Source organism: Lepidochelys olivacea, assembly GCF_965140295.1.
Source record: "Lepidochelys olivacea isolate rLepOli2 genome assembly, chromosome: 1".
In the NCBI taxonomy this organism is placed as follows: Eukaryota; Metazoa; Chordata; order Testudines; family Cheloniidae; genus Lepidochelys; species Lepidochelys olivacea.
In genome coordinates, this window is record NC_140411.1 from 284,156,743 (window position 1) to 284,228,603 (window position 71,861).

Below are 71,861 nucleotides of genomic sequence, written 5' to 3' on the forward strand. Positions count from 1 at the left end.
ACTTAAGTGTTAACCACCAGTTTTGGGAGAATCTGCTCTCTTTTCGCTGCCTGTCCTTTGACATTTTCAGTGTGGGCTACCCTAGGCACCTCGGGTCACATAATAGTGCATATCACATAATAGTGTTATATCTAATATTTTTCACTTCTGAAATTATCACGACAGCAGTGGACATCAGATCTTAAAATTTCTTCTCATATTTCAACTTATTTCTGTTGTTTTCGTTTTCTTGAGTTTGCCAACTTCACATTAAAGCTCTATCTTCTCCACATCCTGAGATTTATTCAGGTCTATGTCTAATGCCAATTTCTATTGTATTACTTTTTGGTTTCTGTTTTCTATCTCCATGAGCAACCCTAATGTAAGACAAGAATCACAGTTTATCCCTGGAGAGTTAAAAATATTGAGAAATGAAAGATGTTGAAAGTCTATTATGTCAACGGGTGTATAATCACACCCTAGCATTTCATTGTGTCCATACCATGTCATTTTCTTTTGTCGCCTATTACTGTATTTCAAAAGTTCCATACAGTAGATTTCTTTAATTTGCTGTTTCCACTGCTTGAAAATATGCTTCTTGTGGGGAAATTTGCTCTCATTTCACAGAAGCAGAAACAAATGCAAAACAGAAAGTTAGGAGGGAACTTCATTCAAATCTACATAGGAATTTGCATGCTTTGCTAGCTCTGCCATGTGACAGTTCAACTGCACTTCTGTTGTGGAGAAATGTTTATACACTATGGGTTTTTTCTGAGTTGGTTTTCTTCCATTGTTGCTAAAAAGACAGTCCATCTGAAAGTAAATAATAAGTGGGAGAAATAGTAACAGCTCTAACTTTCATCATTCTCTTGGCTATCCTTGTAACTTATGCTAATTATTCAATAAATGCTAAAGTGTATAGCTCTTACCACAAGAATGTGGTTCATTTTTTTGAAAACCTGCCTTGTGAGAGGAGACTGAAAGAGTGTGGCTTGTTTAGAAGGATGAGGGGAGATATGATTGTTTTCTATAAGTACATCAGAGGGATAAATACCAGGGAGGGAGGGAGTTATTTAAGTAAAGCACCAATGTTGACACAAGAACAAATGGGTATAAACTGGCTATCAGGAAGTTTGGGCTTGAAATTAGACAAAGGTTTCTAACCATGGGCGCCAGGTTTGTTTAATTTTTGGTGTTGCCCAGAACGGGTCCAAGCAGAGCCGTCCTGTCCATATGGGCAGGGGCAACTGCCTCTGACCCTGCACTTTGGGGGGCCCCGCGCTTCAGGGAAATGCAGGGTCCAGGCAGAGCTGTCTCATTTATAGGATGGACCGGGGCAACCATCCCAGGCCCTGCGCTTTGGGGGGCCCCACGCTTCAAGGGGGATTCGGGGTCCAGGGCGGTCTGGCAATTTAGCGGGGGGCCTGGCACTGGCAGGAGTGAGCGACCTGGCCCCAGCCCGCCCCTGCTCCACGGCCTCCCTGCCCCCATTCCACCCCTTCCCCCAAACCCCCGTCCCGGCTCTTTCCAGCTTCCGCCCCCTCCCCTGAGCGATGCCACGAGCCGGCAGGGCAAGGCAGGCTGGGGTTGGGTAGTTTGTTGCTGACGGTGCCAGGCCCCCCACTAATTCCCCAGGCTGCCCTGGACCTCGCATCCCCCTGAAGCGTGGGACCCCCCAAAGCGTGGTAAGCCCAAACATTGGTGGAGCCGGGCCCACGTTCCTAAATATTGGTGAAGCATGGGCACCACGGGCCCATATAACTCGCCGTCTATGTTTCTAACCATCAGAGGAGAGAAGTTCTAGAACAGCCTACCAAGGGGAGCAGTGGGGGGAAAAAAACTGACTGGCTTCAAGACTGAGCCTGATATGTTACTAGAGTCAATGGTATGATGAGACTGCCTACAATGGCATATAGTCCATCTGCGAGTGCTAGTAGCAAATATCTCCAACAGCTTGTGATGGGACACTAGATGGGGGGGCTCTGACTTACTACAGAGAACTCTTTTCCAGGTGTCTGCCTGGTGGGTCTTGCTGAAATGCTCAGAGTCCAACTGACCGCCATATCTGGGGTCAGGAAGGAATTTTCCCCTGGGTAAGATTGGCAGAGACCCTAGGAGTTTTCTGCCTTTCTCTGCAACATGGGGTACTGGTCACTTGCTAGTTTAAACTAGAGCAAATGGTGGATTCTCTGTTTAAATCAGGATTTGAGGATATCAGTAACTGAGTCAGAGGTTATGGGTCTTTTACAGGAATAGGTGGGTGACGTTCTGTGGCCTGCGATGTGCAAAAGGTAAGACTAGTGATCATGATGGTCCCTGCTGGCCTTAAAGTCTATGAGTCTATTGTCTCTGGATGTATTGTTTTCATTAGATAGAGGTACAGGTGGTGCTGCAGCCCTGCAGTTCATGGCCATTTGAAAGAGAACTAAGGAAAATGCATCCCTTTATGACATCTGGTGAGTCTTAAGCTTTTTGGTGTTATTTCACAGTTGGTTCACAGTGCGACTCATCTCTTAGCCTCTTTAGTAATAGCTGGTTCAGAGGTGAGTCATCTCTTACCTGCATTAGTGAATGATTGTAACTTGGGCCTTGTACACATCCAAAAATTGCACCAATTTAACTAAAATGGTTTAGATTGAGGGAAAAAATCAACTTAAATTAAACAAGAATAATGCACTAATTTAAGGGTGTCCATATGAGAAGGTAGCACTAAGGGCTTGTCTATATACAAAAGTTTTAAGAGGTGCTCAGCTCCTCACATAATCAGACCCTAGGACTGAAACTGTGCAACCACCAGATGGCCATATTCAGACCCATATTAAGGCAACTTTGCACTTCCCTGGCTGCACAAAAACGGCTTATACAGACAGCTGAAGATTCTGCTGCCATAGAGGAATTCTTGGCTGGTCTAGCATCTCTTCCAAGCATCCATGAGGCTGCTCTAAATCATTCTAAGGGTCAGACCTGCACCTGGCTGGCCATAGATTTGGAGTGCGAGCAGAAAGGTGACTTATAGGAGCCACCTTTGCTTCCCACGTATTCCCAGGGCTGCTCCAGTGCACTTAGGGTTGCCAACCGTCCAGGATTGTCCTGGATTCTCCAAGAATTAAAGATTAATCTTTAATTAAAATTTATTTTGTGTGGTGAAACTTCCAAGAATACATCCAGCCAAAATTGGCAACCTTAAGTGCACTTGAGGATTGCATTCCAAATATTTAGTTGGTAGCAGGGTTCCTAGTGCTACCTAATTAATGTGAACAAGGATTTCTCCCCGGCCACTGAGGAGATCCTGTAATTAGTAGATCATCTGCTACTGCCAGCTTCACAGACGCTTGGACCGGTTGTGGGATGGAAAGTTTCATGAGGAAGAAATGAACTGGCTGTTTGAATGTTAGAAAATCACCACAGCAAGGTAACATAAGCCAGTATGTCTGCAGATTACATAGCTGCGGTGCCATTTTAGCTGCTTGAATAAAATTAACATGTTTACAATAAAATATAATTGATGTTGCAGAATAAATATTGATTAAATTACTTGTTTCTATTAAAAGTATGGCTATGCTATGGCAACACAGTGGGAGCACTGCAGCTATATCATTGTAGTGACATAGAGTAGGAAGGGGTTTTTCCATTGCTGTAGTTAATCCACCTCTTCAAGAGGCGGTAGCTAGTCAATGAAAAAATTCTTCCGTTGAACAAGTGGCAACTACACCGGGCGTTAGGTTGGCTTAACTATGTCAATCAAGGGCGTGAACTTTTTTACATGTAGCTATGTCGACCTAAATTTTAAAGTGTAGACCTGGCCTGATTCTCACATTTCATCTGTTTTTTCAAAATTCATACATAATACAGATTGTATCTCAGTTGGTACACGATCCCTCCTGCTCCTTCCTCTGTCCTTCTCTGTTATTGTCATTTCCACTGTTAAATAACCTCATTTGGATTGCAAAATTTTTAGGGCATGGACATTTTTTATTTCTGTAAAATGCCTTGCAAAATTATAGCATTGCATAAATATTAAGTAAAATAAATAGTATCCCTGAGTTGTTTTTCTGGGAGCGTAGCCTATGTGAATATGATTTCCATACTTTGTTGCAGGTGAGTTTGGTCTGTTTTGGTACAGGGTGCTGCTATGGTGGCTTAAATGAACAGCCTTTTACACAGTGCATGCAGGAAGAGCAATACAATTTATTTAAAGATTTCCATGGAGTACCATGGCACTGAAACTCATTTAAGCATCCATAACAACAACTAGCCTAATTTGGTATGGGTCTGTCAGTTCTAGTAGTCTGGTGAAGTGGACCTGGTGTGGCTGGCCAGGAGAAGAGACGAGTCCCTGCCTGAGAGCTTAGGGTGCAAGTGTTACGTTTTGCCATAAGGGGGAGAGGTTTGGATGTGTTTGTGTGTGTCACCCTTCAGCCCCTGGGGTGTGTGTGTTGTGTTTTGGCCTGGGGAGTGCAGGTGTCATGTTTCAGCCTGCGGGGGATGTGTGTGTTTTACACTCGGGCTTTGGCTGTAGGAGGTGTGCACACATGTATGATCACACTTGGGGTTTGGTGGGGTGGCTGTGTGTGTTCATGCTGGGTTTGTGAGATCATAGCTAGGACCTGATGATGGCTGTGAGTGTTCACAGTGTGTGTGAGGGATCACACGTGGCCCTTGGGACTGTATTCGGTAGGTTTCAGAGTAGCAGCCCTGTTAGTCTGTAACCGCAAAAAGAAAAGGAGGACCTGTGGCACCTTAAGAGACTAACAAATGTATTTGAGCGTAAGCTTTCGTGAGCTACAGCTCACTTCATCGGGTGCATGCAGTGTGTGTGTAAGATCTCAGACGGGGCCTGGGGGATGTCTCTTCTCCTGGCCAGCCACACCAGCACACACACTGCATGCATCCGATGAGTGTGTGTGGCATGAACACACTCATCGCATGCATGCAGTGTGTGTGCTGCTGTGGCTGGCCAGGAGAAGACCCGCGCGCCTTGTTGTCCGGCCCATGGGGGGCGGGGCTGATGCCGGACAGCTCCCGCCTAGGCGCTCACCCCGGCGCGCGCGCGTTGCCTGGGGACAGGGGCGCGCGGGGAGGGGGAGGGGGAGGGGGAGGGGGGGGTTACGTGGTGACGTTATTTCTATATGAGCGCGAGCGGCGGGAGCTCGGGTCTTTTTACCGCCAGTCGCGCGGCACCTCCTCCTCGCTCCTGAGTCACTGCGAGCCCCGGTTCGGCGCAGGTACTGAGGAGGGGGGAGCGGCTGGCGGGGGCCGTTGCGGAATCACGGCGCCCGGCTCTGGGCGGGTGGGGGTCCGCTCAGCTCTCGGGGGAGGCGCCCCTCAGCCTGGCCGGGCCGGGCCCCTGTTCCGGGGTCGCCAGGCAGGGGTGGGCCGGGACCGGATGCGGCTGGGACTGGGCCGGGCCGGACGGAGTCGGTTGTCCCGGCGTCTGCGCGGCGCGGGGGCCCTCCCCTCCCGCGGGGCCTTTCTGCTTCGCCCCGGGGAGCAGCGCCGGTTGGTCGCCTGCTCCGGGGCCGCCATGGCCGCTGGGGTCGCACTAGGCCGCGCTGCCCTGGGCCTGGCGCGGGGTGGGGAGAGGTCGGTCTGCCTGGTAGTAAGTAGCACGTGGGGACGGGGCTGCCTCCGACCTTCCCCCGGGGCGCTGCCCCGCCCGATGCTGATGTGCGTGTGTGGGGTGGGGGGGAGAGTCGGGGTGAGCAGGGGAGGCTGTGCTGAGGTGGATTGGCCGGGGGGGGGGGGCGGCTGTGTGTGGGGTGTGTGTCTGTGGCGGGGGGAGGTTGTTGGCGTGGGGCAGGCGATGCCTCTGGGGAGGGTAGTGAAGGCCGCCTGGTGTGGCTCCTTGCTCTCTCCCCGGGGAGCGTCGAAGCTAATGTGCTGCGCAACTTGTTACTGACAGGGGGACCCAGCGATTCAGAGCCTGGCGGTGTGATCGCTTGCGCTCCCTGCCTTGTCGAAGAGCTCTGTCCGCTCCGTTCCTAGCCTCCCCCGATGCATGGTATCTAGTGAGTTGAGCGCAGCCTGCTAGTCCCCTCTGGGCTTCGTTCTTGGCGCTTACTCACAATTCCATGTAAAGGTCGCGTTTAAAGTACCATTAGTGGCTGTAAGTGATGATGAGAGGTAGCTTCCCTTGTCAGAAAGGAAACTTGACGTATTAGTAATCTCCACCCCCGGAGCAAGTTTCAAGCAGTGTTGATGGGTTGTTTTTATACTGTTACCGGTTGCATAATATTACTGGTGATATCAGAATTTAGACTTCAAAAAATCCACTTACTCCAAGAAGCCAGGGAATGCACTTACAACAGGAATTTCTATAGAAATTCAGCTTAATAAAAAAAAAATCTGTCTCTATTTGGTTGATAAAATAACTCTCCAAAAGTGAACAGAGGGTAATCAATATGCTGATGTTTTCCTTAGTCTGTAGCCAGACATTCAGTGCCTCTGCAGCAGTAGCAAAGTGCAGTTCATAAGATTTGTTAGATTCCTTGCTGCTGTTTGGAACTTGGTGGAAGACTTTTGTACAGCATGCTGTAGTTCCTTGGGAAAAGTTACCACCAGCAACAGCAGAGGTAGACACTGAGATACTCACAGGGGAAGAGGAATCAAAAGACCAGGAGACTGGAGTAGTGGCGGAAGGGTACCAGAGAATTCTGCTCCTCCTCACATCAGGCATGAAGCTCCGGAGGGAGAGAGAAGTGAAGATTCTTCCCTTGAGAGCAGTTTAGAGGTTCTGGAAAGTGTATGGAAGCACTATTCTTAGCAGCTTTGGATGCTAGGTTTCTTACCAGGGCCTTGCCCTGTGTGTGTATTTTGTGTCTGGTAAACTTTTCAAGCTCTTATCAGAATTCTACTGAACTTAAAATGAAATTATAGACTTGTAAATTATAAATTTAGAAAATTTATTGTTTTAATCTGTCATTCACACAAACTTGTGAAGATGTTCTCTTATGTGAACTGATGACATTTAGCAGAGCTAGGCATTGTACAGGTATGTTGCAAAGCTTCCCTGCAGCATTTCTTTCTTGATATGAGACTTGGTTATTCTAGGCGGAGACTGCATTCCTGAGAATGTCACCATATTCTATTAAATTGAATTTCTGCAAGTCAGTGACATGGTAAAAAGTTGTCCATTATCTGAACTTTCAAAATACAAAGTAACCACATGAAATAAACGTATTCATTATCAGAGAAATGTCAGAAACTAAGTACACCTCTACCCCGATATAACGTGGTCCGATATAATGCAAATTTGGATATAACGAGGTAAAGCAGGGTTCTGGGGGGCGGGGCTGCGTGCTTCGGCAGACTAGCGCATCAGTGTGTCTGGCTCCCACATGCTGCTGTGAGGGGCATGTTAAGGGTGCCAGGCCGGGACCGAGGGGTTGGATAATGGGGCCATGGGGGGAAGGGGAATGGGTTGGTTCAGATGGGGCTGCGGCGGGGCTCGGCCAGTCTGCGGCAACCCGGGGGGCGGCTCATGGCTGGAAGTTCATGCCCCAGCCCGAGTGCCTGCGGCCGGAGGGAGTGGGTCCGTGCTGTAGCCCCAGCTCCGCGCCCTGGCCGGGGGTGCTGTGTGCTCCACCGGGCTGGGCGGTTTTGCCGCCGCTTTGCTCAGCTCCTGCCTCCCTCCTGCGCACCGGCCAGAGGGTGCTGCGTGCTCCGCCAGGCTGGGTGGTTTTGCTGCCACCGCTTCGCTCAGCTCCTCCTTCCCTCCTGCGCCCCGCCTGAAACCCTCTGCCCCATTAACAAAAATGATTTAGTTTGCAAGCTTACAAACATTTTTATCCTAAAGGGATAAAAATATCTTTCCTAGTAAAATTTCAAAGCACATTATTTCTTTGTACACTCTAATCCCTCTACCCCGATATAACGTGGTTTCACTTATAACGCGGTAAGATTTTTTTGGTTCCCGACGACCGTGTTATATTGGGGTAGAGGTGTAGCTGTTAAAGTAATAAAAACAATTTTTGGAGCGGTTGAGTGTGTTGTGTGTGTTTTTTTTTTTTTTTTGCATTATCCCAAGGGATGCAAGACACGGCTTCCATCTATGGTTCATCGCTCAGGGAATGTCAATTAAGGTCCAGCAGATGTTGTTTCAAACATTTAGGTGTCTCTACTGGTACAGTGTTTGAACACCAACTGATTTTGTGGTCTGCAGTCATACGGCTTTGGGCTGTGCACATGTTCTATTTCAAACTAAACTGGTTTAGGCCTGGTCAATACTTGTATGGGGAACTTAAGAAACAGCTGGATGCTGCAGAAAGTGGTAACATTTGTTGTATTTTAAATATTGTCATCCATTATTCTGTGAGCATATACAAAATCCGATTAATCCACAAAATGGGTGGCATACTTGACTCTAAATTAATATTGAACCAATACTTCAGCCTGTCACTAGGGTTTAAGAAGGTGCCACCAGATGAAGTGTGAAAGCTGGTTCCTAATTGCTTGTGGTTAGAGCCCATGACTTTTGAGAGTAGGATGTTGAACTTGTTGTCTGGTCACTTCCTAGTTTGGGTAACTGCATTCTAACTACATTCCATCTGTCCTAAACTGTAGATTTGCTCTGCAGTATCTTACAACAGCTGTTAGTACATGTTGTAGATCAGTTTGTTTGCAAATTGCTTTGGGATTCTTTGCACTCAAAAGTTGTGTATAACTAAAGTTAGTTAACTAAAAATAAATTGTTAATGCCACTAACTGACCCTGGCCTGCAGAAGCATAAGGTTAATGAACTAACACTCATTTCCACCTAAACCACATCTAGGTTTTAGCTTTTATATACAAATGCTTTTTTACATGTAATCCAATCAACATATGTATGGAAGATTTTACAGAAGGTGCTTGAAGACGTCTCCATTTTAGCTCCTGATTGACTTAATTGGATTTAAAATACAATGTGGGCAGCCTGTTGAAGATTTCTTATGTGTTTAGCAGATTTTGTAGATGCAATAAAATTCAGTGCAGAGGAGGCATGTAATTGTACAGCTTAGGCCTCATGTACTCCCCAGCAGGCTGGACCTTAAATTTGCAGAAATATTCCTGAATTTTATGATAGACTAGAAACTTTGCAGCAGCATCATTTATTAGAATTGCCCAAGCATTCTAGGGGGCACCAGGAAGCTGAAAAATTCTGTTTTGGTTCTCTCAAGCTATATGTTTTTTCTTAAACCCTTCCTGTGAACTTTTTCATGTTTTTGGTGGTTTGTCCCAGTTCAAGACACCCCCTCCTCTCCCCCCACAAAAAAAGGAAATCTTTCAGATGTGAATTTTTCTCGACAATTTTTTTTTTTCCTGGCCAGCGCTATTTAGAGCTCATTCAAGTGTGTGAACAGTTCAGAACATTTGAATTTCACCTGCCATTGTGTTGCCCATTCACCCAGCAGGTATCACATTAAAAGTGGGAACTTCGGAGCTCTCTCCTAATGCTGGTGCTGCGACTACACCATGCGGCAGCACTTTAATGTTGCAAGTGAAGACATACCCTAAGACAGCAGTAACTTTCCTTAGACTTCAACTCTCAAATTATCTACAAGCAAACTACCATTTAAGAACTCATGGAGCTTCAATTTCGCTCCTACTATCAAGGATAAACAAGAACTGCTCAGATTAATAAAGGACAAATATCTACATGGGCTTGTACAGAAGTCTTCTGGGCAACTCCTGGGCTGGTTCTAACAAAAGGGTTTGATTTTTTTCTACATAAAAAAAGCTTCTCTTGCAAGTTTCCATCAGATAATAAACAATTCCGTCAACAAGCGCTCAACAACCCCTCTGCTAGTTTGTAGCATTCTGAGGCTAGGTCTGTATGATACTTTACATCAGTGTAACTACGTCACTCAGGGGTGTGAACAATCCACACCGTTGAGCAACGTAGTTATACGACCTAGTCCTGTGTAGACAACGCTATGTCGGGAGGCGACTTTCTCCCACAGACATAGCTACCACTTCCTGCAGAGGTGGATAAACTATGCTGATGATAGGTGCTCTCCTGTCAGCACAGGAATGTTTTCACTTATGTGCTGCAGCTGTGGTGATGCAGCATTTTAAGTGTAGAGCTGCCCTGAGTGCTTGTAATTTACCCTTTCTGGGAAGATAGAATAGGATCCCAGACTCTGGTCAAGTGAGTAAGGAAATGTACTACAGAATTAGTTTAAAACTATGACAGACAATTAATTCTACCCCTTTATTCTATTACGGATTCAGACTCTCTGAACTGGTTCTAAAAGTGGGGTAATTAGAATGTAGGGACCTAGAATATAGGCCACACGCTCTCAATACTCGCTATACTGAACAAGCTTTAATTCTATATTAATAGAGAAGTACCGTATAATCTAGTGGTCTAAAACTAGAACTAAGAATCAGGGACTTAAACGCTAATTCCAGTTTTAACAGACTGCCTCAGTTTCTCCATTTCACCATCAATAAAAAGGCAATAATGCTGATCATGAAGGGATGTTGTGAGGGCTAGTTACATCATGTATTGGAAAAAATAACCCAAACTATCAAATATTCATCCAAAGACTTCAATGTATTGTTTATTCTCCATGCCTAATTCTGCAGAGGAGTTATCTGGGAGTTGGCAGAGATGCCAGAAAGGGATACGCACAGTGGAGCAATTTGGCAAAACAATTTAGGGCAGCTGGGGTCAGTTTAATAGTTTATCTGACAAGATCAGTTCATACCCATTTCAAAACCAGCTGAAGGAAAGGATAATGTCAGCTGGCTGTTGAGGTCACTTACAATCAAATGCGACAAAGGTTGACAATTACACAGATACCTCATATCTGCAAGCCTATGGAGCAGGGGTATGGCCTGCACGTGGCCTATCAGGGTAATCCGCTGGTGGGCCATGAGACAGTTTGTTTACATCAACTGTCCGCAGGCATGGACGCGGTTTGCTGTTCCCGGCCAATGGGAGCTGCGGGAAGCAGCATGGGCTGGCCGCCGTTTCCCACAGCTCCCATCGGCCAGGAATGGCAAACCGCAACCACTGGGAGCTGCAGGCAGCAGTGCCTGCGGAAGGTCATTTACATCGACCAATCTTGTGGCCTGCCAGTGGATTACCCTGACGGGCCAGATGCGGCCCACCACTGCTTTGGAGCATTGTGCAACATGAAGGTGGATTTTCTTCCGCTCTCTTATAGTAAGCATATTTTTAACAGCTGTACCTGAATAAAGCTTTTTAAAAGTCTCTTAAAATGTTGAAAAGTGCTTCAAAATTAAGTTCTTCGAAGAAGTCTTTTGAAACCTAGGCAGAAAACTCAACAGCTCCAAGCCTGAAGCCACTGAGTAGCTAACTCCTCTACTGCTGGCTGCAGTTCATTCCTGTTCCCATGGAAACTAGTCTTTTAAACCTGATTTTTAAAAAGAAACCTTTCCTTTTTTCAGCAACCAATTCACTGTTTGTAGAATCAGAGAGGGTAGCCAGCAGCAGTCTTGAACTTTTGTAAGTTACAGTTACTGCAGCCTGGAAAAGCCACTATAGCAATAAACCACAACAAAAGCATGCACATATTAATTGTAAATGTCAAGTGACGAGGTCCATGGCAGAGTAAAAAGCACACCACTAATCTACTAATGATGGCCATGTTCCAGCTTTATTACAGAGTATGGCTCATTTGCTTAAAATTTTAAGAGATTCTGAGGTGATTATGGCACACAACCTTCCGCTATGAAAAACCGTTCTAGTATAACAAACTAAGTGTGGCATATAATTGAAGACTTGGGAAAGATTCCAACACTTTTACAGATTTTCCCTCTCCCACCCTATGTTGCTTCTATTAGCTTCTGTTTTCATGCCCCAAATAACATTTCCCACTCACTGATCTAACAAATGGCAATAAAAAGCCCTAATTCACAAACAAAATCCTTAAGCACTGGTGCATGGGGATGTGAGCAAAAATATCTGAGGAGCCAGCCATAATGGGGTTTTGAATCCTCTGTAACCTCATTCATAACCATAGTTGCTAAAACCCATTAGCTACCAAGTGTTTTGCAGCTTTATATTTTTAAAGCTTATTACTATTTGGCAGCGGGATAACTCAGTGGTTTGAGCATTGGCCTGCTAAACCCAGGGTTGTGAGTTCAATCCTTGAGGGGGCCATTCTGCCTCAGGCTGCTCTCCCAGACAGCAGCACAGTCTGTTGCCAGCCTGCCCCTTGCTTTCCCCTCCCCTCGCTCCATGAAGGCAACGGCCAACAATCGTCATCCACCAGCCGGTTCCGCTCCCACTCTGTTCTCCTGCTTGTGCCATATCACGGCAAGCATGGAGCCCGCGCAGATCACTGCAGCAGTTGAGACAGCTCTAAACACCACGTGCAGTATATGCAGAATGAGAACCTGCAAAAACAGGCGAGTAGGCGACGGCAGCGCAGTAAGGAGAGTGATGAGGACATGGATACAGACGTCTCTCAAAGTACGGGCTCCGGAAATTTGGCCACCCTGGTGTTACTGGGGCAGGCTTATGCTGTGGAACGCCGATTCTAGGCGTGGGAAACAAGCACAGACTGGTGGGACAGCATAGTGTTGCAGGTCTGGGATGATTCCCAGTGGCTCCGAAACGTTCGCGTGCGTAAGGGCACTTTCATGGAACATTGCGACTTGCTTTCCCCTGCCCTGAAGCACATGAATACCAAGATGAGAGCTGCCCTCACAGTTCACAAGCAAGTGGCGATAGCCCTCTGGAAGCTTGCAACGCCAGATAGCTACCAGTCAATCGGGAATCAGTTTGGAGTGGGCAAATATACTGTTGGGGCTGCTGTGATGCAAGTAGCCAACGCGATCACTGAGCTGCTGCTATCAAGGGTAGTGACTCTGGGAAATGTGCAGGTCATAGTGGATGGCTTTGCTGCAATGGGATTCCCTAACTGTGGTGGGGCAATAGTCGGAACGCATATCCCTACCTTGGGACCGGACCACCAAGGCAGCCAGTACATAAACCAGAAGGGGTACTTCTCAGTGGTGCTGCAAGCACTGGTGGATCACAAGGGATGTTTCACCAACATCAACGAGGGATTGCCGGGAAAGGTACGTGACGCTTGCATCTTTAGGAACTCTGGTCTGTGGGAACGGCTGCAGCAAGGGACTTACTTCCCAGACCAGAAAATAACTGTTGGGGATGTTGAAATGCCTATAGTTCTCCTCGGGGACCCAGCCTACCCCTTAATGCCTTGGCTCATGAAGCCATACACAGGCACCCTGGACAGTAGTCAGGAGCTGTTCAACTATAGGCTGAGCAAGTGCAGAATGGTGGTAGAATGTGCCTTTGGACGTTTAAAAGCGTGCTGGCGCAGTTAACTTACTCGGTTAGACCTCAGCAAAACCAATATTCCCATTGTTATTACTGCTTGCTGTGCTCTCCACAATATCTGTGAGAGTAAGGGGGAGACGTTTATGGCGGGGTGGGAGGTTCAGGCAAATTGCCTGGCCGCTGATTATGCGCAGCCCGACACCAGGGCAGTTAGAAGAGCACAGCAGGGTGCGCTGTGCATCAGAGAGGCTTTGAAAACCAGTTTCATGACTGGCCCGGCTATGGTGTGAAAGTTCTGTTTGTTTCTTGATGAAAACCCTCCCCCTTGGTTCACTCTACTTCCCTATAAGCCAGCCGCCCTCCCTTCCCCCCCCCCCCCCCTTTGATCACCGCTTGCAGAGGCAATAAAGTCGTTGTTTCACATTCATGCATTCTTTATTAATTCGACACACAAATGGGGGGATAACTGCCAAGGTAGCCTGGGAGGGGTGGGGGAGGAGGGAAACACCAGGTGGAGTGGGGGAGGACGGAAGGACAAGGCCACACTGCACTTCAAACCTTATTGAATGCCAGCTTTCTGTTTGGGCAGTCCTCTGAGGTGGAGTGGTTGGATGCCCAAAGGTCCCCCCACCGCTTTCTTGGGAGTCTGGGTGAGGAGGCTATGGAATTTGAAGAGGAGGGCAGTTGGTTACACAGGTGCTTCAGCGGCAGGCTGTGTTCCTGCTGCCTTTTCTGCACCTCAACCAGGAGGAGATTAGTCTTTAAAAAGAGACATTTTAGAGAGCAATGGGTAAACTCTTTCACAGTGAACCAAGCTGTTAACATTACATAGCACGTGTGCTTTCTTTACAAGGTTGCATTTTGCCTCTTATATTGAGGGCCTGCCGGTATGGTGTGAGAGATCACGCACGTAGGGCCGGCGGGCAGCAGAATTCGGCTTGCAGGCAGACCTGGTAAGCCACAGTCTTTTGGCTTCTTTAACCTTCCTAACGTGTGGAAATGGTTTCAAACAGCAGCACCCTCATTTTGCATACCAAGCACCGTTGGGTTGGCCCTTTAAAATGGGTTGGCCATTTAAAAGGAGGGGCTACAGTTTTCGGGTTAACGTGCAGTACAAATCAAACTAAGCCTCCCTTCCTCCCCACACCCAATTCTCTGGGATGATCGCTTCACCCCTCCCCACACCGCGTGGCTAACAGCAGGGATGACTTCTGTTCAGCCACAGGGAAACAGCCCAGCAGGCACGGCCACCTCTGAATGTCCCCTGAATGAAATTCCCCTATTTCAACCAGGTGACCATAATATCCCTCTCCTGAGGATAACACAGAAAGGTAAAGAACAGATGTTGCTTGAATGCCAGCAAACAGCAGGACCATACGCTGCCATGTTTTCTTATGCAATATTCCACACTACGTGCTGCTGGCCTGTTGTGGTAAAGTGTCCTATCATGGAGGACAGAATAAGGCTGCCCTCCCCAGAAACCTTTTGCAAAGGCTTTGTGAGTACATCCAGGAGAGCTTCATTGAGATGTCTCTGGAGGATTTCCGCTCCATCCCCATACACATTAACAGACTTTTCCAGTAGCTGTACTGGCCGTGAATGCATCCCAAATCTTCAGGGCAAATTAATCATTAAATGCGCTTGCTTTTAAACCGTGTATTATATTTACAAAGGTACACTCACCAGAGGTCCCTTCTTCGCCTTCTAGGTCCGGGAGCCTGCCTTCGGTGGGTTGGGAGGGTATTGTCTCCGGGGTGAGAAACAGTTCCTGGCTGTCGGGGAAAACGGTTTCTCCACTTGCTTGCTGTGTTCAACCTCCTCCTCCTCATCTTCCCCGTCCCCAAAATCTCCATCCCAGTTTTGGAGAGTCCGTTGACGGAGTCCACGCACAGGGCTGGGATAGTTGTAGGGGCACCCCCTAGAATTGCATGCAGCTCATCATAGAAGCAGCATGTCTGGGGCTCTGACCCAGAGCAGCTGTTTGCCTCTCTGGTTCTTTGGTAGGCTTGCCTGAGCACCTTAAGTTTCACGCTGTCCTTCTGCAGGTCCCTGTTACAGCCTCTGTCCTTCATGCCCTTGGAGATTTTTTTCAAATATTTTGGCATTTTGTCTTTTCGAACGGAGTTCTGATAACACGGATTTGTCTCCAGTACCTCCCGTTTGGTCCATGCTGGAGCTCTTTTGCGATTCTGGGACTGCCTGGTCGCCTGTGCTGATCAGCTCACCAAGCTGGCTAAACAGGAAATGAAATTCAAAAGTTTGCGGGGCTTTTCCTGTCTACCTGGCCAGTACATATGATTTGAGAGTGCTGTCCAGAGCAGTCACAATGGAGCACTCTGGGATAGCTCCCGGAGGTCAGTACCGTCGAATTGCGTCCACACTACCTCAAATTGGACCCAGCAAGCTCGATTTCAGCTCTAATCTACTCGTGGGGGGGGGAGTACAGAAACGGGGTTTAAGAGCCCTTAAAGTAGCAAAAAATGGCTTTGTAGTGTGTACAGGTGCAGGGCTAAATCTGACCTAAACCCGTAGTGTAGACCAGGGCTAAGATGCTGATGTCCAAAGCTAGCACACGGCCATGGACTTTAAGGAGCTCAACTGATCTCTGACCTGCCATTGAAACTCTTGACATATCTCCAGTCTTACTGCTAACTCATTACAACAAATAGAGTTGTTACATGCAGATTAGCTGTAGAGGACGGTGTTTGGTTCTGTCCTCTGATCTCAGTGGACCTATTTTAATTACCTGAGCTACTGACCTAACTCTTTTTGTAAGTGTATGTAATAGAACAATTGGACACAAAAAATTAATAATTTTGATTATATCTGATGAGTTATGTTTGTAGACTATACATAAGATTTCACTGATTTTAATAATATGGAAAATATAAAGCCTGCACTCCTTTTAAGATGATTCAGGAAAAAGACTGATGCAGATATTATTTAATGAGACACAACTTTTAGTTTTTTTACTCAAACTAATTAATTGAATTTGCTGAAAACTAACAAATCCTTCTGTACTCAAAGCATAAGAACTATAAACTTCTGGAGGATAATCCCATGTTTTTATAATACAGAGTGAATCTATGCTTTAAATGCAAAACAGAATTCAGCCTTAACTATGGAGCTGCATTTGGCACTTCCATACTTTGGTTATGTAACATATTTTTCTTTGCTGTGAGACTTTAATATTTCTAGCATCGTGCTCATTTAGCATGAACTCACATTTTAATCTACTAATTTAGTCAAATGTATGTTAATGACTTCAGTACCGTTTTTGGTTAAAAATGTTTTTCGGCCACTATTAAAGTACCAAAACCAAAACTTACCAGTGTTTCAAGTGTAATTGAAAACTGTCTCAATTGTTTCATTAAATTTGATGTTGAGATCATATCCTCTTTCTAAAATCTTCTTGATTTTTAGATTCCTTTAAAATAAAACCAATCAGACTTGTGAATTTATGGATTGAATGTGTTTGCAGGCAAAATACACTTCAGTGCGGAAAACTGTTACTCTGAAGCAACAGCAGTTGCACAACTGGAGGAAGGGGCCACTGAGCCGCCTTGCTTGCATGTGAAGTCAGGTTAGGGGCAACTGTGACTACTTGTCTCCAAAGCAAAGCAGCAGCATACCTCATGAACTTTTGAGTATTAATAACACCCCTGATGTCAGAGTTGGCTTTCCTAATTCAGTTCCGTAATCTATCCTACCTCTACCTCATCTATCAGCTCTTGTTTCTTCTCCATGACCCTTCTACTGCCCATAAGTAAATTGCTCCTATGGAGAATGTCTTTCCAGGACCTTTACACTTGTACCCTTCTATTTCCACCCAGATAAACCTTTTTTTTTAGTTTTGCATATCATTTTTTATTCCCACACACAATGAAGTGTGCGCATGTGTGTTTTGATAGATGTTGATTCTTGAGTGAATGGTAACCTTGCAGCAGGTTAGTTTCCATTGCTGAAGAGAAACTGAGGTCACAATCAGTCAGAGTAAAGTGAGTTCCTAGTTTTTTAACATAGATTTACTGTTACAGAATATACGTTTCTAACCTCTAAATTGGCTTTAATTTCAAAATGAACATATTTCAGAGGTCACATTCATTGGATGCAATTCAGTGGGAAGTTGTGGGACACTTGATGAAATATATGGGGTTCCGATGAACCTCAACTCTACCATTTGGACAAAGTGTTATCTTTTTACTGACTACTTTAATATTAGAGTTTAATGACTTGGCCAAAACTTTGTTCACGTAATTTTCATATTTGTAGTTGGCTAAATTAGTGTAAACTCAAGTTGACTAGATTCTTATGCCTGTCCTAAAAGTGAACATATTGTCCTTGTCTTACTGGAACAGTCATGGCGGCCCATTTCATCATCGTAACAAAAGTTTTTGTTGTTTTTAAACTAAAATCTTTGACCTTGCTGTAGGGAATAGAATGGGGGTGGCCAAACCATGGATTGCAAGCCACATGTGTCTCATTTACAGTTAAAAGGGCAGCTCGTGGAGCCCACCATGCGTGGCCCCCCTTCCCCCCCCCATTCTCTGCCTACCAAACAGGTGGATGGTATTCAGAATCCTGTATGTTGAGGATGGATTCTCCTACACAAAATAAGTCAATGCAGTTATTTAATTATTATTACCATACTGCTCATTTAGTATTACTCGTATTACTCGTTGCATTCACTGATACTCAGTATTACTTTAAAGGTGAAATTGTAAAAGGATAATTGGCCTATTTCAGCTATTTATTTTTTTTAATCACAACTGCATCTAAAATGATAGTACCATAGAGTAACAACTATATTTTTTGCTCAAACATGAGAATTCAAAAATAGTCCAGAAGAAAGACAGGCAGTCCTTAAGAAAGAAGTATGAAATAAAAACATTTACCAACCTGCATGTTCAGACATGTTCCTTTCATCATCTTCAATGCAGCTTCCGCCATAGAAGGAACACTTCTCATGATGTTTCATTCAAGCAACTATGCCTTGCATTTCTTTGTTATGCTGTTCGTATTTTGCATGCATGCCTATCTTACCCACAGGTAGAGGAACTTCATTAAAATATTCCCAGACTGGGTCTCTTTTAAGGCCTGCTGCCATTATAGGTTTTCCCTTCTAATGATAAAATGGTATGGTAGATCTCAAATCCAATGAAGGCTACGCTACATTCAGAAAGACCTTAAGACTTCTGGAATGTGCTGCTCAAACAGTTTCACTTTTGTTTCTACTGCCTGTTCCTCCCTTCTCAGATTTATCTCCAGACTTCTTCTCCTTGTCCAGATCTATTTCCACCCCCAACAATCTTCTATTCATTGAACTTTTTGAAACTTTGCACTTTTAGAGAGAGGTCAGGGATTGACTCTGTACACAAATTTGCAGAGGGACAGTAGGGTTGAGGTCTGTTGTTTCTCACCTCTCTGTATGTTTATTTAAAAACATTTTTGCTGTTATCTCTGGAGACGCAAATCCACAGTTGGCGAATTGCAAAACTAAGCATCTCTAATGGTATCTTCTAGACTGAGCACTGAGTCCCATTGGGTAGATAAAAAGATTAACCTAAATCTATACCGAAGCCCCTGGAACCCCATAAAATTGGGTCCTTAATCCATGAACTATTGGAACTCATTTACAAAGCTTCTCTTAAACATTACATGAATATATTGTTTCATACTATAGAATTAGAATTTATCATCCCTATTCCATGATCAGACATTATGGCTCAAAGATGTATCTTAATTAAAACTATAGATAAAATGCTTTTTGATTAAAAAAAAAAAACTACCAAAAAATCTGATTTAAATCAAAAACAGATAAATTTTTTTTAAAAAAAAATTCCTTGATTTTTATCCATCCTGCTGAAAATTAAAAAGGAATCATACAAAGAGTGGAAACATAGTTTAGTGACTAATGCAATGTTAACTATGTTGGTGAGGATAGTGTAGGCCAGCTATACCTTGCAGCCAGTTAGCAGTATTTTGGACCTTATCCAGTATCTATCATCTGGGGGTTAGAAGGGAAAGATAGTGTACCTCCCTATCCCGTGATGCAAATGAATAAAGAAGAGAGAAGAATAAAGTAAACAGATGATAGCTTTTATTTAAAACAGAAACAGTGAGATGTGGTTTGACCATTTGGATTTAAAATCCAGGTCCAACCAAACAGACACCTTGGCAATAAACAAATAAACCTAAAACAAAAATACTCCAGATACTGCACCATTTCTAGGTGTTGATAGGCAGTAGATGGTACGACACTATTGTCACAGGCAACTGATGGACCTTGGGTCTTGACTGCTTCTTAAGAGAGGCCTGGTTCTGCCATCACCCAAGGGTGAATGATCAACAGGACCTCTGTACCTTTCTCTGAAAATGATGTGGAGTTCAGAGATTGGTAAGCACAGTCACAGTTCTTAATGCTGATGTCTTCAGATGCTGGTCTTTTGATCTTCCTGTCCCCGTAGCCATGCAAATACAACGGTACTGTGGCTGCTGCTAGGATGGACAGCAACTAGGCAGCGGACGCTCAGAGTTTATATAGGCACAAGTGTGCCAAAGTTCTGAGGTAAAACTGGCAGTTTCCCTGCTGGAACCTGTTTGAACCAGTTCTGTGCTGACTGTTGGCTGCCTTTCCTGCTAGAGTTCCAAAAGGGCGTGAAAACTTCAACAAGAAGTTAAACAAAGATGGAGTCGAGCTGTTTGGCAGGCACGCCATTTTGAATTTTAGACTCCATATCGAATACATGGTTAACCAAGTGTAAAGGTATAAAGTATAACTTATTCTAAAGCACAAGACCATTTATAATCTTTCATATACAAAAACATTCTTACAAGGCGTATAAAAGAATAACCCAAGCATGTAGGGACAAAATTAGAAAGGCCCAGGCAGAAGGTTAATTACACCTAGCAAGGGACATAGAAGGCAATAAGAGATTCTTTACATTAGCAAGAGAAAGATGAAGAAAAGTGAAGGTCTCCTACTTAGTGGGAAAGGAGATCTAATAACTGATGACATCAAGAAAGCTGAGGTGTTATGCTTAATTTGCTTTAGTCTACACTAAAAAGGTTAATGCTGATGAGGTAGTTAACCGCCAGGGGAAAGGAATGCAAACCAAAATAGGGAGAGAACAGATTGAAGAATATTTAGATGAGTTAGATGTGTTCAAGTTGGCAGGATCTGATGTAATTCACCCTAGAATGCTCAAGGACCTAGCTGAAGCAGTCTCAGAACTGTTAGCAATTATCTTTGAGAACTTCTGCAGGATGGTTGAGGTTCTGGAAGACTGGAGAAGGAAAAACATAGTATCTGTCTTTTATAAAGGTGAATGAAGAGGACCTGGGGAGTTATAGACAAGTCAATTTAACTTAGATAACCTGTAACAAATATTAATCAATTTGTAAGTGCCTGGAGAATAATAGGGTTATAAGGAATAGCCAGCATGGAAGTTGTCAAGAACAAACCATACCAACCCAATTTCCTTATTTGACAGGGTTACTGGCCTATTGTGATGTCTTGGGTGTGGTTTTTTTGTTTTTTTTGTTTTGTTTTTTTTTTTGGGTAAAGTGAGGCATTTGACAGTCCCACGTGACATTTTCAAAAGCAAGCTAGGGAAATGGTGGTCTAGATTAAATTAGTATAAGGTGGGTGCACAACTGGTTGAAAGACCGTACTCGGAGTAGTTATTAATGGTTTACTGTTGAACTGGGAGGTTGTCTAGTGGGGTCCTGCAGGGTCTGGTGGAATTTAATGAAAATATTGACGACTTGAAGTGGCAAGTATGCATATAAAATTTGCCGAGAACACTACGTTGGGAGGGGTTACAGCAAGCACTTCGGAGGAGAGGATTAGAATTCAAAATGACCTTGACAAATTGCTGCGTTGGTCTGAATTTAGCAAGATGAAATTCAGTAAAGGCAAGTGCAGAGTGATCGCTTGAAAATTTAAAAATCCAATGCACAACTATAAAATGCGGAATAACTGGCTAGGTGGTAGTACTGCTGAAAAGGATCGGGGGTCATAGTGGGTCACAAATTGAGTTTGTCAACAATTGATACAGCTGCAAAAAAGACTGTCATTCTAAGGTATATTAACAGAACTGTCATAGGTAAGACATGGGAGGTAACTGTCCTGTTCTTGGCACTGGTGAGGCCTTAGCTTGGATTACTGTGTCCAGTTATGGGTGCCACACATTAGGAGAGATATGGACAAACTGGAGAGAGTCCAGATGAGCGCAACAAAAATTATGAAAAGTTGAGACAACCTGACACATGGAAAAGCTGCTTTTTTTTTTTTTTTTTTTTAAAAGGGACATGGCTAGTTTTGAAAAAACAAGACTTAAGGGAGACCTGATCGTAGTATTCAAATATGTAGAGCTGTTATAAAGAGGACGGTGATCAGTTATTCTCCATATCCACTAAAAGTATGTAAAGTAGCAATGGGTTTAATCTGCAGCAAGGAAGATTTAGGTTAATATTAGGAAAAACTGTCTAAAAGGTAATGAAAGACTAAAATAGTCTTCCAAGGGAGGCAGGGAAATCCCCATCACTGGAGGTTAAGAACAGGTTGGACAAACACCTGTCAAGGGTGATCTTGGCTTAGGCCTGGTCTACACTTTGGGTTAGGTCGAATTTAGCTGTGTTAGGTCAATTTAAAAATGACTGGGTCCACTCAACCAACCCTGTTCCATTGACCTAAAGAGTTCTTAAAATTGACTTCTGTACCCCTCCCCGACGAGGGGAGTAGTGCTAAAATCGACCTTGCTGGGTCGAATTTGGGGTAGTGCGGGTGCAAATCGACAGGATTGGCCTCCAGGAGCTATCCCAGAGTGCTCCATTGTGACTGCCTTGGACAGCACTTTGAACTCCAATCCACTAGCCAGGTAGACAGGAAAAGCCCCACAAATTTTTGAATTTCATTTCCTGTTTGTTCAGTGTAGCGAACTCAGCAGCACAGATGACCATACAGTCCCCCCCGCAGAATCGTAGAGCATAGAATGTTTCTACACTCCCCCTATCATCTCTGTCCCTGATTTTATCGCAGATTAGAAGGCGGGAAAAAATGTACTCGCAGTTACATGTTTTCCGAGCTGATACAGTCCTCCCGCACTAATAGGGTACAGCTTAATGCATGGAGGCATTCAGTGGCAGAGACCAGGAAAGAATTAGTGAGTGCGAAGAGCGGAGGCAGGACGCGATGCTGAGGCTAATGGGGGAGGAAACTGACACGATGAAGTGTCTGTTGGAGCTGCGGGAAAGCTAACGAGCACAGACCCCCGCTTCATCCGCTGTATAACCGCCTACCCTCCACCCCATGTTCCAAATCCACCTCACCCAGATGCCCAAGAACGCCGGGGGAGGTGGGGGGGAAGGCTCCAGGCACCCAGCCACTCCACTCCAGAGGATGGCCCAAGCAACAGAAGGCTGTCATTCAAACAGCTTTGATTTTTAGTGTGGCTACAATAAGCAATGTGGCCTTGTCCTTCCTTCCTCCCCCCACCCCACCCCACCCCACCCGGGCTACCTTGTCCGTTATCTCTATTAATTTAAAAAAAAATAAAAATGCCTGGTTTCAAGACAGTAGTTACTTTATTTCGAAGGGGGATGGCGGTTAGTTTACGGGAAATTAAAATAAACAAAGGGGGCAAGTTTGCAGCAAGGAGAAACACACACAACTGTCACACTATAGCCTGGCCAGTCATGAAACTAGTTTTCAAAGCCTCTCTGATGCGCAGCGTGCCTAGCTGTGCTCTTCTAATTGCCCTGGTGTCTGGCTGCTCAAAATCGGACGCCAGGCGATTTGCCTCAACTTCCCACCCTGCCATAAATGTCTCCCCCTTACTCTCACAGATATTATGGAGCACACAGCAAGTAGCAATAACAGTGGGAATGTTGGTTGTGCTGAGGTCTGACCTAGTCAGCGAACAGTGCTAGTGAGCTTTTAAATGTCCAAAGGCACATTCTACCACCATTCTGCACTTGCTCAGCATATAGTTGGACTGCTCCTTACTACTGCCCAGGCTTCATGAGCAATGTGAGCAAGGGGTAGGCTGGGGTAGGTGCAACCGTACAGTGCTGCCGGCTGGGAGAGCAGCCTGAGGCAGAAGCCTCCAGCTTGCATGATATTCCAAGCAGCATTGAATCTCCATGAGACAAAACTTAAAGAAGAGAATGACCTGGAGTTTCTGACTCCCATTCAGTGCTCTAAGAGGAGGATAGCCATGTTTGTCCAGGGGCCCCTGGTTGACCTCACCGAGGTCTGCCAAGAGCACCCAGGAGATGTACGATGGCTATCGGTCCTACTGCACCATCTGCCGTGAAGGCAAGGAGCTGCTGCTGTGTAGCAATGCAGTACCGCATCTGCCAGCGGGACCCAGGAGACGTACGGTGACGGTGAGCTGAGTGGGCTCCATGCTTGCTGTGTGTCGTATGGTGTCTGCACTGGTAACCCAGGAAAAAAGGCATGAAACAATTGTCTGCCTTTGCTTTCACGGAAGGAGGGAGGGAGGGATTCGACATGTACCCAAAACCACCTGCGACAATGTTTTTGCCCTATCAGGCATTGGGAGCTTAACCCATAATTCCAATGGGCAGCAAAGACTGCGGGAACTGAGGGAAAGCTACCCACAATGCACCGCTCTGTAAATTGATGCTAGCCACAGTAGTGAGGACGCACTCCACCGACTTAATGCGCTTAGTGTGGACATACGCAATCAACTGTATAAAATCGGTTTCTAAAAATCAATTTCTATAAAATCAACCTAATTTCGTAGTGTAGAAAAGGCCTTAGTGTAGACAAGGCCTGTCATAGCACAGGGAGCTGGAGTTGGTAGCTTGAAGTCCCTGCCAGTCTATTGTGAATCCGTGCAATGTGCACTCCTAAGAAATGGGTACTTCTGTGACGTCAGCATAGTAACTATTTTGTAAACTACTGATAAGCTTTGAAAACTATGATAGTATGTCTTATGCAGTTCCTAAACTTCATTTTTAATATATGTATTTGGTGTACATAGTCTCTGTACATAAAATCTAACACTAATGTTTTTGGGGTTTTTTAAGGCTGTCTGAGGTCTGAGAACATGGCAGACATTGACAAGTAAGTATACTCTTTTGGACATTGACTTTGACTAAAACTGTCTCACCATGTATTTATTAATCCTGTACTTGCTGTGATCTCTAAGTAACTTTTTCTCTTTAAGGTGTATATATTAGGTTGGTGTAAAATGAGCAAATATGCAAACGGATTCATGTTCGTTTTATTATGTGCTCACTTAGGATTTTAACTGCAGTAGCTATTAAGCAAAATGTAAACTAACAATGTTCTAGTTAACTACAAAATAAAATTCAACTAATGTACTAAATTACTAAAACTAGCAGTATCACCTGTTCCACTGTCATGTTAAACATTACATTTCTTTTCCCTGTCTCTTTTTGTCAGTGGTTCTAAGCCAAAATGTAGTCAGTCTGCTTCCTCCAAACATATTGTCAGTTACTAAACATACTACAAAAGTGATATTGTAGATTTAAAGTGTTGCAAAATCTTACTTTAAACAGGATACGGGTGAAACTTATGTCATTGGGTACAAAACAGTTTCAGTGATTTAATAGTGCTGTGGCGTTAGTCTCGTTTTACAGAGGGAGAAATGCTGGGACAGAGGTAGAGGTTTAAATGATTTGACCAAGTTCAGAGGGCATTTCTCCCCAGGATAGGATTAGAACTCTGATTCTTGATTCCTAGTCTTGTATGCAAACCACTAAATTTATTATTTGTTCATTAGGATAGTAAAAGTGAAATTGTTGTTGTGGAAAGTTTCTAATTTGAATTTTACTATTTTGGTCAAATTTACCAGTGGAAAGAAGTTACAAAAGTTTAAAAAAAAAAATCAAATACTTAACCACAAAACAGAATACATCAGTTTAGTTGTCACACTGGGAACTAATACAATATCTGTAACTGCAGCTTTTTCAGGACAAGTTGTATTGGTAAATAAGTCCTTTAGCTTAAAAGAAAAAAACAAAACAAACCCTCAACTCTTGAATTGAATGTTTCTACTAGCAAAGAACAGGCTGAACTTGACCAACAGGATATGGAAGATGTTGAAGAGGTGGAAGAAGAAGAAACTGGCGAGGATGCGAACAGTAAAGGTAACACTGTAACATATTTAAATCGAAAGAAATGCTAAAGGGATTTCACGTCTCAATTTAAACTGAATGCAAATGATGATAAAACATGATTTTTTTTTTAATGCTTTTTAAATTCTGAAACCCGAAGAGTATTGCTCATTCAAAGGGATTTTTAATGATCATTCACTTCATGCTTGTCTGCTTATTCTTTTTTAATCATGAACAGCAGCAGTTCACGAAACGTTATCCCTGTGAACCAGTCATTGACCAGTCAGTGCTTCTGTCAGTACTTTCAAATGAACTTTACTGCTCACTTAGCTTAATTTCATAGACAACCATTCAGCTTCAAAACGATTCAGTCACTATTATTAGAAACCCACAAATACCTAAAATTGGTCCAAAAAAAAAAAATTAGAAACCCAGCATACCCATTTATATCTATATTGGGAGGGAGGGATAGCTCAGTGGTTTGAGCATTGGCCTGCTAAACCCAGGATTGTGAGTTCAATCCTTGAGGGGGCCATTTAGGGATCTGGGGCAAACATTGGGGACTGGTCCTGCTTTGAGCAGGGGGTTGGACTAGGTGACCTCCTGAGATCCCTTCCAACTCTGATATTCTTTGATCTAGTTAGTAGTACATTTGCATGATACACAATTCAAAGTAAAAATCAGCTATTATAGCTGAAGACTGGGGTAGCATATGTTGCAGGGAAGTTCAGTACTAGGCAAACTTGGCTGAAATAATTGAAGTTCTAAAATACCCAGATGAATATATCCTAAGGACTGGCCAGCAGAACTACAATAGAATAAAATTATGCTTTTCTCATCCTATTGGACTTTCCATGTAAACAAAATAGTGAGTGTAAAAGACCTGTTTGATATAATTTATTTGGAATTTCAAGAGCCTGTTGGAAAGTTTTTCACTGAATACTATTAAGGAAACCAAGTAGTCTTGGATGAGAGTTGGAAGTTCTCTCAGGGATTAAAAAGTTTTAAGAGTAGGAATAAATGATCACTTTTCAACATGGTAAAAGACTGTCAGTTGAGTGCCCTAAAATACTGTACTAGAACTGGTGTTTAATATATTAATGTGATAAAATTGCATATGTTTCAATTACATATATTTTAAGTCTAGAGAAGATGGAAGAACTAGAAAGATCTAAGAAAGTTGTCTGAATGAACAGTTCAATGGCAAACCAGTCATTGTTGACAAATGCAGGGTAATCCCCTTTGGAGAAGTAACTTGAACTACTTCTGCATGTTACTGGCATCTAAATTGCAATCACTCAAGAAAGGGACTGAACTGCTGTTGTGCATAGCTCTCTGAAAATCTCTGCTCAATATATAAATGCAGTCAAAACAGTGAACAATTTTAGAATGCATTAAGTATTGGACAGAAAATAATTTGCAATTTCATGCAAAGATAGTACGACCTCATCTGAAGTATTGTGTTCACTTCTGGGGGAGATTAAAAAGATTGAGACTTTGTTTAATTTAGAGCACAAAAATAGGAGGGGTGTAGGTAGGTAAAAGGGAAATCTTGCGCATTTTGGAATAATAAATATGTGGAATTCATTGCCACAGGACATTGAGGCCAAGAGCTTGGTAAGAGTTAAAAGATGAATATTAATATGGATAATGAGAACACTTACAATTACATTTGACAAGACAAATTGTATAGGATATAAACTTCCCTGATTCAAGGTATGATGGAGGTTAGGAAGAAGGGTCTCCACTGGCGAAGTTACTCTTATTTTATTTTTTAAGCTATAAAATATGCGATTAGATGAATCGCTGGTCTGGTCTGGTATGACCGCTTGTTCCAACTGCACATTAAATTTTTCTGCTTACTAAGTCACTTATGCCTTATTTTCACTAGTATTTTTCAGTGAAATCTTGTCTAAATTAGAGGCTTGTAGGGCAGCTAACTGAATCCAATTAGAGTTTTGATAGTTGTACAGAAACTGTTGTTTTTTTGGAAGAATATTGACTTATTGCACAGTCCCTGCCTCTGCCCAAAGCAAAAAGTACAAATCTCAGTATCTTGCATTTCTTTTTATCATTTCATTTGAAATGTTAGACAAAAAATGCTTTTTTAAAGACAAACATTTTTGGTGACCCCTTGTAAACCTGTGTTTTCAGCAAGAACTTCTAATGACTGGGTCAACTTTTCATAAAATAAGAATCTCAGAGCTTTGTCTTCCTTTTTCTAAAATGGTCAACTTTTAGATTTTCCAAATGCTCAGCTGTCTTTCAAAATGATCAGCATAAGATGGATCTTCACTAACATTTTTAATAAGATACTAAAATAAGTTTATTTCCAGGTTGGCTACAAGATTTAGCATAATGCATTTGCAAAACCTCTCCTCTTCTTGGTTTTACTTAGCTCGGCAGCTGACTGTGCAGATGATGCAAAATCCTCAGATTCTTGCAGCCCTTCAGGAAAGACTTGATGGTCTGGTAGGAACATCTACAGGATATATAGAAAGGTACAACTTGTTCTCATTCAGTAGTTAAGTGTCTGTCTGTTTTTATAATCTTGTTCTCTGTGGAAGTGTTCACAACACTCAGTCTCTTCGCTTTGAGACAAATAATTAATACGTCCTAAATTACCTGCTGGGGCCAAATATATCTGAGAACCTGACCTTTAGAAGAGAGCAGGAACTGAGTTCTTTTATGTATTTTTAATTTGAGGAAGGGAAGTTGGGAAGCTTGGTAAAGAGCTTAAAGTAGAGCTGACCTGTTAAAGTGACTTGCAGAGGTACATTTAAGCTTAACTTAAGTTTAAGTTTAATTGTTTGAGGTTGCTTGCAGTCTTGTAGCATTTATTACTGAAATAATTAGAGCTATTTTTTTTTAAAAGCATGGATCTGTTCCTGTAATATGGTTGCTGTGTTGTTTCCTGATATCTTTGTTACAATATGATCAGAAAAAACTTTTAGAATGATTAAATGGCATAAAACTTCATTAATGCAGAGTTAAGTTTGCCCAGCTGATAGCTCATGCACTTCCAGAATGTCAAGTTCAGCAAAATAAATTTCAGAAAGCCAGGAAATAAGAGTTAAGGTAAATGCTTGCACAGCCTTAACTCTGCCACCTGGAGCTGACAATAGTCCCCTGGGAATTATCTGCATGGACTACATCTAAATTCACTGTTAAGTATAGCTATATTGAAGGGTGGAAGAATAAGTTGTGATATGAGGAGAACTGGATCTGTGTCCATCCCCCGCTCCCCCATGTATATTGTCAAAGGAAAGATACACATGTACCTTGAGGTTGTACTCTGCATCACTTCAATACAGAATTTGGTTGGTTGTGTCAGTAGCAGAGCTCTAGGGTCTTCTTGCCATGGGTGTTGCCATCAGATGGGATATGAGAGGAGCTGGTGGATATAACGATGGGGTTTGGGTGGTATGTGCAGGTGTCAATGGGTTGTGGAAGGATATGAAGTGGTTGTTAAAGCATGGTATTCTGTCTGGGGAGTAGTCTGAGTTTGAGTGTAGGGCAAGGGCAAGTAACATCTATTCATTACAGTGACAAGGCAGAGTGCAGGTATGTGTGTGTTATGGGCATTATGGGGCATTGTTCCAGTCATGTCAGTAGGTGGTCCCTTCCCTCCCACCCACCCCGTACCCAGTGCAGGAGTGTTTCTGATATGGGCACAGTTAAAGTTGCATTGTTTACCTTAATTCTGTATTTCTTGTTTTTCAGAAGTTGAGTTTTTCTGAACTTCTTCTAGAAGGGCCTGAGCTACCACCAGGCAACCTTAACTCTGGGTTCATGGGTTTTTTTTTTTTTGCCACTTAATATCCTAGTTTGTTTTTTTTTTAAACCAAAAAATGTTTGTTAGTGGCCCTTTGGGTAGTTGTAGTTTTACCTAGGTTTGCAGTTGATAAGGTACTGTAGCTATGTAATAATCAAAGGCCTAGCTTTATATAGTGCTTTTCATCAGTAGATCTCAAAGAACTTACATCAGTATCTCCATTTTTTACAGATGGGAAACTGAGACACAGAGGTGAAATGACTTGCCCACAGTCACCGAGTAGGCCAGTGACAAAGCTAGGACTAGTCCCAGTCAATATTTTCACTAGGCCAAATGGTTATGATGTGATTTCCTCAGTGTTCCTCCCCGCTCCAGGATATTTTGTGGGGATAATAGTTGTGCATTGAAATGTTTGCAATGCGTAGTTGCGGACAGGGCTAGTGTGAGAAATCTCATCCATGGTCTATGTCCCAAAACCTTGACAGTCTTATTACTTGGTTGTTACAGTAATTTAGGGCAAATCTACAATTATAATGCTGCATCAGCATACAGTTGATGTAGCACTTTAATTAAAATGCTCCAAGTACTCGTGAGGGCATTCTGTGCTAAAAAATTAAATTCTGACACAATATTTTAAAATTCTGCAAGTTTTATTTGTCAATAAATAAATGCAGGAGCTCCAGCATGGCAGTGGGGAGCACAGGCCACTGGCTGCAGAAAGGGGGGAGATCACCCTGCAGCCCCCACACCTCGCATCCCTAGGACACAGACTCAGTAGTGAGGCTGCACCTGACCCTGACACAGCACAAGGCCTGGGCCTGCCCCAGAAACACCCTGGGACCCTGTCCATCTGCGCCAGGTGCACGAGGTGTGGGACAGGCAGGCTCGGGCAGGCAGGATCCAAGGGTGGAGGGGCTCAGTGTGGGGGGGATTCAGGTATGGGCTGAGAGGATTCTGTGTGGGACAATCTGGGTACAGGCAGCTCAGTGTGGGGCAGATCTGGATGTACAGAGGCTTGTTGGGGAGGTCCAGGTGAAGGTGGTTGGGGCTCAGCAGAGGGGTCTGGGTGTGGGGGTCTCAGCAGGAGGGTCTGGGTGCTGGGGGAGTGGGGCTTCATGGGGGAAGGTCTGGGTGCAGGTAGTTGGGGGTCAGTGGCATGGGGGTCTGGATGTGGGGGCTCAGTGGTGTGGGGGGGCATCAAGATGGGGGTTTGAATGCGGGGAGCTCAGTGGGGGGGTGGCCTCTGGGTGCAGGGGTGGGGGTCAAGAAGCAGGGGTTGATGTTCAGTGGGGTGGGGTTCTGGATGTACCAGGTGAGGCTTGGCAGGGGTCTCTGGGTATAGGAGGTATGGATACACAGGTGTTGGGTGGATGGGGGAGCAGCTCCCCTTACAGTGACCCGTCCCACTACAGCTGAGGACTGATGGGGCTAGGAAGATGGGGAGGATACTGAGCTTCCTGCAGCTGTGGGAGGTCTGACATAGCCCCAGCCACTCCTTGGAGGGGAAGGGTATGTCCTGTCCTCTCCGGCCTCCAGCCCTGATGGGACTCTCAGCTAATCCCAGCTCAGGGTTGGAGCCACTGGCTAGGGTGTCCCCAGCTCCACCATGATTTACCTCTCTGCCGGCTGCTTCAGGTGCCTGAAACAATGTACGGGCGCTGCTAGGGAGTGGTGCGTGACTTCTTTTGCAGCTTCCCTTTGCTTCTCTGTCATTTTTCTGCAGGGAAGCAGTCTGCAGGGGCCACGAATTCTGTGCACGTGCAGTGACATAGAATTCCCCCAGGAGTATAAGCTGATGACAGAGAGAGAGAGAGAGAGAGCGCGCATGTGCTCTATGTAGTTAGCTACCACCTCTCGGAGGTGGATTATGTCAGTGGGAGCTCCCGATAACAGTGCTGTCTATGCAGTGGCTTTCGATGGTATAACTATGTTGCTATAGGGTATGAATTAATGTAGACCAGACCTCAAAGCGTTGAAAAGATTGGTATTCTTCTCTACACCCTCCTTGTTTCCAGCTCCCCCTCTCCTTCCCATCCCATTATGCTATTAGCTGGCACTGTAGAAGCCATTAACTTGTAAGAAGTTACTCCTTGCTGTCTCCAGACCTATGCCACTGCGTATACATCACGGCAAAAGCTTACTGGAGGGCCATATGCTGCTGTGGTTATTAGGTAGCCTGAGCGGCATACTGAACTTGGCCCCTCACTCCCACTACCCACCTTCTTTAGCACTCCTCTCCCTGCTTCTGTCAGACTTCCCCAGGCATGTCCCAGGTCTGCTCGGTCTGCCCTTCTCCCAAACACTCTGGCCAACTGTCCCCTACTCCTCCCACCTCACACAGGGCTGATACATACCTTAACTAGTTATTTTATGGATTTCAGATATTTAAATTTGCATTGCCTTCATTTCCCCCTCTTCTCTTTGCCCCCTCCCCCCCAAATCCCATCTCACAAGGAAGGGCAGGGAGAGGGGCTCAGACACTGCAAGAGGAGCAGGATCTCCCATATCCTGGAATACGTAGTGGGCAGAGGATCTCGGGTCCTTGCAGAGATGTTAAGGCTTCCTAGATCCCAGCATGCACACACAAGGGAGAGTTCAGTGCTGACAGGCCCCTCCAACTCTGAACCCCCAACTCTCTTTGCTACCCTTCATATTCTCCAGCCTCCTATCTTCCATTCCTACTTAGCCCCTTCCCCATAATCCCTTGCTGCAGACCCAACCCCCTGTTACCACACTAATCACCCCATCCCTTCCAATGATCATTTACTTGTCTAATTTATCTCATTCTCAAAAATAGTTTTAGTACCTTCTGAATATTCTGCTGTACTCAGATTGCATTTCTCCGCAATAAATTTTAAAAAGAGGGGGGGGAAAGGCAAATCCTCTCCTCCTTCTTCCTTCCTCTTTTCCCCTCTCCCCCTCCAAAATGTTTACAGTTAAATCTTACACTTCTGCCCTGGGTGGATCTCAGACTTCAAAGTTACAGGCTCCGCGACATGTTAAGTGATTAATCGCAATGAGATGTTCTCAGATGAAAGAATACCCAGTGGAGAGGAGTACAGATTGAAACAATAACTCTGAGGCTTTGTCTACACTAGCGTTTTTGTTGGCAAAACTTGTTGATCGGGGTGTGAAAAAACACACCCCTGACCAACATAAAGTTCACTGACAAAAGTGCCAGTGTGGACAGTGCTATGTCGGGGGCAGAGCATCTTCTGCCAACATAGCTACTGCTGATCGTTGGGTATGGTTTAATTATGCTGGTGGGAGAGCTCTCTCCCACCAGCATAGAGCACCTATGCAGGAGACCTTACAGCAGTGGAGCTGCAGCGGTATAGCTGTGCTGCTGTGAGACATAGTGTAGACATAACCTGAGCCACTGCTCCAGTCATGTCATTAGGTGTTCCCTTCCTCCACTCTCCCCGGTGCAGGAGAGTTTCTGATGTGTGTCAAACAGACCAGTTCTCAGCTCTTCACTCCAGTCTCAGCAGTATGTTCTTTGCATGCTCCGAGCATGCCTGTTCTAAGCTCTTCACCCAGAGGAGCAGGGTTTTTCCAGATTCTTGCTCACAGGGGTGTAACGGAGAAGGGTTCAGACTTCCCCATAAAGGGCAAGCCCTGAAACCTGGTTTATATGGGAGGCAAGGGGGCAGACCTCTACAGATACTGGTTCTCACAGGAGTAGAGGAAGGGGTTCAGACCCCAGAAAAGCAAGCCCTCCCAGAAACTGGCTCACATGGGATGTTGGAGGGGGTTAGAGCGCCATAGATGAGCAGCCTCCCAGATTCTGACACACATGGAGGCAGAGTGTGGGGCTTAGACACTACTGGGGGGAACTGACCCCTAGATCCTAGCTCACATATGGGGGGGAGGGGGCAGGGAGAGGATCTGACCCCCAATCCTGACATACAGAAGGGGAGAATGTGGTGCTGACAGGTGCCCCTGCCACTTACCCCCATGTCCTCTTCCCAGTGTCTTAGTCCCCCCAAGCCTTCTCACCTCCCTTGCACCACCCATCCCTATTATCCAGTGCAACCCCTAACTCTGTCCCCTAAAATGTCCCCCCCTTCAAGCATTCAGGTCTAAAAAATTTTTCCAGAAATACTTTGATTATTCTCCCTCTCCTACCCCAAAAATGTAACCCTCCAAAATCCTGACTGACAGATTTTAGCAGTATTCCTCCCAAACTTTTCCAGATGTCTGCCCAAGGTGAGTCTCAAGTTGCCACTGGTTGGTGGGTCTTGTTTAAACGACTACTGTTTATCCCCTTGTGGTGTCCAGCTGGTGGTGAACTTAAGGCTAACATCCTGTTAACTCCTCTGTCCATGTATGCTCAGTATAATCTATCAGGAATGAGGATAAGCAGGTGAAGCTTGCAAAGTCCTTTTCAAATGTTTAAATTTGATTTCCTCTAAAGGGCTGGTGGGTGCCGTGGACACTCCAAATGGTTATTTTTTGTAAGCAGGCTACAAATTCGTCTAAATTCTTTTTTATAAGGCCTTGCCTGAAATGGGAATACCTTGTCCACGGGGAACTTCAAAAATCCCCTCCATTCAAAACTGGGAAGAACAATTTTGAAAATTTCTGCAAAGAACAAGAATTTCAAAATTCTGTTTTGAAAAAGTGGAAACATTTTGTTTCAACCTTTTCAGAATGTTTGAGACTATAGGCATCTCTGGGCTTCTGGGAGCCCCAACTCAGAGGCAGCCTGCTGGAAGTCTAGGCTGCTGAGGAGCTAAGCAAGCTGGCAGGAAACCAAGCAAACTTCCATTGGAAGTTCTGTTGGAATTCAGTTGAAATCAATACATTCCTGTGGAATGTTTGGATTTTGACAAATTGGCATTTTCTGATGGAAAAGCATTCTATTTAGCCAAGTCTAGGTAGTACTAGTTCGGTTGCAACCAGTCAGTTGCTCCTCTGTCCATGTTTATACTAATTCTAATGAAGCTTGACTCTACAAGCTGATCTGAAGTTTTTCTGTAGGTCAGACAAACCTCCTGAGGAGACTCACCCTGCTTGTCATTTGACCATACATTCATTAAATTGGCTTGCATTCAGAGGACCAAATGCTAACTGGGTATCATCTTGTATCTGTTTGTTCCTTCAGCTTTGATTCTTTTGGACCTGTTGTCTTTCTTTGGAGCTATTGCATAATATTCTACCTTTTATAAAACTACTTATAGGTGACACTTCCTGTGTGAAAAGACAAGGCATGTAAAGATAATGGATATATAAATCTCAACTGAAGTTTGAAATGAGTTGCACTAGCAGTTCTGCATTTTGTTTTTATATCCAATATCATAGAATATCAGGGTTGGAAGGGACCCCAGAAGGTCATCTAGTTCAACCCCCTGCTCGAAGCAGGACCAATTCCCAGTTAAATCATCCCAGCCGGGGCTTTGTCAAGCCTGACCTTAAAAACCTCTAAGGAAGGAGATTCTACCACCTCTCTAGGTAACGCATTCCAGTGTTTCACCACCCTTTTAGTGAAAAAGTTTTTCCTAATATCCAATCTAAACCTCCCCCACTGCAACTTGAGACCATTACTCCTTGTTCTGTCATCTGCTACCATTGAGAACAGTCTAGAGCCATCCTCTTTGGAACCCCCTTTCAGGTAGTTGAAAGCAGCTATCAAATCCCCCCTCATTCTTCTCTTCTGCAGGCTAAACAATCCCAGCTCCCTCAGCCTCTCCTCATAACTCATGTGTTCCAGTCCCCTAATCATTTTTGTTGCCCTTCGCTGGACTCTCTCCAATTTATCCACATCCTTCTTGAAGTGTGGGGCCCAAAACTGGACACAGTACTCCAGATGAGGCCTCACCAATGTCGAATAGAGGGGAACGATCACATCCCTCGATCTGCTCGCTATGCCCCTACTTATACATCCCAAAATGTCATTGGCCTTCTTGGCAACAAGGGCACACTGCTGACTCATATCCAGCTTCTCGTCCACTGTCACCCCTAGGTCCTTTTCCGCAGAACTGCTGCCTAGCCATTTGGTCCCTAGTCTGTAGCTGTGCATTGGGTTCTTCCGTCCTAAGTGCAGGACCCTGCACTTATCCTTATTGAACCTCATCAGATTTCTTTTGGCCCAATCCTCCAATTTGTCTAGGTCCTTCTGTATCCTATCCCTCCCCTCCAGCGTATCTACCACTCCTCCCAGTTTAGTATCATCCGCAAATTTGCTGAGAGTGCAATCCACACTATCCTCCAGATCATTTATGAAGATATTGAACAAAACCGGCCCCAGGACCGACCCTTGGGGCACTCCACTTGATACCAGCTGCCAACTAAACATGGAGCCATTGATCACTACCCGTTGAGCCCGACAATCTAGCCAGCTTTCTACCCACCTTATAGTGCATTCATCCAGCCCATACTTCCTTAACTTGCTGACAAGAATACTGTGGGAGACCGTGTCAAAAGCTTTGCTAAAGTCAAGAAACAATACATCCACTGCTTTCCCTTCATCCACAGAACCAGTAATCTCATCATAAAAGGCGATTAGATTAGTCAGGCATGACCTTCCCTTGGTGAATCCATGCTGGCTGTTCCTGATCACTTTCTTCTCATGCAAGTGCTTCAGGATTGATTCTTTGAGGATCTGCTCCATGATTTTTCCAGGGACTGAGGTGAGGCTGACTGGCCTGTAGTTCCCAGGATCCTCCTTCTTCCCTTTTTTAAAGATTGGCACTACATTAGCCTTTTTCCAGTCATCCGGGACTTCCCCGGTTCGCCACGAGTTTTCAAAGATAATGGCCAGTGGCTCTGCAATCACAGCCGCCAATTCCTTCAGCACTCTCGGATGCAACTCGTCCGGCCCCATGGACTTGTGCACGTCCAGCTTTTCTAAATAGTCCCTAACCACCTCTATCTCCACAGAGGGCTGGCCATCTCTTCCCCATTTTGTGATGCCCAGCGCAGCAGTCTGGGAGCTGACCTTGTTAGTGAAAACAGAGGCAAAAAAAGCATTGAGTACATTAGCTTTTTCCACATCCTCTGTCACTAGGTTGCCTCCCTCATTCAGTAAGGGGCCCACACATTCCTTGGCTTTCTTCTTGTTGCCAACATACCTGAAGAAACCCTTCTTGTTACTCTTGACATCTCTGGCTAGCTGCAGCTCCAGGTGCGATTTGGCCCTCCTGATATCATTCCTACATGCCCGAGCAATATTTTTATACTCTTCCCTGGTCATACGTCCAACCTTCCACTTCTTGTAAGCTTCTTTTTTATGTTTAAGATCCGCTAGGATTTCACCATTAAGCCAAGCTGGTCGCCTGCCATATTTACTATTCTTTCGACTCATCGGGATGGTTTGTCCCTGTAACCTCAACAGGGATTCCTTGAAATACAGCCAGCTCTCCTGGACTCTTTTCCCCTTCAAGTTAGTCCCCCAGGGGATCCTGGCCATCCGTTCCCTGAGGGAGTCGAAGTCTGCTTTCCTGAAGTCCAGGGTCCGTTAGTATATGATTTATACTGAGGAACCCAGATGCTCCCATAAAATAGGTTAACCTGCATTAAATTACTCTGGCTTGAATTTGCATTCGGTGTCCAATATTAGCCTGACAGCCTCTGATACAGAGAAACAGATGTGTATCTATTTGTTTCTTGATGCTTATATGTACAGTTGCTAGGACCTGTCCAGTGTCCTTAGACTCTTGCAAAATGTTACTCTAGTGACCTCAAATGAGTGCTTATCATATGCTGTCTCAACAAGTCTTTCTAATATTTTTCTATTAACATCTTTATACAACTAACCTTTTGATTTTTCACCGTACCATTCCTTCAAGTTAAAATTGCAGTGGAGCATTAATGATAAATTTGACCTGAAATTTTGGAACATTTCTTTTAGAGAGCATGAAAGTAATATAACTGAATGTAAATGTCACATTGGGTGGATTAAAAACTTTTTCTGAACTTTCATGAATAAGTTTGTTTGGTATTACATATTGCGTATCTCTACTTTAGCAAAAGCTGATGCTAAATTATTGGTGACTTATGGAAAACTCACTTGTTTGATGTTAATTGACATCTTACTAGTCATGGCTGGTACGTTCCTGTTAACCCTAAGAATGATCGTGAGGAAGGGTGGTGATTTTGCATTTTAAAAGTAAGCTAGCGTTCCAAGAGTCTAAGAACCTGTAAATAATACAGTATGAGTAGAGCAGTGTTAGATACTTAAGTTGTCAAATTACTTAATTTAGTCACATCCAGTGCTTAACAGAGCCTTGAGTTATCTCTCCCTTCTTAAAGCTGAAGGTGAAAAGAAGAATAAAAGCAATCTTGCTATAGTCTGTTCTGATCAATGTGGCCCACCTCCTTAATAAAGTAGGCAAATGCTAATACACTCAATCTTGTTGTAAAATAATTTTATGTACACCCTCCTTTTGCGTAGACAGTCTTCCAAATTTTCTCTTTGTGAAAGTTCATAAAATATTTTTTAAATATCCAAGCATGAAATTCCTATTTTGTCAGTGATAGGAAGGCAATGGAAGGGTTTTAACTTTTTGCTTTTTGTTTGTCCTGTGTTGAGTAATTAATACTCCTTTTTTTTTTTTTTAAGCCCCCTGGGGGTTCTCAGCCTTTTTCGTGCTGAGGCTCCGCTCAACATGCTATAAAAACGCCAAGGCGCAGTGCGGGGGGGTGGGAAGTTCTGGGCCAGCGTAGGTCCTTGGGCATAGGCATAGTTTTACTTCTATTTTGGGGGAGCAAGAGCTGCCAAGGCTTGAGCCAGCTCCACACAGCAGGGTTCAGGGACGGAGTGCCACCTCCACCCTCTCACTCACTCAGGAGGCCACCCAGCCTGTCTGGGCTGTGGGAGCACGCAAAAATATAACTCAAAGGGGAAACTCAGTTCAAAAAGTTTGAAAACCGCTCAGGGTGCAGGGAGGGGATAACATGGGGCTGTGTATAGACAGGGGGGACTCCTAATGCAGCTCCTAGCTTTGGGGGTGGGCACTGGGGATCCCGGTTTTAGCCTGCCACTGCTCCCAGTTTGTGGAGGGAGGTTTGCCGCCTTCAGGCCCTCGCCACTTTGAGGGGATGGGGTGGCTACTGCCTTTAGCACTGCGCCGCTTCCAGCTTCAGTGCTGGGCCTCAGGGCAGCGGCTTTCAGCCACGGGGCTCTGTGGCCCCGCTGGTGAGAACCACTGCTCTTTCCCACAGATTAATTAGCTCAGACCTTAACCCAGTTTGGATAGCCATACAGAGTAAATGGCAAAATTTAATTTTGTACTCTTAGACATGTAAATATCACTGTGTATAATTCTTACAAATTGAGCACCTTCCTTAAGAATATACCCCATCATTCTCCGATTCAAGTAATGTACATTTTTTTCATAAAGTTTACATAAAATACTTGAGTTCAGATCCTCGGTTGTGGCATGGCCAATTTGTGCTCCACTGCCATTGGTTCATAGGCATGAAGCCAAGTGGCCCCAGGAAGATCACTGCACCATAATAGGATCCTGTGGTATATAGGCTCTGACACCCTGCACTCTTATGTCGGTTTAGAGGGCAAAGCTAGGCCTACCGTACATTCTGCTGGCCAGCCCCTGGGCCGCCAATTGCGGTTAGCCAGTGTAATTTAGAGAGCTTGCTGTAGCCTAATGCTGGGTGACTGGGCCAGTGCACAGCCAGTCCAGGATGGGAGAAACTCGGAGGCCAGCTTTGCAACCCACCTCCCCCACAAGCTGCACTTTATCCACCTTAGCTATAGCTGAGCCTCTGGGCCTTAATCTTTTAATGTTGCATCATCATTGGAGCCCAGATGTAAGGAGAGCATCCAGTTGATTACAAGTAAAGCTAATAGCTTAAGGAGATGCAACTGATTAGTATATTTTATAATCAGGGTCACTTCAACACTTTTCCAACATGTTTACTTAATACATTGGTCTGTCTAGGAAAAATCTTTTTAATTCATGGGAATATTATATAATATGTTCTGAAATGTTGCACCAGCCTCTTGACTCTCAACTGGCTCACATACAGATGTAAATCCTGATGTTACTTGATTTTCTCCAGTGAAATAAGAAAAAAAGCTTGTCATCTTGATGCGTTGGCCCATCTTTGCAGGGGGGAAAAAACACTATCCTGACAATCATTTGATAAATTACTTTAAATTCAGTGAATACTCTACTATTTAGAGAGCAGCCTAACATTATTGCAGGGGTTGGCAACCTTTCAGAAGTGGTGTGCCTAGTCTTCATTTATTCACTTCAGTTTGAGGTTTCGCATGCCAATAATACATGTTAACATATTTTAGGTCTTTCTCTATAAGTCTATATATTATATAACTAAACTATTGTCGTATGTAAAGTAAACAAGGTTTTCAAAATATTTAAGAAGTTTCATTTAAAATTAAATTAAAATGCTGATCTTACATCGCCGGCCCGCTCAGCCTGCTGCCAGCCTGGGGTTCCGTTCACCTAGGCTGGCAGCAGGCTGAGCGGGGCCGGCAGCCGGTACTCCAGACCGGCAAGGGGCTGAGCGGCTCAGCCCACTGCCACTCAGCCTGCTGCTGGTCTGGGGTTTCATCCGCCGGCTCCTGCCAGCCCCACTCAGTCTGGGATCCCAGCCCTGCCCACATAGAGTGGGTACCTACCTTCTCCCTGGTTCTAGCCCGTTCTCTTCCTCTCTGTCTGCACTGAACTGAGGGTGGGAGTGCACTGAACACAGGGCTGGGGGTGAAGGAGCAGGCTGGGGGTTGGGGTGTAGGGTCTGGCCAAGAGCTAAATGAGGGAGGGGCTCAACTTTGTGGCAGGAGGTTTGGGTGTGGAGTGCTTACCTGGGCAGCTCCCATTTGGTGCGAGGGGTGCAGGTAGGAATGTGGGGGGGGAGGGTGCAGGAGCTCCTATTTGGTGCTCACAGTAGAAGGGGTGCAAGAGTCAGGGGACGAGGTATGGGGGGTATGTGTGTGGGGGTGCTGGGGTCAGGGCTGGGGTCATGGGGGGGTGCAGGGGTCAGGGCAGAGGGCTGGGTGTATGTGAGGGGAGTGCAGGGGTCAGGGCAGAGGGCTGGGGGTGTGGGCTGGGATCATGATGGTGCTCTCAGCCCCCTGCCCAGAGCGGCTCATAGCAGGGGGCTGGAGGGGATATGCCTTGATTCCACCCCCTTCCCCAAGACCCCATCTCCACCTCTTCTGCCCCTCCCTCGCAAGGGCCATCAGCTGATCGATTGGTGGCAGGGAGGGAGAGGAGGAGGGGCAGGCATGCAGCACAGCAGGGGGAGGGGGGAGCTTGCCTGCCCTGCAGCAGCAGCTGGCAGAACCAAGCTTCTTCATCCTGCTCCCGGGGTAGGGAGGCGGATAAGAGTGGCCCGGGGTATGAGCTGGCGTGCCATTGGTTGCTGACCCCTGCATTATTGCTTTGAATCTTTAGGCAAAACCTTATGTAATTAAACTTAATGTTTGTCTCAGTTCTTTGGAATACTTTAATGAAACCTCAGCCTTAATGAAGCCTCAGGTTAGTTTAAGAGTTGCATTAACCCTGAATCAGCATGATTTAGTGAGTCATGTGTTCAGCTGTTCTTCTGTCCAAAGCTTAAGTATGAAAAGTATTGTAACATAGCATAAAACAAAACCAATCTGTACTATGGAAGGTGGCTATGGGATGGGCAGGGAGTGAAGGGGGTTGAGAAGATTGAGAAGGGGGTCAGTGTGTTTTATGGAACACTTCTGTTAATAGTAATCATAATACTGTATAACTGAAACTTTCAGCTTGCCTAAGGTAGTTAAGAGACGGGTGAATGCTCTCAAGAACCTTCAAGTTAAGTGTGCACAGATAGAAGCAAAGTTCTACGAGGAAGTTCATGAGCTGGAAAGAAAGTATGCTGCTCTCTATCAACCTTTGTTTGATAAGGTAACAACTCTGTGCTAGTATGACTTTATTTGTAAGCTCTAGTTAACTAAAATCCCAAAAGAGAGGATTACAATGGGAATAAACATCAGTGGTGCATATCTGTAGCTATATGGTGTTACAGTTCCATGTGGGGCCAGATGTGAACCCCTCAGTCTCTTGAGTGAATTGATTCCAATAGGACCACCCATGAGAGTAACTAGTGTGATTAAGGGTCTCAAGGCCTGGGTGGTTATTTTTGATGGGGATAGGAGTAAAGTGTAATGTTACTGTTGAGTGTCAGATGAGGTCAAGAAGCAAATGGAATGCATTCCCCAAAGGGAGAGCTTGGATTACAGTAACTTTACTAATTGCAAAAACATACAATTTACTGGGAGGAGTGGTTTATTATGGGCATTACGTAGTTCAGATTCATTATTATAAAATTATACAGTAAATCTGAAAGACTTCATGATTTTATTTTCCAGCGAAGTGAAATTATCAATGCGATTTATGAACCTACAGAAGAAGAATGTGAATGGAAAGCAGATGCTGAAGAAGAAATTTCAGTGAGTATCTCCACTGTATCTGAAGAGAACAATTGATGGCATATTTCAAGCTTTAACACACTAAGCAAGACCCAATACTGTAGCAAAATTTAAAATGCCAGCAGTGAAATTCCCATAATAGCTTTTTGTGGCTCTGTAAAGTAGCTGCAAAGCTTGACTTCTAGTTACGGGCGCACTGACTTTATCATAAAATCATGTGCTTTACCGGAGTATCTGGTACTGGTGATAACTCTTATTAAATTTTAGAAAGTTTAACATTTTTATTTTATCAAGGAGGAAATGAAAGAGAAGGCCAAGCTTGAAGAGGAGAAAAAAGATGAAGAAAAAGAAGACCCTAAAGGAATTCCTGAGTTTTGGCTGACAGTATTTAAGAACGTGGACTTGCTTAGTGATATGGTTCAGGTAGGTGGTGACCTAAAGTTAAATGTAATCATAAGTCTTAAAATTTGTACTGGTCTGCTCCTAGAAATTGTGGAAATAGTGATATGATTTGGGTGTTTTGGTATTCTTCTGGTAGGATCAAATGGCTTGTATCCCATTTCAAAGTGCTTTGTCAATGGAATGATGTATCATGCTCCCATGCCTGTTCAGCTTGACACATCTTATTGTTTAGTTGCCAGTTACATTCCTTACACAAGTCTTCACATATTCAGTGATGAATTGCATATCAAATGATGAGAAACTGCCTTTCATGATTGAATAAGATTGAGGATGCTTATATAATTTAAATGATTTACTGTGCCTATTTATTACTTTACTATTGCCCTCTGCTGGTCAAATAATTGTATACAATATTTTCAAATGCCTATCGCAGGTTCTTATCTACTGTAAAACAAATATTAAATATACCTGTGCCCCTTTCACCCCAATGCTTTTTTTTATTTTGTAACTAGCTTAACTCAAATGCTGTTTGTATGAAAAATGCTATGCATTGATTTAAAATCATTTTTATTTAAAGGAACATGATGAACCTATCCTGAAACACTTAAAAGATATTAAAGTGAAGTTCTCAGAAGCTGGTCAGCCTATGGTAAGCTTAACATCATAGACAAACTGTATTTATTTCTGCATGATAAGATTAAAATTGACACTGGGGACATAGTGGTGGTCTGTGCCTGTCAAATATTTGATGGTGCCTTTTGGATTCTGAAGAATTTTTAGTCTGTTCTTCGTGAGAAATGGCACTAGCGTACTGTTAATACAGTCATATATAAAATGACCACACATCTCTTGTATTATGACAGTTTAATCAATTAGATACAAAATCTAGCTATAATCAGTATTTGCAGCTAGGAGTTTCTTTCAGATTTGGACACAATTTCAAAAATGTAGTTGCTGATAATTATGTCCTTGAACTGATTACCTATGTTGCTTGCAAGAAATTTAGTAGTAGTAGTAGTAGTCCAGAGGTTTAGTTCTACATTATAACACACAAATCACTGTTTATCTCACTTCAAAAGGTATGAGGCAGAAGATGAAAATCATAATCCTAGATGCCAGTATGAAATTAAGAAAACTTTTTAAATTATTGTAATTTGGGGATAGAAATTGTTTTAGAATTTTCAGTCTCGTATATTGGGCAAAATTGACATTAAGTAAGCCACTTTATTACTGGAAAAGGGGTGTACACTGATTTGGGATATCTGATTCTTGGATATTAGGAGTTAATCATTATGATTTTTGAAATTAAAGATGAGGAAATGTTGCTCAGTTGCTAATAACACTGTCTTTTGGTAATTGTTTTTAGAGTTTCACGTTAGAATTTCACTTTGAATCAAATGACTTCTTCACAAATGAAGTGTTGACAAAGTCATACAGAATGAGATCAGAGCCAGATGATTCTGATCCCTTCTCCTTTGATGGACCAGAAATTATGGGTTGTACAGGGTAAGTGTTAATATGTAGTTAACCACCTTCTCATGGCTCCTCTTAATATTTGGCTGAGCTTGCAATCATAAAATCATAGAACTGGAAGGGACCTCGAGAGGTCATCTAGTCCAGTCCCCTGCATTCAAGGCAGGATTAAGTATTAGTCTTACTTTCAAGCAATGGCCTTACATTCAACTTGCTGGGATTTCTGTTTGGCTATGCATGAAATGGGATAACTTTTGAACGCTGCATCCAATCAGCTCTAAAATTTCAGACCATGTACTAGGCAACAATGGTCAGAACCTTGTTGACTTTTGTGGGGGGAACAATAGGGTCATAAATGAGGGGTACATGAAGCCCCAGACAGTTCTTTAGTACAATCACAGCCTCAAACATCTCTGCAATTGTGTAAATAGCAAAAAGCTAGTCCCTATACCCATGAATAGAGTTAATATGTTGACACTCTGAATGTCTTATTTCTCAAATGGATTGAACCATTATTCTTTCTAAATTTTATATAGCATCATTCCTTGAATTGATCTTCTAGAGCAAATACACAGTTCAGGAGGACAGTCTTATAATAAGTGTTAAATTGAGACACCTCAAACGTATAACTTCTGGGTTTAGGATCACTTGCAATGTTCATCAAATATGGAGATCCATGCAATCAGTGCTTCAAGAATGAACATTTACTGACTTAATTTTTGTTGTTTGCCTGAGTTTTTGGGTCTTAGTGAAAGAAACTAAGTAAATGAACTTGCGTGGGGTTCGTCCCTTGTCTGTCCTTGGCAGGTTGTGTACATAGTAATCATTGGAACTGTCTACAAAGTACCATGAGCCCACATCTAAGTGAGTGTGCAGCTTTGCCGGCAGTCATTCTATTAGCAAGTAATAATTCTTATCCATTTCAGACTTGGCACACTTCTGTCACAGCTATATTTCCTTCTTCTAATTTTCCTCCTGTTTCTCCTCCACCCCAACCTAGTGGTATTAACATATTTGGTTGTCTTTCTCATGTCTCAACCTTTTTTGTGGCCTTTATAATTGAAAAGCCCTCACGCCATCGTTGGTGCCAACTAAATTACTACCCCCTATTCAAATCGTTCCTGAAAAAGTACTTTGTCCATGCAACATGTCAATGATTCATGGAAGGAAAGTGGCACCTGGTCAGTGTTGACAAAGTTCATGGGATAGGCATTGTCTTCCATAGTCTTGAACACTGTTGAGCAAATTAAAAGTGTGTGATAGTCTTGTTGTAGAGTAAAACTGAGCTATGCTCTTATCCTTCCACATGCCAGGGCTTAAAAGTGAAACGTAATATGTGAGGGGCCCAAAATATTATTCATGCAGGAAATAAGTGCTGTAGGATAACTTTCTGTAACCTCAGTTTCTTTTTTATTTCTGATGTAAATATTTTCAACCAGAAAAGTGGTGGGGGGGGAGAAAAGCTCCTGATTGGAAGGAATTTTGGGAGTAGAATGAGTAATTCACCTGAAAATGAAGTACCCATGAGCGTTATGGCTAGCCCACAGTGTTTTCTCCAAATACATAATAATTTTCAAGATCACCTTAAAATAGACAACTGGCTGTACTTAAATATTTAACCATATCCTTAGACTAGGGGTAACTTTAGTGTGTAAAAACAATGTGAAATTGTAAGTATGTCCCAGTTTGATAGTTATTTTCCTTATTTCTTGCAGGTGCCAAATAGACTGGAAAAAAGGAAAAAATGTTACTTTGAAAACCATCAAAAAGAAGCAGAAACACAAGGGACGTGGGACAGTTAGAACAGTGACAAAAACTGTCTCCAATGATTCTTTCTTCAATTTCTTTAGTCCCCCTGAAGGTAAGTATTGTCTGGATTAATTTGCGATGAATTATATGTAGTATTTTTTTTAAATTACTTATTTTTTTTCCCCCCCCCTCTTTCTTACAGTTCCTGAAAGTGGAGACCTGGTAAGTTGAAGAAATTCAATACACCAAATTTGGAAAGAATGTGTGCTACTTAAGCTATAACTTGGGAAGATATTAAACTATTCTAGCTATTTCTTCATGTAATAAGGAACACTTCTCTAGTAAATACTGTTTAGCACGTATTCTGGCTTGCTTTATGGGAAGATCTATTCAGGCTGTATAAGAGCATTCTTAGTTGTAATTAGTATATTTTGGGCTTGTTGATGCTTGTGAAGGATAAACTGGAGTTGTCTTGTAAAGGTTAAAATTTGAATAAAGTTGGGACTCATGAAAGTGAGGAACCAATAATACCAGCCTAAGGTGAGTGTCAAACTAACTTGAACTACAGTCTCTAAAGGAGAAAGATTTAATTAACCTACTTATCTAGTTACCTCAGAAAAGATGTGCCTACTCTATCCACTTACCCTTTCCACCACTGCTAAAACTGGTGAAGCTCAGGTGCCCACAAATGCTTTCTCAGCTCTACTATTCATCTTGTCTACCAGTGGTGGGAAGCTTTACAGAAAAAGCCTTATCTGTGTGACAATGTCTTGAAAACCTATTCTCATAAACACTGAATGTAGATTATGCTTTTTATGTAATGGGTCTGCTTTTTATCACTGAATATGCTGCCAGAGATGCCACGGTTAGCATAAACTCAGTCCCTAGGTGTTTTGGCATCTTATACAAATTTTTAACTTTTTTCATTTAAACACTTTTTTTTTTTTTTTTTTTAAATCTAGCCCCTTTGGTTTGAAGATGGTTTTTCAGATGTAAACCAGTAGAGTTCTGTTTACCTGAATCTATGGACAACAGGAGTGAAAACTTAAGTGTTGTACCCATCTCATTGGGTTGTCAGTGTAAATCTAACTTAAATATCATGTTAACTGAATTATGGGTGAATTTATTACTATCACTGTGGTTGAATTAAGTGGCAGAGACATGCCTTCGGAGTAAGCAAAGAGTCTTTAAAGCATTTGGATATTAATGTATTTGTAAGATATTCAAGGGGTTTTAGTGCTTAACAGAATTTTAGCAAGGTCGTGAAGAACACTAAAATGATCTGGAGAAGCTAAACATTGGGGAAATGGGGAAACTTTCTTTTTAATACTAGTCTGGGTAAAAATGTTGACTTAAAAATGAAGGAACTGTATTGAGGTTTCTGTGTTAATTTGCACAAAATTTCAGACTTTTCACGGGTTGCTTTTTTAAAACGTGGGGAGATGCATACATTGTGTATTTGCCCTCGTTTGCAAGTTGTCCCTTAAGTACGATCCAATAAATGTCAGAATCCGTGAACATAATCCCACTGTGCTGAATTCTCTTGAATATCTGGTCACCTCAATCTGACATTAGTTTGTGTTCAGACTCCTAAAACAAATGAGTTATTAATTTACCACTTGACTGTTTCTTTTAATGTCTTACACAGGATGATGACGCTGAAGCAATCCTTGCTGCAGATTTTGAAATTGGCCACTTTTTACGTGAGCGTATAGTCCCACGATCAGTATTGTACTTTACAGGGGAAGCTATTGAAGATGATGATGATGATGTAAGTCTGTTTTAAACTGGTTCAGTATGCTCCAACAATACTGTTAATATTTAAGATTCCTAATGTATAATTTCTGTAGTTTTAGTAGTGTTTGTGGGATTTTGTGCATGAATCTACTCTGTCTAGGTACTTCCAGCTCTGTTCAGAGTAGGGCCCCCACACACACATCATGTTACAAAAGCCTTGGAGGGCAGTGGTAGCCACTCTGTCTACACTACAAGTACTATACCAGCATAACTGTAGTTGCTCTCCTGTAGCATTTGCGGTGTAGACACTTGCTACAGCAACAGAAGGGGTTTCTCAGTCACTGAAGTAAATAATCTTTCTGAGAAGCAGTGGCTAGGTTAACAGAATTCGTCTGTCAGCCTAATTGCATCTACACTGGGGGTAAGTTTTGACTGAACTGTTTTGCACAGGGTGTGTAAGGCCTTAAAGGTATAGAGGGATATGACCGTGACTCTCTGCCATCAGGACATGACCCTTTACACAATGGCGTGAGCTCACCTAAGCTGGATGTAGGATCAGAAAATATCAACTACAGCATATGGCCCTGGTGTGCTGGAATATGGCCCATTTTGTTTTTATGTATTCTGTTCCAGCACAGGGCCATGTAGTGTGTGTGTGTGTGAGTGAACTGGATATTTTTGGATTCTGTCCTTGCTGTAGAGCTTCTATATGATGCAAAACAAATTATTTAAACCAAATGTTTCATGTGTGGTCACTAATTGTGTGTACTTCCCTTTCTGGGTGCCCAATATGGTATTGTAGGGTCTGATCTGAAGAAGAGTTGAGCGCTTCCAGCTGAAGCTGAAGTCAGTGGGAACTGTTTTGTACATATAAAATGCTGTATAATTCTAAGTACTCTGAAAAATCAGGACCTAGATCACTCAAATTGGGCACCCAAAATTAGGGTGAATTTGTAAACTTAATCTCTGTGCCTTGGCTTCCAATCCATAAAATGGGGGGGGATAAATAATACTCCATCTCAGAGGTGTTATGAAAATAAATTCATATTTGTGAAGCACTTGAATACTATAGTGATAAGCACTGTAGAAAAGCCCATGAGGAAACTATTTATTTTTTGTCTTCAAAGCAGGGTTTAAATAGTGTAAATGAGGGGGCCCACACTGAACAATGAAGAGAACCAAATTTTGAAATGCTGCCCATTAAGTGAGCATCATTCATTGTATTCACAGAATGAGGCAAAGGTCCTAAAAGTGTGTGATTGCATATAAGAGTGTCAGATTAAGGTTGCACAAGGAACCTTAATTCTTTCATTTCCTAACCTGAATTCTTGGTTTTGCAATCTTAATGTTCTCTTAACAAGTTTTTTTAGTGCAGAGCTTTCTAACCTTTTTAAAGCAAACTGGAAAAAAGTAAATTCCATCATACTAAGACATGGATCATCAGTAGTGTTGGAACCTTTAGATCCACTGCTACGTGTGCTAAGGAAGTGAATTGATAGCAACAGTAGGTTGTCATCCTCTGTATAGACCAGGGGTCGGCAGCCTTTCAGAAGTGGTGTGCCAAGTCTTCATTTATTCACTCTAATTTAAGGTTTTGCGTGCCAGAAATACATTTTAAAGTTCTTTAGAGGGTCTTTCTCTATAAGTCTATATCTTTTATATAACTAAACTATTGCCATATGTAAAATAAACAAGGTTTTCAAAATGTTTAAGAAGCTTCATTTAAAATTAAATTAAAATGCTGCTCTTACGCCGCGGCCCCGCTCAGCCCGCTGCCAACCTGGGGTTTCGTTCATCTAGGCCGGCAGCGGGCTGAGCGGGGCCGGCGGCCAGGACCCCAGACCATCAGTGGGCTGAGCAGCTCTGCCCGCTGCTGCTTTGGGTTCCAGCTGCTGGCCCCACTCAGCCCGCTGTCGGTCTGGGATCCCGGCCCTGCCCACATAGAGTGGGTACCTACCTTCTCCCTAGTTCTAGTGCGTGCACTCTCTCTCTCTCTTCACTGAGCTGAGGGTGGGAGTGCATTGAGCACAGGGCTGGGGGTGAAGGCGCAGGCTGGGGGATGGGATGTAGGGTCTAGCCAGGAGCGAGAATGGGGTGGGAGAGGCACGCTCAGGGTTGGGGCTGGAGGTTTGGGGGTGGAGTGCTTACCTGGGCAGCTCCCATTTTGTGTGAGGGATGCAGGTGGGAATGTTTGGGGGGGGGCGGTGCAGGAGCTCCCATTTTGTGCTCAGGGTGGGAATGTGGGGGGTGCAAGACTCAGGGCATGGAGCGTGGGGGCGCTGGGTATGTATGGGGGGTGCTGGAGTCAGAGCTAGGGGTGTGTGGGGGGTGGAGGAGTCAGGACAGGGGGCTGGGTGTGTTTGAGGGGTGTGCAGGGGTCAGGGCAGAGGGCTGAGGGTGTGGGCTAGGGTTGTGGGGGTGCTCCCAGCCCCTGCCCAGAGCAGCTTACGGCAGGGGGCTGGAGGGGATATGCCCTGATTCCAGCCCCCTTCCCCAAGGTCCCGCCCTCACCTCTTCTCCCCCTCCTCCCAAGGCTCCACTTCTCCCCCTCCTTGCAAGGGCCATCAGCTGACAGCAGGGAGGGAGAGGAGGAGGGGCAGGAACCTAGCATGCTGGGGGAAGAGGTGAGGGAGGGGGGAGCTTGCCTGCCCTGCAGCAGCAGCCGCCAGGACCAAGCTTCTTCACCCTCCCCCGACGCTGCTTCCTGCTGCAGTCCCGGCTGGTGGCCCCGCTCAGCCCACTGCTGGCCTGGGTTCGGCAGCGGGCTGAGTGAGGCCAGCGGCTAGGACCCGGCAGGCAGCAGCGTGCCATTTAAAAATCAGCTCGCATGCCGTCTTTGGCACACATGCCATAGTTTGTCGACCCCTGGTATAGACCATCACTTGGATAAGGATGAGACGCACTTTGACATTGGGGTTCATAGATATTTGGTGACACTGGAAGAATGGTGACCTTCAACCTTGGGTTTCTTTCCTGACTCTGGAAGGGGATTGTGCTCAACTGGGCTCAAATTCTTCTACCTATACCCTATCCACCCACTGCATCTCTTTTGCCCAGTCCACCCTGTAAGCTGACTCTCCCCTTTCCCCCCGACCCTATCCCTGCCTGCCTCCTTGGTGTTCCAGTTCTCCCTCCACAAACCCTAGTCCCTTGTCCAAACTGTATTCCCCATACTCTGGCTTGCAATCCCTATCTCACCAGATTGTCTCTATCTTTTCTCTCCTACCTTCGGTCCAACTTCTGTTGCCCTCTGCAGTCAAATTAGACTATTTCCTGAGAGGGGGAGACACACACCCACTCACTCCAGCACTTCCAGGTGGCCTCACCCTCCTCTCCTACACACACAAAAATCCAAGTGTGGAGCAGCACTTCCAGGGAAAGTTTGGCCTCGCTCCTGTAGCCCTGATCTGGGACTTGCTCTTCGGAATGGCACATGTGCCGTCTGGTCAGCACTAGAAACTATGAAGATTGAGCTATGATCAGTGAAGACAATCTTTGGAAATTCTACTTGTTAAACTCTAGCAAGTCTCTACTGAGTGTTTGCAAGCTTCAATTTTTCACACTTGCGACTTGGTCAAATTTGGATGTATTTTCATGGAGACACCAAAAGGTGCATCCCTGGAACACCCCTACCAAATTTCAAATCCCTGCTCCAAAGCTTTGAGAGCTATTCAAAGAAAAGGTCACTAATTTATTAACATGGACAAAACTGTATCTCCATCTAGCTGTATTCATTAAAAAAATTTATCCTGAGGCTGACACTTTGCATGGAAAATTTCAACCCAGACTGTTGTTTTTTGCAAAGTTATAAGCAACTGAAAATGCGGTTTTGTTAGGGGAAGTGTCAAACATTTGTAGTAGGTATGGCTTTCAACCCTGCCTTTAAAATATATGCGTGCAAAATGAATGTGTTAACACTTAACTATGAGTAGGTTTTATCCTTAAACTAGAAAACACCTTTCTTTGTCAAAGCTTATTTTAAATTTTCTGCTCAATGAAACATCTTCAGTATTAATGATCTTGATCACTGTCACCCAGATCTAGAATTTTTTTTGACAAAGCTGAATTAATGTAAATTTACCCCTCTGAAAAAAAAATGTGTATATATAATATATATACACTTAATTTTAACATGAGAATTCTTTGGCTTCCATGTAACTTACACAAAACTGCTTAACATCTAGGGTGATGGCGTTTACAACATTGTACAATTTTTTTTTTCTCTTAGTATGATGAAGAAGGTGAGGAGGCAGATGATGAGGTGAGTTACAAGATGGGTTAGATGAGTAAAATGACACGCATATACTTCATTTTGGAGCAAGTTTTTCATCTTTGATGGAATGGTAGCTGAGCAGTTGGCAAGTTACTTAAGTTTCTTGTTTAGTTAACTATAAATGACAAACATTCTTTAGTATTTCTCCAATCTGTATAAAACATTATTGGTTGAGATGTTTTATAAATGTAAGCCTGAAGTGGTGATAAAAGTAAATATGCCAGATATTAGTCTGCCTTAGATTTGTACTAGTAGCACAAGTATATTTAAGAGCAGAGCTTTATCCTAAATGCAATGTAGAAATTTACTCTTAAAAGCGGAGTATGGCTAAACACCAAGATCTCATTCAAGTTCTTTTCTTTTCTGCACTGATGAAAACTTATGGAAAAAAAAATTACAAACATCAGAGGAACATTTAACCTGTTGACTGCATTCTGTGTATTTAATCTGAACCAAGAGTACTTTCTACTTGACACTTTCTATCTTTCAGGAAGGGGAGGAAGAAGCAGATGAAGAAAATGATCCAGATTATGACCCGAAGGTGACTAGTACCAATTAATGTATTTCATTAAAATTACGCAATTAATTTAAGGCAACACTTTTTAATGGGCAATATACAATTAATAATTCCTGTAACAAACATGCTTTGACTCAACTGCTCTCTGAGATGGTTTTAATACCCCACTTTTTACCTTCTAAGATTTGCTGAGCAACATAGTCACTCTAATTTTGTTTTTTAGTAACACTTTTAAATATGTGGCCAGGGATCTTTTTTTAAAGAAATTAAAGTATTATTACAAAATGAGTTTTTTTTAAAAAATATACCTAAGCAACCTTTTTTCAGCAAGTAAAAGCTTTGTTATTCATAAAGAAAATACAAGTTAAATGATCTTAAATGAGGGCTGTTAAAATCTTTGATGTAGTTGGGCAAGTTTGTCACTGATGTATGTATTTTTGCTATTAACTGTGACATAAAGTGTAGCCTGCATTTTGCTGCACTATCAAGGAGAAACATATCCTTTCACTTGGGTGAAATTTCTTGAGTGGGGCTGAAGCTGTATTTTAAGACTTAAGAGTAAGGAGAGGATTTGGGCTGTCTTCCCTGGAGATAATCATCCTCCTGTACTGAGCAGAACCTACAACAATGCTCTAAAGAAAACGTAGGTGTAGCTGACGTGCACCCCTTTGTGGTGGGGAATATATTGCTGGGCTAAGAGCCCATCTCATTCCAGTCGTTCCCCATTTTTGGGAAGAGGATGTACAGGGGAAAATACAGATGTTTACTATGTAGAGAGCAGAGACTTCAGGATGACTTAAAAGGAGGGCAATATGGATGTGCAGCAGAGATTGTTAATCCTCTGTTTTGCATACTCCCAAATTTATGCAAATTCTCATAACTTAGTTTGGGATTACCAGACATCTGAAAATTCATCCTCCACATTAGTCCCTTTATTCTAGATGAGCCATTGGGATTTTTGAAACCTAGTTGTCATAGTAGGTAGCATTTATCCAGCTACTTCTGGGGCCACAAGCACTGATCAGGAAGCCAAGCCAGGTCATTAGGAATTGTGAGTGGGAACCAAACCAAACTGAAATATACATGACATTGGAAACACCACTGTTACTCAGGTGACACTGGGTAGTTGGTTATATCAGTTACATGATGCCTGCTGGGGCTAGTTGTAGAAGAAATCTTGCAGGAAAGGGGACTACTCATCAGATAAAAGGCAACTATCATTTTGGGGAGAATGTATTATAATTTGTTATAAAAAATGCTAGATTATAATGGGAAATGTCACTGGTCCAAAAATTGTAGGCACCCACAATATGGTAAGATCTACTCTGATCTGCAAAAGCTATGTGATGGAGATGGGCAGGTACTAGGGATGCTCTTGTTGCAGATACACAGAAGCAGAATAATTCTATAGATAATTTTTCTCTGCCTTTCCCTCCCTGTCTGCTAGAAATCTCTAAACAATGTGCAGAGAGTTATCAGCCAACTTGGCAAGTTGAGTTGTTAGTGTCAGCCCACATTGTAGAGGAATTTACAGAGCGTGCTAGCTGCGGTGGGCGTACGTGAAGGAGGGCTTTCCAGAACACACTGAAAGATCAGCAGGCTATATGGATACATCAAAATTGCTTCTCAGCAGTGTTGGCAGGACTTAGACCAAACCAATAATGGTACATCAAGCAAGGTCAAACAAAACTGTTTAGCATTTGCCGTGTTGTATCCAACCAGCTGTATTCCACTGTACCCTTCACTGCCCATGACCCAAAAAATTAGTTGTTATGGAGAGCAAAGTAATGCACGTAGTGCCCTTCCTGCTGAACTGCTTTAACCTACCCTGACAGAAATATCAACAAATTGATTATTTGCAAGCTGAGACACGTAGGGCTCATGCACCTGCTGTGGGATATGCTAATTGTCTAACTCTTTGGCCTTGTAGGCTGGTCAGATATTGGCTGTTGCTAGGTTGCAATATTTCAAATTCTGTTTGAGGCAACTGAGGGATGCAGCCGTTTTGTTGCTTAGCCCAGCATAGGGCACAATGGAGGGAGTAGTGTTCAAATGGATACGCAAGTCCCCTTGCATACAGTCCTGTGCAGGTCTAGCCTCAGTATCCTTATCTGTATATGTAAGTGATCTGTTATCACATGTTTGTGCAGACCACACTTGACTGAATCTTCTCCCTCTTATGCTACCTACTGAGCATGGCAAGATGGCAGTTGCTATTGCTGCAGCACCAAGAAATGGAACAGAAACAGGGCAAGGGTCTGGACTTATGATTTAGGACCACAGGGATGACTAACAAGTGGTGGGGGAATGAGGGGAGAAAGATGTCATCAAGGCAGTAACACTCTTAGGCAGTGGGACTGAGCACCTCTGTTCCCCAGAAGTAGCTGCTTTAGAGCCAGATTTTTTTTTTTTTTTTTTTTTTTAAAAAGAAAGTGCTGTGGGATGATAAGGTGGGAAGCTAGTAGGCCCTTAAAAATGGGAGCGGGGAGCGAGACCTGTACTAAGCAAAACAGAAGGTTGTACGTGGCCTGGCAGTGGGAATCAAGTTGATAAGATGAAGAGCAAGTACATGTTAAAACACACCTACAGGCCATTCCCATGTGCACTACCATGGGAATTGTTCAGCTGCACACAGTGAGAAGCCAGGAAACAATTATTTACTCCCATGCACCTGGAGTGTCACTAAGGGTTTTTTGCTTCTGCTTCACTCCAAAATGCACAACAGTCACTATGTATGCTTTACCACTTCCCACTGAGCAATCTTACAATCCTGCATGTCATCATTCACCAACTCTTCTGCATGTCGATGTAGCACTAAATGTTGTCGTCAAAGCCAATTGCTGAGTTGACTAAATGTTCATCTCAGATTTGCTTCTGTCATGGTTTCACAGATCCATCTGTTTACTCATGTTTGGCTGTCTGAGCAGCGTGGGGCTAATATAAACTTGCAAGAAGATGCTCTAAGCATTTACTTCCGTTTTATGTTTAAGTAGATGGAGTCTCCAGCATCTGTTCTAAACGTTGTCAAGTAGCTGGTATACAGACAATGCAGCAACTTACAATCTCCACTAGTTCAGTGGTTTTCAGTCTGTGGACCTCTGGGGATCCACAGACTGTCTAAGGGGACTGCGAAAATAAAATTTCAGATGCCAGAAAAGGTATACTTTTGATTGACCAGAAAAACAGAATGTGAATACCCCACTTTACAGGTCAAAACCCAGAAGTGTTGTCATTACCATAAAAGCCCACAGTTCAGGGCCCTTTCTCACGCTGCGTCCAGTGCCATGCCAGAAATGTGCAGCATTTATAGTTGAATTCTGTTCAGTTTTCAGTCTAAGACTTCAGGGTCTGCGGACCACAGGGTGAATTTCCAAAAGCGTTCGTTCACAAATGAAAAAAGGTTGCAAACTTATGCCCTAGATACTGTACTTAGTATATCCATGTAAATTTACTGGGATGGGTATGAAACCACCCTCTGCTAGTTCTTCCATCACCACAGTTGACTGAGACTGGTCCTTGGTTGAGACTGTTACTATAATGAAAGTACAGTCAGTGTTAGGAAGGCTGATTCTCAGTGTGCCATATAATCCAATATACATTTTGCTACTCGCCCTACCATATTGTTTGTAATTTTCTTTAGTAATTCTCACTTCCCACTCGCAAATTAGCTATCAGCCTGTGTTTGATGTCGAGGGGCCAGGTTCTGCTGGCTCATTCAGGTATGCCATCACAATCTAGTTCCATCACCCCTCAGGTGGCTCATTAAATCACTTACATACGAAGGGTATTCAACATGTCATCTCAGCGACCACTATCCATTTTCAGGATTTTATGCTTTTGTTAATTATGCAGGTCAGGAGCCAGCTTTCAAAGTGTGACTTGTCTCCTGAGGGATGACATTAGAGCAAGTAAGCTCTCCACTACTGGTATTAATGTGAATTTTTGCCCTTTTTATGAGGAAGATTTGGCTTCCCTGTTAGCCCAGATGACACAAATAATGGGTCTACTGTTCAACAGTGCAGACAGGAATTAGTTTGCATATACATCAGTCATGACAGGTGCTGAGAAATATAGCTATAGAAGCCATAAACGCCATGGAATAGATGTTATTTCTGTAGGCTTTATACCTTGGGAGCCTTGATGGGGACTTAAGTGTTACCCTCACCAGTTTACTGCTCACATCATGTCATTATACAGATACATGATGACCTGTGCAGTGAGCCTGTATGTTTGAGCTGTCTGTGCTCATGGGATCAAGGAAAGTCCTCCTTGGCTAAGACTCTTGGAGTATATGGGCATCTCTTCCATTTCGGTGCCAGGCCAGTTTTGTTCCCATTTTCTTTCCCTCAATTTTTTTTCAGGATATACCACCCTACTGTAGTCAGAAGTTCTGTGTTGCTGCCAATGGCTAGTGCAGCCCCCACCCAAAGGAAAAACTGAGGCATCCTCTTGAATTTGGCTATTCAAAGATATCCTTAACTTGCCTAGTGCACAGAGATTTGAATACAATGTGGTATAGTATTCACAGGGTGGATAAGGGAGAGAAGATGCAAGATTCTTAATAGCTAAACTTGATTCTTAAGAGCTGTAATTGAAACTAGAAAACACTTGCTTGACAGCTTTGATAAGTGGCTTAGAAAAATAACTTGATGTGACATCTGTACACTGACCTTTCTTTTATTCCTCAACAGAAGGATCAAAACCCAGCAGAATGCAAGCAGCAGTGAAGCAGTGTGTATGTGGCCTTGAGGATTACCTGCACTGTAATAGCCTAAACACAACTATTAGTTACTTACAGCCTTATGTTTTGTATCTTCTTGGTAGAATTAAGTAAACAATTTGTTAAAATGAAATCAAACACCTAAGTACCAGTTTAAAATGTAGGTTCATTCTACCTAGCATTTTAATAGTATAACTTTCTGCCAATATGTAGAATGCAGTAAATCCCCTAAAGCATGAATGTTAATTCATTGCTACATAGTTTGGTTCTTGTGAAGTCTTTCGTCATGTAGCTATTAGACTGCAGCTGTGAAGATTATCAGAACTGTTAACTGAGACCAATATTTGTTTAGAGAAAATCCTCTCCTGAAGAACCAACCAAAGTCTTTTCAGCCCAGTAGTTTGAATGGGTTTGTCTGCTTGCACTAGCTGTGCCTTCCATTACCTTGTTAGAGAAATGGCAGTGACTTGTACTAACTAGGAGATGATGCATTTTTGGATTTGACTACTTCAGAAGATTAGTATAATTCATTTAACTTCCAACAAGACCACATTAAATGTTCATAACTGTCTGCTTGTTTCTGCTATGGGTTTTGTATTTTATGTGACAGCGATCTACAAAAGAAACCTAGTAATCATATTAAGGTTATTGTTTACCACTGGGGTGTGAATAAAACCTAGTATTTTCAGAAGTTAGTCTTGTTTTATTATGCTATGTAAACTGTTGACATATTACATGCTGCAGTTGATTTTTTATTTTTTTATTTATTTTTTTTTACTAGACAGTCATTTTTGAGAACTTTTTATAAGCAAACTGTTTAACACTCAGCAACATAAAACATCAACTCAACTGCACTATTCTCCTTCCTGGACAGTTTTATCTAGGCTTTTCATAGTCAATATAATGGGGATAATAAGGTCATGTTGCCACTTGTGAATTTGAGCTACATATTTCTTTTCCCAAATGACATGTTGACTAGTCAAACAAATTCAATTTCTGCTGCAGTTCTGTATTTATAGGCAAGTCTGGAACCATGGAATAAAGATGTACAAAACTCTTTTCATAATGCCTTAGTGAATTTCAGAGGTCACCACTTGATCAAATGAACTCTGGCTTATATTTTAAATTGCTGTATAGACTTAAAAATATATAGATTCCCCTAAATATACCACCTGGATAGAGGAAATAGTAACCATTTTAATGAGTCAGTATAGACAGTTCTCCAAAGTGGGAAACCATCACTACTGGGCTCAGGGAAACAAGCACTGAGTGGTGGGATTACATCATGATTCAGATATGGGATGACAAGCAGTGGCTATGGAACTTTTGGATGTGCAAAGCTACCTTCCTGGAACTGTGTACAGACCTTGCCCCTACCCTGCAGTGCAAGGACACCAAAATGAGAGCTCCCTTCACACTGGAAAAGTGGTGATCGCTGTGTGGAAGTTGGCAACTCCAGACTATCGATCAGTCACAAATCAGTTTGGCACTCACAAGTGCGTGTATGTCCAGCTGTCATTATGAAACATGTCCCTAGGGATGGAGTGCAAGGGTTAGTGTGACAGGCCAGGAACGTGCAAGGAATGTGTGGGAAGAGTTTGGTGATGGCATGAAAGGCAGTTCTGTATGGGCTGCAGGGGAAGGTAAGCACCGATTTGTTCCACCTGCAGTGCAGTCAGGGACCTCAGCATCTCTGGTCCTCCATTAGCTTTATCATCTGCTCCTGCCCCTATATTGTCTGCTCCCACTCCTGTCTCCTCTCCTGGTTATCCATTCTGAGGTTTGTTTTTTTTGGTCTCTGTCTGTCTCTGCTTGTTAGCAGGAGCAGCAGATTGCAGCTCTTCCCTAAACGTTTCCTCCTTATGCCTCCTGGTTCATCTCCTTATCTGACAGAGCTGCTCTGCTGTTGTGTAGGAGGTGACCCTCAGGGGACATCTGCAGAAGCTAAAGAAACAAATAGTGAGAGCCCTGAGCATGGTGTGTTTGGCCCAGAGGGTAGGGGGAAGATGGTACGAAGAGTTCAGTGGCTTCCGAAGGGGATAACTACAAGCACCTAGGGACACTATTCTGAATACTGGCACAGTTTTCCACAAGTGAGGGTGATCAAAGCTGATATCTCACTCCTGAGGGTAACCAAAGATGCAAGAGTGCGTCTCCTGCACGTATACAGCTTCAGACTGGGTCTGTGTGCTGCTCTGGTGCCTGTAGATGTAAATGCCAATTGGTGTGGCAAAGTTTCCACGGCGGGGGGTGGGGAATAAGGCAGCTTTACCAAGGGACCTTCAGCAGAGGATTGCAAAGTACTTCCAGGAAAGTTACGTAGAGATCTCTATGGAGGATTCCCGGGACATCCCGGTGTGCCTAACATTTTCTGCTAGGGTTCCCACTGTAGTTACATAGGGGAATGAAAAGCAAATGTGAATAGTGCTAGTGTTAATTTTTATCCCTTATCCCTCTTCTACCCTCTTTTTAAAAAAGAGCTCTACCTCGTGATGATGTGCAGTATCAAAGCAAAATGAGTACTTACCAGAACTCCCCTCTCCTGCATCAGGCATGCCAGAGCTGGATGCTGGGACTGGCTAGACCCCTCCAGAGTCAAAAAGAGGTCCTAGCTTGTCACACTACTGGATGATCCTGTTGTATATCCCAAATGCTCCTCGAACTCCGCCTCCTCGTCCATCACTTCGTCTGCAGGGTTTACGCTGCTGGCTGGAGCCTCTAGCGCGCCCCGCCCCCCCCCCCCCGCCTGATGGAGTCGCTGCCGAGAATAGTGTGCAGCTCTTTATTGGAACAGCACAACTTTGGCAATGCCCCAGAGTGACAATTAGCTTCCCTTGCTTTCTGTTATGCCTGCTTCAGCTCTTTGATCTTAGCATAACACTGCTGTGTGTCCCTTTGTGCCCCTCCTCAGCAATCTGCCCACGTACATATCAAAGTCCTTATGGCTGGAGCTGAGCTATGATTGCACGGCCTCCTCTCCCCACAGACTCAGCAGATCCAACAACTCTGATGTACTCCAGCTAGGAGCACGTTTGCTGCGGGGAGCTGGCATTATCAGTTGGGAATATGCTATGTGAACTCTCCATGCCAAGCAAACAGGCAGAGGAATTTCAAAAATTCTCAGGGCTTTAAAGGGGGAGGAGTGCATGCCTGTGTACCTGGCTGCAGGGCAGCAGAGTTCAACGGGTGACCAGAGTGGTCACAATGAGCCTTCTGAGACCCTTCCTTGAGGCCACTTAGGGCAACATAAGCGAGCACAGTGTGTATGCTGACACTGTGTCTCTTGAACTTCATCTCCAAAAGCTGTGTGCCTCTCGTTGAGGTGGTTTTATTCTATTGGCATAGCTGGAGAGTTAAATCGGCCAGAGGAGTATGGCAGCGTGCACACCTCCACTGTTCTGTCAACAAAAGTTGCCTTTTGTCAACAAAATTGTGTAGCGTAGACATGGCATTCGACTATGTACACATTACAGCTTAAGTGGTAGAAATTCTATTCCTCAAGGATGTGAATAATAAGCCACCTCCCTGAGCTGCCTAAGCGCCAGTGTGGACGGCGTTGTGTTGGCGGGAGAGCTTCTCCCACTGACATAGGTACTGCTGCTCGCGGAGGCTAGAGTAATTTTAGTTTACGGGAGAGCTCTCTCCTGTTGGCTTAGAGCACCTCACTAGCAGCGCTACAGCTGCGCCTTTGTAAGCACTGTAGTATAGCTATGACCTAAGGCTGCTTCTAGGAGAATGGATTCCTTCCAAGTCAGGTGAGTCTTCTCATGCAGGTCCCAAGAACCATGCCATCCCCAGTATAGACATCAGTGCTGATCATGACCTAGCAAGCAAAAGGACCACTATCTGCTGGTACCAATCAAGAGCCCCAGATGGGACACACATCTTGTCCCTGTCCCCTAAGGCTCTGCCAACTTCTAAGTCTGTTGTGGCAGTGGATCCAGTGAAACTAACAACCAAAACCCCTCATACACTGGAATGGTTTGAAACATATATTATCCCAGAGGATATCTTCGCCCTACTGGACCCACAAACTTCTCTACTTTTGGACCCAATTCTGATGGATGTTTTGATCCCAGATGAGGATGCCACCTCGAAGAGAAGGAGTTACTCCCCTAAGCCATCTGTGAGATGGAGCATCCTCCCGCCGACACCAGCAGTACCACTGATGTAACCAAGTCCCGCCACCTTGTCAGCTGAAACTTGGGTCCAAGACAAACCATCATCTCCCCCAACCCAGGGAGGTTTGGACAGCTAGGGCCTTGAGAGTTTCTTGGACCCATCCTCTGCTCAAGCAAGGTTACCCTCCAAGAGACTGCTGGTACCCAATGCCTTGGGCTGCCCTGACCACCTTACAATCCTTCATATTGTGGCCCTATTGGAATTCATGGAGTCCTCCTATGCAAGACACCCAGATTAGTGTGCTTTACCAGAAAGTCATGTCCCTCTCCTCCTAGACAACAACAACCCACTCCACAAGAATACATGCAGGAGGAAGCTAACTAACTGGATCCACCAGTGCAGATATGGATATCATCTTCCTCACCGAATGAGGCAATTGCTCTATCTTCACCATCGCCACCTGATGATCATAGGCAGTGTCAAGAACTATTGCAGACTGTGGTGGCAGGACTTTAGATTCCATTAGAAGTTCAAGATACTCAACACAACCTCTCACATATGCTGCAGTCTGCTGGACACAGTCGGGTAGCTCTCCTGGTGACTTAGGCCATTTTAAAACCACCTAGAGTGGAATGGCATACATCAGCAATGTGTACCCTATCCTAAAAGGGTTGAGGAACATTACTTTATGCCTTTAAAAGGGGCAGAATTCCTGTTCATTTAACCTACCCCCAGCTCCTTAGTAGTATGAGCAGCCATGGGAAGATCCATGCAGCAACACCCTAAAACCACCACATGGACAAGGGAGCTAAATGGCGACCTTCTGGGGAGGAAGGTATTTATATCCACCAGCCTCCCATTCAGAATCTCCTAACTATCAGCCCCTGTTATCAAAATATGATTTTATGAACTACTTGAAGTTCCTGGTGTTGAAAGATGAACTCTTCCAGGAGGAAAAGGCCCAGTTCTAAGCCCTTGTTGTGGACTTATGTGGACATACTCATGGTTAAAAACCTCATTTCAAGATGCAGTGGATGCAGTCAACACTGCATAATGATCTATAGCCACTGCCATATTAAAACAGCAAGAGGAGTTGTCTTCGAGGTTCCTCACAGAGGTTCAGAACACTACTGAGAACTTGTGCTTCAATTAAACCAATCTCTTTATTGAGAAAACAGAAGTCTTTGCACTTGTTAAAAGACTCCAGGACAGCCCTCCACTCCTTGGGCATTTATACCCTTGCCCCTAAGAGGAAGCATCATAAACGGGTATAAAAGGCAAGGCCTCTTCCACAGTCTTTCTACCACCAATGACCACATAAACTGCCACACAAGTGTCAACAGGTGCAGAGGCCAAGGTATGCAATCCAATTCACCGACTAAAGGTTACTTTTGATTGGATACTCAAGAGCTGAGACCCAACACAGATGCCATTCCCACCTGTTTCCAAAGTCTGCTTTGGTGGGGGCCTAGTATACTTAGCCCACAACTGAAGGGCTATAACAAAGGACAAGTGAGTGAGTACTAGATATCCACTTTGAGTACACCATTGAGTTTTTCTTCTCCAAAACGCCCTTTCTGGCTCCACTTCAGGGACCACTCTCATGAGATCCACTGAGAGGAGCTCGGGTCTCTCCTTGAACGAGAAGCTATAGAGCAAGTGGTACCTCAGTATCAAGGGAAAGGGTTCTACTCCCAATTTTTATAGTTCCCAAGGAAAGGAGAGGACAGAAGCCTGTCCTCAACCTATGTCAACTAAATATTTTTAATTGCAAATTAAAATTGCACATGGTTACATTGGCATCAATAATTCCCTCCTTGGAAAAGGACCCATGGTTCACAGCTCTCAACATGAAAGATGCTTACTTTCATGTGAATATCCACATGAGAGGTTCCTCAGGTTTCTGGTAAGACTGAAATACAACCAGTTCAGGGTACTCCTCTTCGGTCTGGCAACAGCTTCCCGGGTCTTCACAAAGATTTTTCAGGGGTGGTGGCATAGATGAGATGAAACAGCTACATTGTCTTTGGAGGACTGGCTTCTAACGAGCAGATCCCATCTGGAAGTTCAGTCGGAAACCTTGTCTTTACTCTACCTCATGGTATCCTTGGGAAGCTGCATAAACATAGAAAGTCTACTCTGACTCTTCTGCAGCTTATAGACTTTTTAGGGGCAACCCTGGACTTGGCCACAGCCAGCGCCTACCTTCCTGCACACAGATTGAATGCCATGAGCAGTTTGATAAACTAAGTCACTTTCACACCCTGAACAACAATCCAGGTCTCTTTTTGCTAGGTCACATTGCCTCCTGTACTTATGTAGTGTGCCCACTAGGCTCCATCATTGTGGTCTGGAAGCCTGGCTCTGGTCAATATAGATGCCAGACAGACAAAGCATGAACAGTGTAGTGACAATTGCCGTCAATGTCAGGGCATCATTCATCTGGTGGACAAACCCAAAACACGTGTAGTGGAGTATTTTTCTTACCTCCCAGACCTGACATCACATGACAATAATCATGGACACATTCCTTATAATTGGGGAACCCCTGAAGGTGGTCACACAACACAAGGTACGCAGATGCATATTATTCTCTTAAAACTAAGAGCAGTCAGATATGCATGCAATGTATTCCTCCAACCCCTATGATCCCGACATGTCTGGATAATGTTAGACAACATGATGACCATCTTCTATATAAACTAACAGGGGCAAAATCCCTCCCATTGTGCATAGAGGCAGTCAAATTATGGAATTAGTATATCCGCATCACAATTTCTGCAGTATACCTTCCAGGGGCTCAGAATGCGCTGGCAGACAGCCTTGGCAGACATTTTGTCACCAATCATGAGTGGAAATTACACAATTCAGTGCTGAACAACGTCTTAGTGGGAAACACCATCTCAGAACCAGTTTGCCCCTCAACTGAACAAGAAGTTCAACATATGGTGTTCCAGAGCAGCACAATATCAAGATGCCAAGGGTGATGCCCTCCTGTTCTCCTGGATGGGCCACCTGAAGTACACCTTCCCTCCCATCCCACTTCTACCCCAGTTTTTATGGAAGATTTGTTATGACCAAGCAGGATCATTCCATTGTACCCAATTGGCCCAGACATTGTCCCCTACTGTGGATTTTCTAACTCAAAAGTGATTTCCTATTTAGCAGTGACAGTCCAATGTTCCAAGCTTCCAGAGTGTGAATGCCACTTGCTTCTCTGCTGTCAATGCAGCTCTTATTCTGGTGTCTTTGATTATGGTTTGTGGCCTGGACAATAAATACAGGAAATCTTACTTCTCCTCAGTCCACAGGGGATCCCTAACTGATATCAATGGGAGTTCTGTACGAAGATCAAGAAACCAGAACTCAAGTAGTAACTTTTATTTATTATTTATTTAGTACCTTGTCATGCTGTGTGAGAAAAGCTGAGCCCTGTTATGCCACTGCTACTTCTGCCCTTGTTTCTCTTCCTTTCCCATCTTTCTTTGACAGTTTCTCTCCCTTTTCTCTTTTTTCCCCTCTCCCAACAACTCCCTGTGCCCACCTCTTGCAGACTTCACTCTCAATGTCTTTTCCATTACATCTGCTTAATTGATCAGTAGTGGAATAGTTAAAGTTGATATTGAAAAGGTTATTACTGACTGTTATGGTTCACGCCCCAGTGCAGTTTATGGTGGACATAGGAGTTCTCACATCTGACTCTTGTGTTTCAGGCTGTCTGCAGATTCAGGCAAACATGACATCAGTTTGTACTCACTATACAATTGGAGGGTTATGTCTGCAGCCAAAAGAGCTAGGGCATGTCTGAACTTACCTCCGGAGCAATCGATCCAGCACAGTTTGATTTATTGTGTCTAGTGAAGACGCAATAAATTGACCGCTGAGCGCTCTCCCGTCGACTCCGGCACTCCACCCGAGTAAGAGGCATAGGCGGAGTCGACGGGGGAGTGTCAGCAGTCGACCTACCGCAGTGAAAACACCATGGTAAGTAGCTCTGAGTACGTTGACTTCAGCGACGCTATTTTCGTAGCTGAAGTTGCGTAGCTTAGACGGACTTAGCTCGCTCCCCCTCCTGCCCCGCCCCATAGACCAGGCCCTAGAAACTTACTTTTTTTTTCTTTCCTTCTATGGAATCTCAGATTCTGACGGTGTCATGCAAGCTAAATCTATGATACCCCCAGACAGATATTTATGAACATTTGAAGAAATAAAGTCCCTCCAGTAAGAGCCTATCATGAAACTCAAAACTTGCTATCAATTAATAAATTCTACCACCATCCCCTTTCTACCGCAGAAAGTACTGTAGTTAAGATCATCAAGCTTCATCAGAACAAATCTTGGGAGGAAACCAGTAGGGGAACGTGGACCATTGCAGATAGTACCTTTGCTTTTTCTGTCCTCTTTTTGAGCCCATTCTCTGTAGTTCCCAAAACATTGCCAGATTTCCCTCAAGCTTCACACAATAAGTACATTCTACAGGTTTTCAGGCACATCAGTCTTTGGCTTTCAAAGTTAGGAGCCTTATAATATTGTATACACAGGTGCAATGTCTGTACAACTGCACTCTTCTATCAGCAACCTCTCTGGGCAAGGGAAGAATAGGGGAAAATACCAGAAGAATGAGAGGGCTATCATTTATATTTTCAAGGATCAGGTTCAGAATCCTTCCAGCTCGCAATATTAAAGTTTGGCGCTAGGAGGCATCTGAACATCAGCTATAGCCAAAGAATTTAGCTAACAGGGCTGCTACTAGGAAACTTAGCAAACCTTGCATAGGATTTATTAGAACTACAGTAGAACAGGTAGAGCTTTGGATACATTTGTGAGACAGAGGCCCCTTGGCCCCTATTCCTTGCAAACAGCTCTCACTTCAGACCCTACAAACGTACTACACCAAACACATCTTACAGGATATTTGTCCCTAAAGAGTAACACCTATCTACAGAAAGCTTGTAACTTGTCAAGACTCTGAATCATTGTGAGATGTATGTATGGGCAATATTTAAGGAATAATGTATTTATATTGAAAACATGCTTTATGGACTGAAATAAAAATTAGCCACTAGAGTTCTGTGTCTCGGGGATGACCCGTTCATTCAGGGGGAGTTGTCACCCCACCCTGTTTAGCTGGGGAGGTAATGCAAAACTCAGTTGTTTGGCCTTGCTCCCTCCCAAGCCTACCACTGGGAAACCATCAGATATAACTACAAACAATTGAAACCACTTGGAAGTGGAAAAGGAACATTACAACAGAAAGAGGTTTGCTCTGTCTGAATAGAAACAAGAGGCTGTTTTCAGTATAACACACAGGGGGAGAAGCATTTTGGATCCATTCACTGAGGACATCCCCCAAGGGACATGGGGGCTTTCATGAACCGGATCCTGAGTCTTGTGAAACCAGCCAGCTCTACCACAGACTGAACTTTGCAGGGAAAACTTACTTCATATATTGATAAGTCTTCCAGGTTTGCAGTTTATGGTTTTTGTTGTGCTGTAACCTCTTGTTTCTATCACTTTTGTTTTTCTAGTTAAATTTTTATTCTCACTTGAACCAACTTTTGTTTTATTATAAGGGCTCACAAGTGCTGTGTGGTTTCCAAGAGTGATGGTTTAAGGTAAAACTTGTCAACTGGGGTACCCTGCACCTTGGGGTGTGAAGGATCTGGATTTTTTGTGAATAGCCAGTATCAGGGGCTGTAGATCATAGGGATACAATTCAAAGGGACCGGTGTGTACCTCTTGTTAACCTGCAAGGTGAAGTTAGGGCTGGAAGTTGCCAAGATGAGAGTGCTTGAGTGTCTGGAAGCTGTTATGCAGCCAGGGATAAGCAAGACAGACTCCTTCATGCTGGAGGGTACTTATGCAGGAATGACAGACTATAGGACAGAACTGTTGAGGCATCCAGTGTAGTTCAACATACTCCACCTTGTTCTTCTTGAACATTCATTCAAACAGCTGTAAAGGAGTTTTGTTTCATAAAGTAGTGTCTAATTCCAATTGCTCAGTCTAGGCACATGCATATTGTTCCACTTTGAAAGTAACTATTTGGATCGTCAGCTGTTCAGAATTTTGCGATTTTACTGTAGGTCCAAGTAATGTACAGCGGCTGTCTACACTAGGACTGCTACAGCAACACTGCTCCAGGGTACTGTGGTGTAGGCTATGGCTATCCTGGCACTTTACAGCGCTGCAGCTTTCGCTGTGCTCAGGGGTGTGAAAAAACACCCCCCAGTGCAGCAAGTTACAGCGCTGTAAAGCGCCAGTGTAAACAGTGCCCCAGCGCAGCGCTCTAAGCTAATCCCCTGTGGAGGCGGAGTACCAGGAACACTGGGAGCGCTCCCGGGGCTGCGGGCTTTGAAGCATCCAGCGTTGTCATGTCCCTTGATGCTTCCCCTGCTGATGGGATGTGGTTTTTCTGGTGCCCTAGTTAGTCCACCTGCCTGAGAAGTGGTAGCTAGGTCAACAGAAGAATTCTTCCATTGACCTAGCCATGTATATCTACACCAAGGATTAGGTCATAAATACTGGAATTAGGGCTGCGGCTTGAAGTGGTTTCCATCATACACAAGGTTTACAGTTGGGTTCAATGGCTCTCAGCGTCCCCACTATATAAATTGGTCCAGCGCCCCCGTTTACAGTGTGAGGGCCCCTGCAAAGCCCCACTACTCACTAATGCCAATGGACATCATTAAAGTAGGTTCCAGTACACAAACCTTTTGGGGCTGGGTCTAATTCACCTGAGAAACCTGATAAGAAAAAAATGTGAAATATGGCCGGCAGCATTTCAAGAGTGTTAATGAACACATTAATTGGCAATCTAACATACACTACAAGTATTTATGACTGTAAATGGTTTGAGACCTGCCTCTTAATAATAATAAATAATTACTAAAGCCACCTAGCTTTTCTAGAGAGCTTTTCAGCCTTAGATCGCGGTAGTTTGTGGCTCTGCTGACGCTGCAGCTCTAATAACTGAAACCGTTTAGTGGGTAGCAAACTGTAAGCAGAAGAGAAACCATCACCCCGACTGCAGGGGGCTGATGAAGGCGAAGTGTGAGCCGATTTCCCGGGGCGCTCGACCCACCCCAGGCCGAGCAAGCGCCAACGCGAGCAGGGTGACACCGAAGGGAGGCGCCCGCCAGGAAGCGCGCCGCGAGGCAGCCCCATATTTGGAAGGGAAGCCAGGGCAGCGGGGGCGTGAGAAAGGAACGCGGCGTTTGCGGGAGCTGGGCTTCCCCTCCGCCGGGTGTCACTCGGGGCTGGGCAAGGCGCGCGGAGCAGCCAGAGCGAGCGCCGGCCCGGCTCTGGCTCCGGCTCCGGCTCCGCACGGCCGCCCTAGACGCCGCGGGAGGGTCAGGATCGTCCCGCCTTCGCCGGAGCCTGGCCGCTCGCCGCCATCCGCTTCGGGCGCGGGGAGGAAAGGGACCGGCTGCTGCCTGCCCCGCCGGGAGGAGGCTCGGCGGCCAGCAGGCGCGCGGCGCCCCATGCCGGGAGGATGCTGGAGAGCGGCTGCAAGGCGCTGAAGGAGGGCGTGCTGGAGAAGCGGAGCGACGGGCTGCTGCAGCTGTGGAAGAAGAAGCGCTGCATCCTGACCGAGGAAGGGCTGCTCCTCGTGCCCCCCAAGCAGCCGCAGCCGGGCCCCCCGGCCGCCGAGCCGCCGGCCGCCAAGATCAAGGAGCTGCACTTCTCCCACATGAAGACGGTGGACTGCGTGGAGCGGAAGGGCAAGTACGTGTATTTCACCGTGGTCATGGCCGAGGGGAAGGAGATCGACTTTCGGGGCCCGCAGGAGCAGGGCTGGAACGCCGAGATCACGCTGCGGCTGGTGCAGTACAAGAACCGCCAGGCCATCCTGGCCGTCAAGTCCACCCGCCAGAAGCAGCAGCACCTGGCCCAGCAGCACCCGGGCCACCGCCTCCGCAGCGCCTCCAACTCCGCGTAGGGCGCCCGAGGGACCGGCCGCGCCACAGCCCCGGTACCGCCCCGGGCGCCTAGGGGATCCTGCCCCCGCAGCCCCAGAACCCCGGGGGAGCGTGGGATCTGCGGGCCGCCACAGCCGGCTGCCTGCCAAGCCGGGAACCCCCCGGTCCCTCCCTTGGCCGGAGCAGGTGGGCTCCCGAGCGCTCTGGGGGCACGGGGAGCCTTTACAGATCAAACCAGCGCCAGCGTACCGGCCGGGGACTCCGGCTGCCGGTTTCTCTGCTCCCAGCGCCTTCCAGGAGTTTCAGAGGCAGCCGGGGAGCGCTGCCTTTTGTGCCGCGGGTGAACGGTTTCCGAGCCCTCGTAGGCCCCAGGAGCCCAGATGATCTTCCATCTCCTGCCCCTCCGTTTGTGCCTGGTTGGCCGTGGCAGGGCCGCGCACCCACCCCGTTTGTCATTGGGAGAGCTCGTTCCAGGCGCAGGCAGGTTGGCTACCTGTGCACACGCCCTTGGCCAGCTCATTCCGATGCCCTTCCTTCTGTGCTGTTGTATCGCAGGCTGAATCCAAGCGCCACTTCAGGACGTGAGACCGAGCAGCACCTTTCTGTTGTGAACACATTTCGGGGGCTCAAAACGCTTGGCAAACCAAGGAGAGCCGCGGAGCAGGGAGACTGGAGAGCGTCAGATCAACAACCTGAACACCCAGCGAGTTTTCTGCACAATCCCTCCCTTGGTGCAGGGAAAACATTTCAAGTCATATGGACTCTGACTACTGTTTATGAACCTTGGAAAGGATCATCTGGCATGGTGGGGCTTCTAGGACACATGATGTACTGTACATTTATTTTAAAGTATTGTATTTTATGGTTATTTATTAGGGATTTTGTAAAAGGCTTGTTTGCAAGACCTTTCTGAATGTAGGCCATTATCCAGAAATCAAATTCCAAATAAAAATTCAAAGCACACCTCAGCTCCTGGATATATTTTGCAACCTTTGGAGAGAGGGGGAGGTTGTGGGAGAAGAGAATGATTTATATAACCATGAATTTTAGGGGGTTTTCCACATGGAATACAATAGTTTTCATTTCATTTCATTTCAAAATATTATTTGAGAAACTGTTGTTATATTAAGGTGAAAAGTATAATGCATGGTTTAGAATTAGGATAAAGATCTTAATGCTTCTCTCCAAAGGTTGGAACCTGATGTCAAGGTTATTATTCTTTTTTAAACATAAATATGGGGGAAGAGTATTACATTTTATATGCAACTCAGTTATACAGAAAGACTAATCTGATTCATTATTATTAGATAAAATACCTTTGTTTCATTTATCACCTATAGCAGTTGAAGAGGGAACTCTGACCAATTTGATTTGTGATATGAGAACATGTCACATTAAAATTATATCAATTTTATGTGCTTGCTTATTTTGTGTTATGAAAATGGTTGTGAGAGCTGAGAACTATTTATTAAAACTTCTGTACATTTGAGTTCAGGGCTCTCTTGGTACAGAAGGTTTATGAAAGGGCCATGTTCCTGACCTTTTTCTGACAGGTTTTAAATGTCTTGCATTGAAAAACTCCACAGTTTAAAGCCCATCTTGTACATGTCTTCAAGTTTTTAAATGAGTCATTTCAGTCATAATTTTCCTAAACTGAAAAATGTTATATTGCTGAGATAAACAAGTTTATTTTAGTGTGTAATATTACCGGATGTCGAGAGATGTGTTGGGACCTTGTCTGCATTATGTTAATGAACCCCATGAAGTTAGAAAACAAAGCACTAGGCACATGTGTCTTCCTTCTCCTGTTGAAATCAATGAGAGTTTTGCTGTTGATTTCAGCATATGGGGTGACTAGGCCCTGATCCAGAAAAGCAAGTTATGCCGGTGTTTATGTGCTTTGCTGGATTGGGCCCTTAATGTGGTGGGTCATTCCCCATTTTGCACTGCTGTAGTTAAAGCTCTCTGCTTTGAAATAAATAGTAAGTTGTCCTTAAAAATCTGATAGTACGGTACGGCCTGTTATCGCTAAGTCAAGGTACAGAGCCTCAGCCATGGAACTATTTCTTTTTACCAACTCAGTAGGGAAACTGCTCTGCCCGTTCATAAGCTGTACAAACGTAAACAGACTTAAAGTAATATGTTTAGAGCTTTTGATTTGTAGCTTCACCTTAAAAAAATGACACCGTTCATATTGTTTTTAGTAACTGGATAAAACAAAACATGAAAATGACACAGTGAGATCTTAAACCAAGCACTGCATTTGAAGGGTACCTTTTAAATTACTTCCCATCTCAAACTGAGGTCCAGTCCTGCAAGGTGCTGAATTCATTCTGCTCCCCTTTATCTTACAGGTCATTTAGGGTACTGAGCCCCTTCCGGGGTGATGGAACATAATTTAGCCCTGATCCTGCAAACATGTAAGTAGCCCCATTAATGTCATTGGGACTATGCATGTGAATAAAGTTAAGCAAGTGTTAGCAAAATTAAGGCCCAGTCCTGCAAACCCTCATGTGAACAGTCCCATGGGGCTATTGGAGTTCAGGTCCTTTGTAGGGACATATATTGACTGGATTGGAATGGCAGGTTACAATGGCCCTAAGAAAGTCATTCCTTTGAGGCTAATTGAAACAGAGAATGTTAAGCACCTTGCAGGACTGGACCCCTCAGTCTGGGACACAGGGAGGAAGGAGGTGAAAAGATACCCTGCAAGTGCAGCTGCAAGTTTTCACATCTCAGTTCATTTGCCATTCTCATTCTGCTAAATCTAGATGACTGTGCTGGAAGGGAGACTTACAAAATAGACTGTTATAGACTGTAGTGGCTCCTTCAAAACCATTGCCCTTGACTGTGTAAAACATCTACCTTTTAAAAAGTGCCAAAATATTGATTTGTGGAAAAATGTGATCTCTTTTTCAGAGCCATTAATTACAGTTTATCAGGTAGCTAACCCACCCTTTCAGATATACACCTATAGCACAGAAAATTCACCTATCAAAACATGCATTTAACCAGGTAAAGAATAAATGGAATTATTCAAAATGTGTCTCTGTGATCCAAGATAGGTATTTCCCTGGGAGATGCAGTCATTCCTATCCTACACAAACCTGATCCAAAGCCCACTGAAGTCAAGACTCCTTCTGATGCTAGATCATTTAATTAAATCATTTAATTTTATCATTTTCCCTCAAAGTGCTTGTGCTTTTAAAAACAAAAAAAGGACCTTTTTTTAAAGGTTTAAATAACATTAAGATTCTGTCTCAAACTGCTAAAAGGCAAGATTTTCAAAATCAAGTTTGATGGCATCATTAGCTCACACTTTGATACATCTGCCCTCCAGGTTGAAATCAAAGTGTCCTCTTTCACGTTGCAGTCTTGGTTTATGTTGGTTTGAGACAGACTCTTTCTGTATTATTTGAACATCTATCTTAAATGTAATAATCT

General features: G+C 44.1%; 2 protein-coding genes across 3 annotated transcripts; both read left to right on the forward strand.

Annotated features, from left to right (window-relative positions):
• The first annotated feature begins 5,083 nt into the window (after positions 1-5,083).
• On the forward strand, positions 5,084-57,064 carry NAP1L1 (nucleosome assembly protein 1 like 1). Of its 2 annotated transcripts, none has more exons than XM_084630124.1 (15): positions 5,084-5,204; positions 24,293-24,329; positions 25,290-25,378; positions 27,744-27,846; positions 40,837-40,978; positions 41,443-41,523; positions 41,797-41,925; positions 42,482-42,553; positions 43,271-43,410; positions 45,093-45,238; positions 45,329-45,348; positions 46,775-46,897; positions 51,092-51,124; positions 51,627-51,677; positions 56,345-57,064. In XM_084630124.1, the coding sequence occupies exons 2-15, from the start codon at positions 24,313-24,315 to the stop codon at positions 56,378-56,380; spliced, it is 1,182 nt and encodes a 393-aa protein (XP_084486250.1). In that variant the 5' UTR covers positions 5,084-5,204; positions 24,293-24,312; the 3' UTR covers positions 56,381-57,064. The 2 variants fall into 2 exon arrangements, with proteins under 2 accessions (XP_084486250.1, XP_084486251.1); XM_084630125.1 differs by having other exon boundaries at positions 41,800-41,925.
• A 10,429-nt stretch (positions 57,065-67,493) lies between these two features.
• PHLDA1 (pleckstrin homology like domain family A member 1) lies at positions 67,494-69,385 on the forward strand. Its single transcript, XM_084630181.1, has one exon. It carries the CDS (start codon positions 67,991-67,993, stop codon positions 68,435-68,437), a length of 447 nt encoding a protein of 148 aa, XP_084486307.1. The 5' UTR covers positions 67,494-67,990; the 3' UTR covers positions 68,438-69,385.
• The last annotated feature ends 2,476 nt before the right edge of the window (positions 69,386-71,861 follow it).

Excerpts from the sequence above, each read along its gene's own strand:
- NAP1L1 (XM_084630124.1), top strand. Across the intron at positions 41,524-41,796 it reads ATGCTGAAGAAGAAATTTCA|GAGGAAATGAAAGAGAAGGC; the intron begins GTGAGTATCTCC and ends TATTTTATCAAG. Across the intron at positions 41,926-42,481 it reads TGCTTAGTGATATGGTTCAG|GAACATGATGAACCTATCCT; the intron begins GTAGGTGGTGAC and ends TTTTATTTAAAG.
- PHLDA1 (XM_084630181.1), top strand. The coding sequence starts at position 67,991 with ATGCTGGAGAGCGGCTGCAAGGCGCTGAAGGAGGGCGTGCTGGAGAAG.